General features: G+C 50.7%; 1 protein-coding gene across 2 annotated transcripts; it reads right to left on the reverse strand.

Moving 5' to 3' along the window:
- Positions 1 to 260: 260 nt before the first annotated feature.
- Positions 261 to 32,097, reverse strand: CCN4 (cellular communication network factor 4). 2 transcript variants are annotated; one of them, XM_061438542.1, is made up of 5 exons: positions 31,791 to 32,097; positions 12,614 to 12,893; positions 5,236 to 5,496; positions 3,607 to 3,800; positions 261 to 2,559 (listed from the first exon to the last, which is right to left on the reverse strand). In XM_061438542.1, the coding sequence occupies exons 1-5, from the start codon at positions 31,866 to 31,868 to the stop codon at positions 2,260 to 2,262; spliced, it is 1,113 nt and encodes a 370-aa protein (XP_061294526.1). In that variant the 5' UTR covers positions 31,869 to 32,097; the 3' UTR covers positions 261 to 2,259. The 2 variants fall into 2 exon arrangements, with proteins under 2 accessions (XP_061294526.1, XP_061294527.1); XM_061438543.1 differs by lacking the exon at positions 5,236 to 5,496 and having other exon boundaries at positions 31,791 to 32,095.
- Between the last annotated feature and the right edge of the window lie 38,965 nt (positions 32,098 to 71,062).

The raw sequence follows: 71,062 nt of genomic DNA on the forward strand, positions 1-71,062 counted from the left end.
GTATTCTTGCATGGAAAATCCCATGGACAGAGGAGCCTGGTGGGCTACAGTCCATGGGGGCTGAAAAAGAGTCAGACACGAATGAACACCCGAACAACAAAATTCTCTTCACAAAAGAACTCTCGGGCTTTTTTTTCTTTCAATGAACACGTGCCTTTCTTTTGATATTAAATGTCTCTTTTTCTATGGCATTTCAGATTTGGCTGATAAAAATTAGATTGTCATGTACCTTTGGAAGAAAGAGATCTTCTGAACACATGTAGGGACACATACACAATTTCTTTTATTCATCAAATACACATTGAGCACCACTGAATGCCTTGCACCAGGCATTCAGGAGGTCACAGTAAAGAGGACACATTTTCAATCCCTTTCCCCTGTCTAGGAATCCCTCTGCTCACTATTCAGAATTCCCTCATGAAAAAGGCACCGTCCTTCAGTCTGCAGCATCAGGTAACGAAATCATCTTCAAATACACAGTGAGAGTTGGTTCTGATTTGAAGGAGGGAATGATCTAGAGGGGAGTCGTGGATTTCGGTTTATCCTAGATTTTGTCTGATGCTCAGACATCTAAATAATCTGAAAGTCGGATACACTCTTCTCTTGGGAAAGAAGCTGGAGAGACAGTAATAAGAACCAAAAATGACAGGGAGAAGTCGCTTATCCTGACATGTTTTCCTGCTCCGATGCCCTTGGAAGCTCTAAAAGTTGAGGGAAAATACGGGTTACAGAGTCAATCCAGCTTGGATTTGCATCCTGACTACCCCACTGACCCGCTGGGTGACTTCGGTCAAGCTCCCTTACCTCACTGAGCTTCCATTTCACATTTGTAAGAACAGAAATAATCATGGGCCCTTCTCAACACGACTTCCCAGTTTCCATGAGCTAGTGTAATGGTGCACATAAAGTGCTGAGAACAATGTCTGACATGTAGAAGGTACTAAATAAAAGAAATGTAGCAGTAAATATTTATACTTTACTAATAAAATAAATAATAGCCTCATTTCCATTAATAACAACTTTCTCTTCCTTTTAGCATCAAACCCTTTTGGCTTTTCATCCCTGTTAAATATACTTCTGTTTTGAAACAACTGGTAAACTTCTGTCTTTGTACCAGAACTGAGCTTTATGGATCAGTAGACCCACAGTCTGCAAAATGGGTCCCTGAGGCAGAAAGACACATGCCCTGGGCCCAGGGACTCTTGCCACCCCAGGGTGACACAGACTGGACCCACTTCTTGGTTTGTGAACCCACTTCTTGTTTTGACTCACACTCAACCTGGACCCAAGGTTCCCTCAGAGCAGAAGGCTATCACAGGACACCACTCTGAGGGGTCAGAGATGTCGTCCGAGGGGACCCACCAAGTCCTACAACGCCCCAGCATGCAGATGGTCAGGTGTGAGGAGGAGGCTGGCTGAGTGCCCAGTGCTCTGCCCTGTCCGGGAGCAGCAGATTCAGTGCAGGGCTCAGTCGCTCCTTTTGAAAATAGACTGACCATGCTCTGACCCTGGTGACCAGGGACTTCTCCCAGGAACAAGAGGAAGTTTATCAGCTTGCATTTCTCACTGGGATGAGCCCAATGTACACCCTTCAAAGTGCAGGGGTGAAGAGAAACTTAACTGAAATGGGTGAACAGAAACTTAACTGCAACAATGCCTGGATTCATGGACACAACTGTCCATCCAAAAACCGAAACCAAACAACCATTCACCTCATTTAGCAAATATTCGGTGACCATGGTAGGCACAGGTCTTTAGAATGAGAGAGAGCTTTGGTATGCAGTGGTCAAAACTGCTAATTAGGGTCCTTCTTGGCAGGGCCCGAAGAATGGACCAGTCCACTGTCCTAAATCCCCTCTATCCTTCTGAATGGGCCCAGAGAGTCTGGTGGTTTGGTATCTAAAGAAGGAATTAGTGATACCGAAGATCTAGCTGATTCTGTTCCTTGGGACTTGGATCCAGCAGGACTTCCAGTGACTCAGACAGGCCGGATCGGGCTCAGGTATTGTCCAGAGCCGGGCACTTTCTTTGGAGTGTATGTGGGCCACTGCCAAGGAGAAGACCCACTGTCTGGGCCTGAGTGTGCCTCGATGGGTGCTTTGGATGGGTGGAGACAGGACAAGGGGTCATGGGCCTGGGCCTGGATCTGGGTCATTGGAAACGAGTGGGAAGTGGACAAAAGAAGGCTCAGTTGGGGCCTCAGAAGGCTGGCTGCTTTACAAGCACTGGGTCAGCCTCGAGCCCAGGTTCTGTGGCTGCTTAATTGGCAATCTCTGAGAAGTCAGGGTAGGAGTCCAAGTCGGCAAAAATATCGTTGGGATTTCGACAGCTCAGATTGCAGAAGCAAGCGTTAATCCACAGGGCCTGGCGGGAGAAGCCGGGCCCATCGGGACACTGGAAGGAGATGCTGATGGTCTTGGACTTGTAGGGGATACAGCACCGGCTGTCGGTGCACACCCCGCAGTACTTGGGCCGGTAGGTGCGTGTGCTGGTGCAGCCGGCCAGCGTGAAGTTCACGGGCGCTTCTGGCTGGTACACGGCCAGACACTTCTTCCCTTCCTGTGGGAAAGGAGGTTTCAGTTGAGATGCTCAGAGGATCAACAGTTTCAGCTCCAAGCCCTCAATTCTTCCCTTTTCACTCGCCATGCACCCCATCTTACTTTCGGATCTGCAGCATCTTCAAACTAGGAAGGATCACCCCAAAGACAAACAGACCCAGCTGTATTATGCAAGAGGAAACCGAGGGCACAAAGGGACTGCCTTGCCACGGGGCAGCTCTCTCAACCTGCAATTTCCCTTCTTTCCTGCCTCTGCCTTGCCAATGCCCAGGTCAGTTTCTCCAACACAGGATGACTTTGTGGGCTCCTTCAGCCTGCCAAGCGCCCCCTGCTGGTTAGGGGTAGAGCCATCATGGCCTCCAAGACTGGACTCATTTAACCCTAAACTCCTCCTCCTCTGCCTCCCATAGACTCTCACACATACTTTTCATGCAACTTATTCAATTGGACTGGCATTATTTAAAGGGAGCTCTGTGGGGATATGGGCCACTCAAGGGCGAGGCTCTTTCTGCATCCCTACAGTCTAGTTTTCTGCCTGGTACATGGCTCTTGTTTAGTTGCTAAGTTGATTCTGATTCTTTTGAGACCCCCATGGACTGTAGCCCGCTGGGCTCCTCTGTCCATGCAATTTCTCAAGCAAGAATACTGCAGTGGGTCTCCATTTCCTTCTCCAGATCTTTCCGACCAAGGGATCGAACCCATGTCTCCTGCATTGGCGGGTGGGTTCTTTACCACTGAGCCACCAGGGAAGCCCCCGTAGGCATGTACTAAACTCGTTGAATGAATGGCTGTTCTGGTCAACTATGTACCAGCACCCTGCCTGAAATGAGGGTAGAACAGATCCAGGCAATGTGTGGGCCTGAAGCTTATACAGTCTGATAGTTGTCTGCAGTGAAAGTCACTCAGTCATGTCCAGCTCTTTTCGACCCCATGGACTATACAGTCCATGGGATTCTCCAGGCCTGAATACTGGAGTGGGTAACCTATCCCTTCTCCAGGAGATCTTCCTGACCCTAGACGCCTGCCCCTCCCTGGGAGGTGGACCCACCTTGATGTGTGGCCGGAGGTCCACGTCGCACGGCCGCAGGTTGCAGAGGCGGCTCTCCTGCTCAGGCCAGCACCGGGCGTTGACATTGGAGATGCGGGTGGAGACCCCCAGGCCGCAGCTGGTGGAACAGGGGCTCCAGGGGCTGGTGTACGCAATGCAGTTCTTGTGCCACGGCTCTATCTCATCCGTGTTCCCTGTGGGTGGGGACCAGGTGCCTGGTGATTTCCCAGTCTCCATCAGCCCCCCAATCCCTGCCGTCACAACCCTAAGGGCTGGGGTCCCTGAACCTCAGCGAGTGGGCAGTCCCTCTGCTTGGAGGTCAAGTTGGCTTCTAACTAGCACGGGTCCCCAGCGAGAAGAGAACTTGTCATGAGTTCCTCATACTTCTCCAGAGGGAGGACCATCTTTAGAGAGAGGTGACCTGAGTCCAATCCCTGCTCGACCACCTACAGGCTGTGTGATTCTAGACAACTTACTCTGGGCCTCAGGCTCTTCTCTGGAACAATAACATCTGCCCTGCGGGGCTGGTATGGCAATAAAAGGGTCCAGATATTGACCAAGTACACATCAGGCATCTGCAAGGTGCTGGGAATAAAAGGGTAAAAGACACCGGTCCTGCCCCTGCAGAGATGACATTATCTGGGGAAGGTCAAGGGAAGTGCCTGCCCCAGTACTAGAACTTCATCTGAGTGATGTTCAGGGCATCGTGGCTAAGGGGACACGCAGGCTTCAGGGGCAAATTGTCTGAGTTCGGCTCTTAGCGCCGCCCCTTAGCATCTGGATAGCTTCCAATAAACTGGCTCCCACCTCCAAGCCCCAGGCTCCCCACCTGTAAGTGGGGTTGACAACAGCACCTCCCTGCCTCCTGTCCCTGGTTATGGATAGAAAATACAGGTTCAGGCACGTGACAGGGCTCAAAAGCTGTCCCCGTCCTTAGTAAGCCCTCGGGAAGTGGGAACTGAACCCCAACCCTTGGCTGGTTCTTTCAATGGATGTATCCTGGCAAGCAGAACACGGGGAGTGCTCATAAGTGTCTAAGAAATGGAGTGAGCTGAGAAAGGGAGTGAGCTGAGAGGTGGAGACAGGTGAAGAGCCAGGGAGACCAAGGAGCCATCTCACAGAGGGATGGAGCAAGATACACAAGAAAAGGACTTGTGTATTTTTATCAGGAAGCCGGTCCTTCCTGATAACACACAAGCCCAGAAGCCAGAGAGGGGAGCCTGCACGGAGAGACAGCAGGTGCGCCGGGGAGATGGATCTACGAATGCAGAGATGAATGAGTGAGAGAAGAGGATGCTGGGAGACAGGAGACAGCAGAGGCCTTTGAGGACTGACGGACTGAAGAGAGGAGGCGGGATGGGAGGGAGGCGGCGGTGGGGAAGGATTTGCCGAGGAGGATAAAAGGCTTTGGTTTCTAGGTCACCCACTCGGCAGGCGCTCTGCTTGTGCTCGGTCAGGCGGCGGTCACTGGGCCACACACACTGACGCGGTGGGCAGGCCGCCGCCGCCCCCGGCCCGACCCGGTGGCTCTGTTCTAGGAGGCCCGCTGGGGACCGACTGAGCTGGCCATCCCCTCCTCCGCGGGCTGGAGCGGCCCTCCCCGCGCCCCGCGCCCGTGCCCGCACCCACCGGAGGTGCCCGTGTGGCGCGGCGCCGTCTTGCGGGGCCTCCTGGCGTCGTCTTCGCACACCCACTGCTCGCAGCAGCGCCCGGGCAAGCTCACCCGCTGGGGCCGGCGGCACCAGAGGCGCGGGGGCCGCGCGCGCAGGCACAGCGGCGTGCAGCCCACCGCGCCGCCCACGCACGTGCAGCGGTACTTGCAGCTGGGCTGGAAGGACTGGCCGTTGTTGTAGCGCACGCCGTCCAGCACGCAGCCCACGCCAACCACCTCTGCGGACACAGGCGCAGAGGGTCAGGCCGGCCGAGGGGCTGGGCGGACCCGCAGGGCAGCCCCCTGCCGCTGCATCACGCGCCCCCGCACCCCACCCCGCACCCCACTCCCCGGGGTCCCCATCGTGGAGGAGGGCCTGGCCCGCTGCTCTGGCCAGTTTGGTGGGACCTGAGCGGAGGGTGTGGCAGCCCATTTAACCTGCGCAGAAACACCCGGTGCTGTCTGGAGGGCTGGACGGAGGGGTGGGAGGCTACAGCCTGGCCAGGACTGGGACCCCAGGCAGCTAGCCCGGTGTCCTGTCCCAGCAAGTGGCACAAAGCCTGGTCCTGACAGTTATCCACCTCGAGGGTCACAGTTTGTGAGAGGAGGCCGAGGCGATGGGAAACCCGTCACAACACTTTGGAAGAGACTGGGTTCATTCAATGCCTGTTTGTGGAGTGTGGTAGGTGGTGGGGATTTAGTAGTGAAGGAAGGAGACAAAAGCCTCGCCCTCAATGAACTTGTGCTTGTGTGCTTAGTCACTCAGTCGGATCCGACTCTTTGGGACCTTATAGACTGCAGCCCGCCAGGCTCCTCTGTCCATGGGGATTCTCCAGGCAAGAATACTGGAGTGGATTGCCATGCCCTCTTCCAGGGAATCATCCCAATCCAGGAACTGAACCCAGGTCTCCCACATTAATGGCAACCCACTCCAGTATTCCTGCCTGGAAAATCCCATGGACAAAGGAGCCTGGTCGGCTACAGTCCATGGGGTCGCAAAGAGTCCACACTGAGCGACTTCACTTTCACTTTTCACTTTCATGCATTAGAGAAGGAAATGGCAACCCACTCCAGTGTTCTTGCCTGGAGAATCACAGGGACGGGGAGCCTGGTGGGCTGCCGTCTATGGGGTCGCACAGAGTTGGACACAACTGAAGCGACTTAGCAGCAGCAGCAGCAGCAGAGCGTTGATGGGGACATGAAAGCAGGGAGTTGGGAGAGGGAGGGGCAAGGTTGCAGATTTAAACAAGGTGGGTAGCCAGGGCCTCAGAGAGGTGATGATGTTTCAGCAAAGATAGAAAGGAGGCAGGGAGCTGAGCTGCCCAGGTGTTGGGAGAGAAGCCTTCTAGGCAGGGAAGGGACGTAGGCAGCTGGGAAGGCCTGGGGTGGGAAAGGGTAGGGGAGGGAGGGACAAGGGCTGGAGGCAGGAGAGAGAGGGCTTCCCCGGAGGCTCAGAGGAAAACGCAAAGCTCTTAGAGCCTGGAACTCCGGTTGATACACAGTATGTGCTCAGTGAGTAATGATGAATCAGTGATATGAATTATGCTTCACAAAAACCTTGATGGTGCTGAGTTGAGGACAGACCGACGGGGTTTGGAAAGAGTCAGAAGGTCATGCTGGGGAGTCCAGATAGGAGGCGGTGGTGCTTGGACCATAGATGGGCAGCCAGGAGGAGAAGGGCCCGCTTCTGGGTCTATTTGGAGGGACTCGCTGACAGGTGGGATGTGAGGATGAGAGGAGAATCAGGAAGGACTCCTAGTTCTATGTCCCAAGCCCTGGAAGGAGGGGGATGCTCTGTCCTCAGAAGAGCAAGGTTGGGGTGGGTGGCCTCAAGCTCTTCCCTAGACTCGAGATGCCTGGTTGACTTCAGAGTGGAGCCAGTTCTGCAAGCTTGGAGCTCCAAGAAAGATGTGGGGATACTGGGCTCTGACCAGCATCCCAGCCTTCCATGTCAGTCCCATTCTGAGGACGGTGTCTAGAAGTGCAGACAGAGATGCCAGGGCAGCCAGGGTGCTCACCCCAGGAGGGCTGGTCTGCCAGTAGTTCCAGTGTATCTCCTGGATTCACCTGAAGCTGAACCGTCACCACCATCATCATCCCTGTATCTCACAGGAGGGAAGGTTCTTGGTCACCCAACCCGCTTTGTGTTAGGCTTCCTTGCATTGCTGACTTCATCTCAGAAGGAAAAGGGACCATGTCATCACCTGCATTTTCACCTGCTGCACACCTGCGTCTCAGTGAGGTTGAGTCACACACCTGAAGAGACAGCGCTCGGCTCAGCGGAGCGGAGGGGACAGGATCACAGCCTGTGGGGATGCTGGGGTGACTGCTGGCTTTCCTGGGAGGTGATTGATCTGGGGGAGGAGGGACGGGCAGGAAGGGCGCTAACACTGCCCGTCCCATCTGGAGCCAGGCACCATCTGATAAGTAATCTCACGCAGTCTCACGGTGACTGTCCTAGAAGAGCTTTGTTTTCTTTCTTTGGCAGAGGGGGAGCTGGGTGGGTGAGGGGAACAGTGATTCATCTGCTCAAGGCCCCCCAGATGGTGTCTGATGAGGCTGCACCCCCCCAAGCTCTGACTCCACTGTCCATTTCCTTCCATCGGATACCAGTAAAGGAGGGGAAATAGGAAAGCAAAACAGTGAGTGAATCACCTAGTGAATCACTCGTCTTTTGTTCTGAGTCAGCCTGGCCTCGCCCTCTCACTCCAGGGACAGAGTGCGCTCGTGTGTGTTGGTGGATGGGAGATGGAGTGCTGAAGGCAGTCTCTGCCCCTGGGTGTGGGAACTTTGGGTGGCAAGGGCACTGCTGGGTGCTGGGAGCCTTAGCACAGTGGTTCTCATCGCCAGCAGCACAATGGCACTACCCAGGGGGGCTCTTTAAAATCATGATGCCCACACCACACCCCAGTACCTGGGGGTGGACCTGGGCTTTGGTATTTTTACTTTTTTATTTTTTGGCCTTGGTAGCTCCGCAGGTGAATCCAGTTTGCAGCCAAGATTGGGACCATTTGCCTCCGGAAGTTGTTCACAGTCTCCTGGGAGGTTTGGGAGGTGGGGGCAAAGATGGATGGTGGGTGGCAGCGATGGCCCTACCAGCGGACTCTGGCACCCCTTCCTTATTCGGTTTCTTTACAGCTGATTGAAGGACCAGCTTCTGATCAGGTGGGGAAGCTGGCTGAGCCTCCTTCACCATTCAGACTTTCGGGTCCATTCAGGCATGACCTGGTGGGCTTTCCTCTTATTGAGGGACTTCTGGGAATTCAAGTCACCTTGCTGTGCCATCCAGACCTTTACTCTTCTCGCTCCACCCCTGGTCAGCTTCCTGGGAGCAAGGACAGTGGGCCATGCCTTGTTGTAACCCCACTGATGTACCGTCACTAACCTGTGTTCATTATGGGTGAATGAATCAGTGGGTAGAGGGATGGAAATCAGGTGGGGTTAGCCCTACTCTGTATTGGGCTTCTCCCATGTATCAAGTACTTGACATCCAAACCACCCAAAAAGACAGGCATTATTCATTGCATTTTCCTTGATGAGGAAACTGACATTTAAAAAGGTTAAGCAGTTTCCCTAAACCCATTGTGTTGGTTGATGATGTTGCTGAGGTTTGAACTTAGGTTGTTTAGCTTCAAACACCATGTGTGGATTTTCTGTTCCTTTACTCATCAGAGGAGGGAGTCAGAGCTTGAAACTAGCCCTGCCCCCCCAAACTCTGAGGATAACCCTAGACAAAGCTAAGGGGACGTTTACAAAGGAAATTTGAAGCAATATTCAAGAGCAACTGATCACATTTTAGGCTCCTGTGAAATTCTTTGTTTAGCCTCAGCCATCATACAGAGTTGGTTCGATCAAGCTCCTTAAGTGACGTGCCCATGATCACGTAGCCAGCAAGTGGCAGAGCCAGGATTCAAAACCCCAAGCCTGTCTGCCTGTACATGTCATGATCCTTCCAGCAAACCACACTGCCCTCAATCCTGACCCAGTTGCACTGAATGCAGACTCATATTTGCACAACCAAAATAGCCAAACAGTTTAATTCGGAGGTCACTCTCTGCCCACAGATGTATTTAGCTTGGCTCACGGAGTGTGTTTTAAAAAATGTTTTGAATGCGTTGCCAGAATTACAAATCATACATGAACCTGGATTTTGTTTTCTGGATTCTCTTGAAAGGTGAGTAGGCTAGACCAGATCAGGCTCCCTTTTCTGCCGGACCTCAGTGGCTAAAGGTTACGTGCATTAGTCTGCCGTAGTCCCCACCATCCCCTCTTTGAGTCGTTTAAGGCACTCTTGCAATTTGGTTTTTACTGCCTTGTCCTGGCCTAATTACAAACACATCGCTAAGGACAGATTTAGCCTGTCCTGGGGAATGTCCATTGGTTGTTGGCCATCTGCTAACAGATTTTTCTATGTAAATAACCTCTTCTTTCTTTTTCCCCTCTGGCCCCCAAATATCTCCTTCTCTATAGCTCTCAGACCCTGGACTATTTTCTTTACTGCATTAGGGTTCCATGAATTTAGACACTATGGCAGTATTTCTGAGAAGATGTTCCATAGAACATGGGGGAATCGTATGTGTGTGTGTCTGTGTGTATATGGTGTGCAGGTGGGTGATTGGGTAAAAATCTGCCTGGAAAAAAGTATTCACTGTGCAAACAAGTTTAAAAAGTCTTCCTATGATAGCTCTGTTTTTGGAATTTCACAATGGATGTGGACATTTGACACCTCTGAAAAAGTCTGTCCCCTTGTTGAACCTTATTTATTCCAATGTCTGTAGACCTCTGTGACTGGAGAACCCTTGGCCCGTGCCATATTTATTACAGTATCCTGAAATCCACCGTCTGCTTTCCAAATGCAAGGAAAGAAGCTACACGGAGACTCATGATGAGGGGGAACCGAGAGGCTATGTTGAGTGAAGAGGTGACATATAAGGAGGTAGGGGAGTGGAGTAGAGCGAGGTGATTTTCCAGGTCCTGGGTGGTAGAGACAGGCAGGAGAGGCACTTGTGGGTCTGCAGAGTCTATGGGTCCATGAGAGAATGTCTATAAAATTGTGGTGCCTGGCATGTGGTGAGGTGTCAGTGCAACTTTAGAGACTCATATAGTCACAATGAGTTGCCTTGAAGGACAGCTGTAAAGAGGGAAAGAAAGGAAACAGTCCCGTAGAAGTGGAGGGGACTCTGGTGCAAGAGGGCTCAGCCTGGTCTCCTCACCTGGGTACAGGGAGAGAGTATGTGAGCGACTGTACACTGTGGCCGTCAGTCTCAGAGCCGAGTATGAGCGTCACCCAGGGAGCTTGTTGAAGGTTGTCGATTCCCACCCCCACTGCCAAAGAACTGGAGTGAGTGGGGTGGGGCTCAGAAAAACATTTTTAACCAACATGTCAGATGATTCTATGCAGATGGAATCTGCAAGCTCTCTTTGAACACGCTAGTTTGTGGGGCTAATAAGTCTCTGTAAAAGGGGGCAACATGGAAAGATGGGAGAATCAGTGATGGTTACTTGGAACGAAAGATGACTTGATATGAAGGTTGAAGCAGGAATTAATGTCAAAAGAGCAGAAGGAGCTCATAGATTAACCATAAATCCCTAAGTATCTTGACTTGAAATTATATGTATAATCCTCATCAATGACACTTCAGGAAATATAATGAGTTAGCTGAAGATACGGAGAAGGCAATGGCACCCCACTCCAGTACTCTTGTCTGGAAAATCCCATGGATGGAGGAGCCTGGTAGGCTTCAGTCCACGGGATCGCTAAAAGTCGGACACCACTGAGCGGCTTCACTTTCACTTTTCACTTTCATCCATTGGAGAAGGAAATGGCAACCCACTCCAGTGTTCTTGCCTGGAGAATCCCATGGACAGAGAAGCCTAGTGGGCTGCAGTCCATGGGGTCGCACAGAGTCCGACACAACTGAAGCAACTTAGCAGCAGCAGCAGCAGCAGTAGCTGAAGATGACAGTCTGCTGTGTGTGAACATGCAGAGTCATGGGCATGAGGAAAGCTTGATTCAGCCTTAAGGGAAGGAGTTCTTGAGTTTATGAGGCTTTGTGTAAATTTTCAGAAGTTAAGCTGCTGCCATGATGCCTATTTGGGCTTCCCTGGGGGCTCAGACAGTAAAGAATCTGCCTGAATGCAGGAGACCGGGTCCAATCCCTGGGTTGGGAAGATCCCTTGGAGAAGGGAATGGCTACCCACTCCAGTATTCTGGCCTGGAAAATTCCGTGGACTGTATAGTCCATGGAGTCTCAAAGAGCTGGACATGATTGAGCAACATTCACATCACTTCCTGATGCCAGTTTACCTCTTTTCATCATACTGATCATGTATATTGAATAAACGCTCATATGTTCAAGATCATATGACTCAAGGCCAGTCCAGATAGAAGCAGGAGACCAGAAAGCCTCAGAAAGGGGGTCTCTGGGAACAACAAAGGAAATGATATTACCCTTTGAAGAGCAAACAAATAACAAAAAGCAATAGCCTCTCCCCCAGCATGGGGCTATTATAAAGACCAAGAGCAAGTAGAAACTCCAGGAAAAACAAAAAAACTTCATAATAAAGGAAATTCAATCAAGTTTACTACCTCATGCTTCAGCAAAAACCATTTACATCGTCCTAATATTGTACATAGTGGTCAAATAGTGGTTTATAATAAAAAATGTGACAATGATATTGGAAGCTGCGGGGGGCAGTGTCAGGCAGTATTAAGGAGCTAAGTCATCAGCTATCATATAGGATCATGCACAGTTACAGATTGTGCACAGTTGGTATTTTAAGCTGATCAAGATATAACAGAAGAGATGCATTGAATAGTTGCAATTACCAGAAGAAAGGGCCGAAAAGTTAAAAGTGACTGTAGTGAACTAAAGGAAGGTGGGTGGGTGGTAGGAAGAGATGGTTTCAGGCTGCTGCTTTTTGTTCTTTCAAGGTTACTGAATGTTTTAATACCAGATTATGTTCATTGACAATGTTACTAAAATATCTGGAACCCCGCAGGGTCCTGGTGCCTCTGGGAGGTCACGGGCGGCCTGCAAAGAGTTCTACCTCGAGGAGAACAGAACCAGGCTTAGGTCTCTCCTGGTGGATCCTTCTTCCCTGGACTCATCCATGGATGGAGGCCAGAGAAGACAAGGTCCAGATGCAAGAGGAATGCTGCGTCCCTCCCTGCTCAGCCTCTGGCCCGTCATCATGGACTGGGGTCGGGGGGAGTGGGTTTGGGTACCTCCTGCAGAACCAAGCCTGGCCAGAGGAAGGGCTATGGATGGCGGGGGGTGCTGCGGGCCAGAGCTGGGGGCTGGGGCTGGCCGATGGTGGGCGGGGCTGGCCGGTGGTGGGCGGGGTCTCACTTACGTGCACACACGCCTACTGCGTACCTCGGGTGGTCCCCGCTGTAGTCGCAGTAGAGGCCGCGGTGGGGGTCGCAGACCGCAGCCTCTGTGCAGTTGTCCCCCAGCTGCTGGGCACACATCTTGCAGCACTCGCAGCCATCCGTGATGAGGCTGACGCCCAGCGGGCAGCGTGGCGGGGCCGCTGGGCACTCGCACGGCCACTTGCAGAACTGGGGGCGTGAGGAGGTGTCCTCCAGCGGGGCCGGGGTGGGGCCCATGGCTGTGGGAGCTGGAGGGAGGGCCTGCGGGGGAGAGAAGATGTAAAGGAGGCTGCCCGGAAGAGGGGTCCCAGGCCAAAGGCTGGCGGTCGCCTCCCCATCTTCACGGGGTTCCAAAGGTTTACGTCACATTCCATTTCTCTGCCGTGCTTTGGGTGGCCAGACACCTCCTGTCTCCTCACTAGCATGGAGGAGCTGGCATTAGCACACGTGAAGCCAGCTGCCCGAATTCCCCTGCTTGGGCGTGCTGGGTCAGGCTCCGTGTCAGCTCTCTGAGCCCATGGGTGTCTCCTTCCCCTCTGATCATCCCGCTACCTGGGAGGTCAGTGAGTCGGCCTCCTTTGCAGATGAGAGAGCTGCGGCTTTGAGAAAATGCCTTCTGATGAGTCACGCTGTGGGTGCAGCCCCAAAACCCGACTCTCTCTCCACCCCATTGCCCTTTTCTTTATGTCCTAAGGATCCACCCTCTCTGTGCTAAGGGTCCTTAAGAGCTGACTCATATATTTTTTTTAAATTGAAGTATAGTTGATTTACACTGTTGGATTAGTTTCACGTATATTCAGTTACATATATTAACTGTATTCATTATACAAATGTGTGTACTGTGTACACAGTTACACACAGTGATTCATGTTAGGAGGTTGGTTGGTTGGTTGGTTGATCAGAGGCTAAGTCATGTCTGACTCTGCCACCACTTGGACTGTAGCCCGCCAGGCTCCTCTGTCCACAGGATTTCCCAGGCAAGAATACTGGAGTGGGTTGTCTTTTTCCTTCTCCAGGGGATCTTCCTGACCCAAGATCGAACCTTTGTCTTCTCCATTGGCAGGCAGAGTCTTCACTACTGAACCTGCAGGAAAGCCCTTTATACATAGTCTGTATGTGTTAATCCCAAACTCCTAATTTATCCCTCCCTCTTTCCCTTTGGTAACAGTGAATTTGTTTTCTATGCCTGTGGGTCTATTTGTTTTGTTAATAAGTTCATTTGTATCTTATTTACAGCTTCCACATACAGACGACATGCATATGTACAGCCAGGATTCGGCCAGCCGACCTGTCATCCTATTATTATCATTATTAATTCCTTTCCCCTCTCAGCACCGGGAAGGGGCTGCAGGGGGCGGCGGTGGCAGCGGGTGTCCAGCCTCGTGGTTCCTGCTGCTGGCCCGCTGTGCCCCCGTGGGGAGAGGACTGATCCTGTGTCCAGTGCCAGCCCTGTAGAGAGGGGTCTGATTTTGTGCTCAGTGTGGTGGACACCCACTCCACTTCTCTCCACCCATGCTCCTTCCCAGAGCCCCATTCCCATCCACAGGCAATATATTCATCTATATCCTGGCAGATATGATGGACAAGACAACAAGCGCATGGGGAATGGGAGATAAGCCCCAAAGAGCATTTCTGTGCTGCAGATGAGGCTGATGGAAAGGGAAGCGGCTCTGGGGCCATTATTACCAGCTTCAAACTGCCTGTATCTCAGAGATCCAGTCACCTGCCCAGCCCCTCCATCCTGGCCCCTCACTCTTTACCCTGGAGGAAACCTTGGCCCAGAGAGGAGGAGAATTGCCTGAGGATGGAGAGTGAGGACTGTAGGCACCTCCCAGCCATTTCCCCACCCCCAGGCTGGTGGTCCCTGCTGGAGAGGCTCCTGTCTGGGGCTTCTCAGCAGTGACTCCTGAATTCTGAGGTTAGCAGAGGTGGGGGGCCCCACAGACCGTCCCCGCCATCCTGAACCAGAGGAACCCTGCTCTGTGGGTTTAAAGATCTGCATTTTCCTTCTTTGAACAAAACAGATGCTGAGCTATTTAGACAGATTCTTTTCTCTCTTCCTGGAGAGGAAAAGAAAGAAAAAGAAAGTGAAGTCGCTCAGTCGTGTCTGACTCTTTGCGACCCCATGGATTGTAGCCTGCCAGGATTCTCCATCCTTGGGATTTTTCAGGCAAGAGCACTGGAGTGGGTTGCCATTTCCTTCTCCTGGAGAGGAAACCGAGACCCAAAGAGGCAGAGGGTGTCCAAGATGACATGGCCACGTCATGGCTTAGATACCAGTGACTCTCCCAGCTCTCATCTCTGCACCCTTGACCTCTGCCCACTCTTTCAGTCACTCAGTGAACATTTGCTGAGCTAGTTCACCGTCTTGCTTCTGTTTTAAGCATTTGAAGATGAACTTAAGCATCTCCTGTGGTACGGGACCATGGCTTATGGGAGAGATAGACGATAGAGGTGATTTATTACAACATGAGGCTGCATGGAGAGTGGGGGCACCAGGGCAGCCCCAGGAGCCCTCCAACCACCAGCGCAGGAAGCTCTCTGCTGAGGTGAGTGGTCCACATCCCTGCGCCCTTGGCTGTAAGAACCAGAGGCCAGAAGAGGTGGTGCAGATTGAAGGGCTGGATTAGTTGGGCTCTGGGTTCTAAGTTTGGCACCAGACAAGTGCGGTAAATGTCGATTTGAAAAAGGGCCTTTGAAAGTCAAAAACGCAAACCTTGATTTGAGGTTTTGGTCACCTCTGTGCTTGGATTCAAGTGCTGGCAGGGGACAGATTGCTCTGGGGTTGGCAGTGTGGTCTGTTTTCATCTGGAAGTCATTTGGTTTGCTTACACTTGTTTGCTTTTCTTCAAAAAACACATGGCAGAGCAAAACATCACACCCGTAAATCAATGAACCCACACACACAGGCACGCACTGACACCCTCCTCTTTCTGGCTCCATGGAGAGAGACTTGTCCTAGTCAGATTGTGACACCGGAGGCCCGGAGATTTATGAGAACCGCCCCCCGCCCATCCCCCGCCTCCGGGCCATCTCTGACAGCTCCTAGACCCTAGAGACCTATTCTTGGCACAGCAAACAAAAAAAAGCCCTCTCCTCCAGAAGGCTTGCGTGCCTTTTCCAGGTTGCTTTAGAAGTAGTGCTTCCTTCACCGGAATGTAAGCTTGTAAAGGGCAGTATCTGCGCCTTACTTCTATCTGTGGGCCTGAAACATGGTGCATGACCCATAGCAGGGCGGTGGAAGTGTCACCTGGTGGGATGGGGGATTGTTGACTCCAAAGGACTTTGGTACCAGTTCCTTGACTTTTCAGGACCTACCATCTTGGAGCCTTTTCTTTTCCAAGTTCGAGTGTCAAGAAGACAGCATGGGATCCAAAACAGTCAGAAGAGGGTTCCCTCTATGTAGTTTTGACCTTCCTATAGTTCCTGACCTTCCTGAGCCTTGACATCCTTGTCTGTGAAATGGCCACAATAATGCCCACTTGGGGGAATTGTCGGGAGGGTGGGGGCATTGTGTACACAGAAGCACTGTGTATGCAGATACTCAAAAGCAAGACTTTTGCACTTGCACTGCCATGCTTGTGCACACCTCCCTCACCCACAAGGCCCATCGCAGGGCCTGGGGGTCTGCACCCTTTGAGCTGAACTGGGATGGGTCCACAGGGTCACCACCCATCCTGCTGTTTCCATACCAAGTTACAGCTCCCCAGAAGGAAGCCTGCTTTTCAGTTGTGGCCGGGAGCCCCAAGGCCCAGAGCTTCTCAAGGGAAGCCCCAGTGGAAACCCCTCTTTGGAGGAGTGAAGCAGGTGAGGGCGGCCTTGGGACGCTGGAGGGAAAGGGGCGGGATCCTCTGAGCCAAGCCCTTGCAGTTGGCGCCATCTAGTGGTAGGAGAGCTCCCAGCCCTAGGAGGTCCTTGATGAGAGCTGTGGGTGGGAGGGCTTTTAAAGGCAAGGCCTGAGGTCTCCTGGGATAGGTGCATGACCCTCTGAATCCCGACCGCCTTGTCTAGCACCCACATCCCAGGGAAGGTGAGTGCGCGCACACACACACACACACACACACACGCACACACATCAGCCATCTTGAGTGCCCAAGAGGTAATTGCACGTCCGCCTGCCCTTGGCCTCGGCACAGGGACCGTTGTAAGCTCACTGCTGTGTGCGGCCTACGTCATTTTTTTCTAACAGCAGAAGCTAAGGGTGAAAAAAGGGAAGGATAACAACCAGACAGCGAGGAGAGTATCTATCGTCCGGGGAGGCCGGAGAGAGTCAAGAACAGCCTTGGCTACTTCCAAACCCCAGCTGTTCACATGCAAGTCTCTTTTACGATGTGCTTCTGGAGGCAGACTCCCTGAGGACGCCACTGTGTTTATGGGGAAGACGGGGTGGGGCTGTGCCCTGATGCTGCCCAGGCCAGGCACCCAGGGCTCAGGCCCCTGCCTGGTTCTGTCCGCTCAGCCGCCGCCTCCATCAGCAGTGACCTCAGGGCAGCGCCTCTAACAGTCACTTCCTGGGGTGGCTCCCAAGCATTGCCACCTGTCAGAACCATCCAGGAGCTTTAATAAACACTGGTGCCTGGCCACCGTCCCCAGGCAGCCAGACTGGGGCAGGATCCCGGGCAGGATCCTGGACCTTGAATGTGGCCGAGGGTGAGAACCGCTGACCTCAGGACCTTGTAAGATACAGGTGCCTGGAGTCCACTTGGAATCCTCAGCTTCAACTCTTCTCTGCTGGGCCCGGAATCCGTAATTCATCCTGCGTCCCTGGTGATTCTTGTGGGAATGGGAACCGTGTCTTAGAGAACTGGGCCAGGGGAGTGTAAGGCGGGGGGAGGTTCTAGGCCATTTTCCTTTCCTAATGCGTGGCTTTTCTAGAATTGCACTTACATGCCTACCCTGCTGGCTGCTTGATCAGCCTGGACACAAAACAGCCCAGGCCGGCCCGCAGAACACACGCTGTTCTGTGGTTTCATGGGGTGGCACCGGGCTCCGTGAGTGGGCCTCGTGTAGTTAACTGAGAATGGTTTACTTTGCTTCTCATGCTTTGTGAGAAGGACTGAAAAGCAACAACAACAAAAATAAAATTTAAAAAATGACTAGCTCCCCATGGTAAGCTAAATATCTGCTGGGGACTGAATATTATGTTGCCCACAGATCCGTATGTTGGCATTCTAACCGCTCTAAAGGTGGTCTTAGTGTGTGTATGCGTGCGCTCAGTCATGTCCAGCTCTTTGCAACCCTATGGACTGTAGGCAACCAGGTTCTTCAGTCCATGGGTTTCTCCAGGCAAGAATACTGGAGTGGGTTGCCGTTTCCTCCTCCAGAGGATCTTCCTGACCCAGGGGCTGAACCTGCATCTTCTGCATTGGCAGCTGGGTTCTTTACCATTTGAGCCACAAGGTGGAGCCTCTGGGGGTGATTGGATCATGTGGGTGGACCCCCTCATGGATTAGTGCCCTTTTGAAAGGGACCCCAGAGAGCTCCCTCATCCCTTCCACCACGTGAGGACACAGCAAAAAGATGCCGACTATGAAAAGGGGCCTCATTAGAATGTGACCATGCCGGCCTTGACCGTGGATTTCGAGCCTCCAGAGCTGTGGGCAGCAAGACTGGAAGCCGCCCAGCGCGTGTGGTGTTTTCCTCCAGCAGCCCAGGTGGACCGAGACCGTGCCCGATACTGCACCCTCTGGACAAGGAGGGCACTCAGTGGGCAGGTTCAAAGCAATCCATTCAATCATAGTTACTGGACAAACTTAAGCAGATTAAATTTAAGAAGGGAAAAACTAGAAGAATATTCAATCGAAGACCCCATAGGAAACCCTGTGTGTATAATTTGGGGGTGATGTTTAGAAGTGGGCAGTGACTGAATTTTCTGATGTTCTCCAACTCCCTAAAAATAGATTCAGGAACATGTAAATCTATCCTTTGACTTTTACCAACAGTTTCACTTCATTTTTACAAAAGTGGGTGGTGATAGGAATGGTAGCAGCGACTAGGAGGCTGGTGGTGGTGGGGTGCCGCCCAGGAGACCTTAATCATCCCGATAGATGAGGGAGCTGAACCCCACCGTCCTTGGAAGGTGTGTGCAGTTCATCGATGAGTGGGGCCCTGGGACCGGGAGGTAAGGGCAGGGCGTCTGCAGTGAGCGAACCCATTTCCCGAGGCTGTGTGATCTGGGTCCGGGCTCGCCCTCTCTGAGCGTCTGTGTACACGTGTGTAAAGCAGTGATGATAACAACATCCTCCAGCGGCCCTAACGAGCAGTTATAGCCTTTCCCCTATTTCACAGAGGAGGAAACTGAGGCCCAGGGTGTTGAAGTAACTTGCTCAGGGTTTTGAAGCTGGGTAAGTGTCCCCAGAATATCCCTCCAGGGGACTTGTCACCAGGCTGCCCTACTCCCTCATTCATTCACATTTGTATTCAGTCATTCATTCCTCCATCCTCCCATCACACGCTATGCACTAAGCACCTCCTGCATGGCTGGGCTGGTATCAGATGGACGCATGGTGGTCCTTACCCCACGGCAATCACAGACACATTTATAAGATTGCAACATAGGGTGGTGAGAGCTGCAATGCACTTGAGCCCAGGTTGCCAGGGATCCCCTAAAAAGTATATGGGAGACTCTTGTGGAGTTTTCAGGGACAGGATGCCGTTTCTTAACGCCTGAGTGCCCAGCACTGCTCCTGGCACACCCCGGGCAAGCACTCCATGAACAGAATAGTCCAGAGCTTAGCTTGCCCACTTGTGGGCAGCCACACCCAGATACTCCACCAGGGGGCAGGGTTGAGACAGGAATGGCCTGAGCCAGCCCCAGCTGGGCCCTGGGGGCTTTAAGGAAAGGGTTCCCTATTTGGAAGCAGTTTCTGCTCATTCCTTCACTGATAAGAGAGGTCTGGGGGCAGTGGGAGGACGTGGACACAGGCCTGGGCCCAGAGCTGGGGGCACGCTGTGGTCTGCCCTTCCTGACGCTCTTATATCTTTGATGTAAGTAACAGGCAGCTACCACATGGGTTGGTGGACACATTTTCTGAGCTCCTCCTCCTCTGAGTGTACCCCTCGGCATCTGTACCCGGGGCCTGGGTGGGGATGCTCTGTAGTGGAGCCTCTGTCTTGAGCAGCTCTTAGCTCAGCCCCTGCAGGACACCTGGCCTGAATGTTCAGAGGACCCAGCCCTGCTGAGTCTTCCATGCTCACGCCCACACCGTCGGCAGGATCTCCAGGGACCTGGAGACCCAGGCACTGACTCAGCGCTGGCCAGGCTGCCCGTCGTGGCTGATGGAAGGTTTGTTGAGATTTTCTGCTAATTGGTTTTATCAACATGCAGTCTTGTGAGCTTCTGGTTGGGAAAGTAGCCTTTATATGGAGAAGATAGAAGTGGCAAGAAGCCAGAGTTCTTTCCAAACGATAAACCCTCAGGCATTCTTTCATTTATCAAATATATGTAAAGCATCTCCGGAGTTCTCAGTACAAAGCCTAAGGGAGCGGCCAGCCTCCCGAGGAGCCAGGAGCGTGAACAAGGCAACTGCCTTACAAAGCAAAGGACCAGACACCAGCCCCCTGGGACAGCCCCCCCACAGCATTTTTGCAACTGAGTAGAATGGATTCTACACTTTTAAAAAGTTGTAAAAAACAAAAAAGAATATTCCACGGACAGCCTATAGTCCACAAAGCTTAGAATTTTTACTATCTGTTCTTTTTAAGGAATGATCACTTCCCTGGTGGTGGGAGAATCTGCTTGCCAATACACGGGACACTGGTTCAATTCCTGGTCCGGGAAGATCCCACATGCTGTAGAGCAACTAAACCCGTGCGTTACAACTACTGAAGCCCACGTGACCTGGGGCCTGTGCTCTGCAACGAGAGAAGCCAACACAGTGAGGAGCCCACGTACGGCCGCAGAGAGTAGCCCCTGCTCACCCCAACTAGAGAAAGCCAGCACGCAGCAACAAAGACCCCGCGCAACCGATAAACTGATAAATAAAAAAGGAAACGGTCACTAACTTCTGCTATGTAGTGACAGAGCTATAAGTAAGCTAAAACCCTGACAGAGTGCATAGCAAGTGACGGGCATCTCTATCAGGGTTGCATATAATCAAAGTGTTCATTCTGTCAGAGGTGTGTTCAAACATTTACACATTTGGGAGAATAATAGAATGAATCTCACATACCTACCTCTGCTTCAATAATTATCAACCCTCCGTAATCTTGTTTCCTGTTACTCCTACCTACACACATACTTTCTCATTCTTGAGGATTTCAAGGCAAGTCTCAGACCTCATGATTTTACCCGAAATTCCTCAGAGAGTGTCTCTAAAATACGGAGAGTTTTAAAAAAATACCAGTTTTCATACCAATACAGTTGGTCACAATTTCATAATTTTCTCTGTAGTGAATACTTAGTCCACAATCAAACTTCACTATCTCAAAGCTTCAAAAAACAATCAGATGGTTTCTTTGAATCAAGAGCAAAATGGTCTACACGGTCTGCATTTTGCCTTTTGTGCCTCTTCTAATGAGTTTCTGCTCTAAGTCATCTAATCCTCGTGCCAGCCCTGAGTCATCTCCCCCAGTTTACAGATGAGAAAACTGAGCCACAGAAAGGTCAGATCATTTGCCCAAGGCCACACGCACACGGCAGAGTTGGGATTTGAGCCCAGTATCAGTCTCTTAAGGCATCACACTCAGGAGCCCCACTGTGGGTTTTCTCAGCAGAGTCTAGGAGGGGCTGCAAGAGCTGGATGAGGAGGGAAGGGGTGGGGCTGTGGAAGCAGGGAGGACTTCCTGGAGGAGGAACCATTTGCTCTGCATCTTTAAAGGATGAGTGAGAATAGACCAGAAAGGCAGAGAGAGGGTCCAAGCGGAGGAATGGCAAGAGCAGGGAGCGAGCAGGAGCTGCAGCATGGCATGGTGCAGGAGTGACCAGAGGTCACCGTTGCCAGGGCTTAGGGTCCAAGGACACAGAGAAGGCAGACAAGGGCCACAGCAAGATGACCTGAGGGCCATGCTGGGGTGTGTGAACCTGCTGGGGGAAGATGGGGACTTTTCCTGAGTCAGTCAATCCATCCCCAATGCCAGGCGATGACCAGAACAACCGTGCGAGGGCTGCTGGTGGTCCCTGTTTGAGAGATGGGGAAACTGATGTCCACCAAGCTTAGAGACACAGCCAGAAAATAACACACTTAGCTCTGACTGTGGGCCTCGTCCTCCTCCTATGAACTCCAAGGGACCCTTTCTAGCCCAATTTCCAGTTCATTCGATTCACTGGGAGGACCGGAGAGCGGTCATCCCAGGCTTGGCTGTGATGGTAGCCATGGGCCGGCCAGGGAAGGGACCAGCCCTGGAGCAACAGCCAGGACAGACACGGGCGGGAGAAGTTGCCTGCATTGAATTCAGGCCTGTTCCGCTTAATATAAGGGAGGAGGCACCAGTTGTCCGGTAGAACAGAGGTGACCATCTTCAGCTCCTGCGGCCAGACCTGCAGTGGGGGTTCCTGGGTTCCAGTCCCCACATCTGCAGTGGGGGTCCCTGGGTTCCAGCCCCCAGATCTGCAGTGGGGGTCCCTGGGTTCCAGTCCCCAGATCTGGAGTGGGGGTCTCTGGGTTCCAGCCCCCATGCTTAGACTGGCTCCAGGTGAGCCGCTTGCTCCCCGACAAGGCAGGCTGGGGTGAGGCAACCTCTCTGGCGCCATCCAGCTCTGATGTTGCCGGCTCGCTAATCTGGCCTCAGATAAGGTCTCCCCTCCCTCCACAGCTGGAGCCCAAGCCCTCCCTCTTCCTCCTCCTGGATGGGGCCCTGACTCAGGCAGGGAGCACAGGACATGGGCAAGGGGCTGGCCCACAGGACCCCCTGGGGAGGGGTGACACCCTCCCCCCACACACCCGGCCCTGCGTGGGGAGCTCAGGTGTGTTCTTGAAGCCTGGATTGCAGGGAGGTAATTAAACTGTGCCTCAGTTTCCAGCTCAGTAAAGTGGGGATGATACAGGATCCTGCCAGTGACTCCGATGCCTGTGGTCCTCAGCGCACCATGAGGGCCCCACGAGGGCTGGCGCTTTGATCCTTTCAGAGCTGAAGTTCGCATGTGTCAGGACACGGCTACTTGGAGTATGGGGCCAGAAACAGGTGGTGCGTGCATGTGTGTGTGTGCGTGTGTGTGTATGTGTCTGTGTTGGGGGAGGCAGATTTGAACACCAAAGGCAGCAGTAGGAAGGACACATAGACAGATAGACAGCTGCCCCCCAACCCCCCACCATCCACGCAGCACCCACCCACCAGCTTCTGCGGTCCAGGAGCTCAGAAAAGCTGAGAAGGCCACATTTGCAACCCCTAAGTACCCCCATAGTCACTCTCTCATTGCGACCCCCAAGCTCCTTTCCGACGCACGCTCAGCACCCGGCCTGTGGTCTACATCTGTCACTAGGGCTCCGCAAGTGGGACTCTCAGGTCCCTTGAGTGGATGAGAAGCTGAGGCCTGGCAGGGAGCGGGGAGCTGGCCTTTAGCCCCCCTGGCTGTGTGCTGCCACCGTCCCTGGGCCCCCACTGCATCCTGCTGAGGGCGCGGGCAGAGCGGCTTTCTTGACTCCACTTTCAGAGAAAGAGATCGAGGCTCAGAGACCAAACCCCGAGCCTGGACTAGAGCGGAGTCTTCTGACTCCTCGTTCTGGGCTCAGGTAGCAAGCCTGTGGTTGCAGCTCACTCGGTCAGTCCTCTCAGCAACAAGCTCCAGGCTTCTTTGTCAGAGTCCCTCCTTGCCCCTCCTAAGCCTCCACTTAGAAAGGCTGGTGCGGCTCCGCTCTCCCCTCCACCCTACCCAGCCACCCAGGTTGGCTTCTGGTTCTGTTTATTAATTCATCCATGCATTGGGCACCTATACCGAGTGTTACAGTGACAGCAAGCTGGGTAGAGACAGTGCCAGGTCCCCAAGTGCCAGCACAGCTGGGGGCAGGCACAGCATGTGCCAAGGCCCTGGGGTTTGTCTTGCAGGAGGACAGGGTGTCAGGAAGGCAGCTCACAGGAGAGGCAGGGCCAGCTGAGAGTGCCAGCTGAGTGGTGTGTTTCTTCCCCCCTGAGTGAGAACAAGGACTGTGAGGGCCCACGGTGGGATGCCAGCTGCTCTAGCTGGCAGGGGAGGCCGAAGGAAGCTTCTCAGAGGGGTACCAGTTACAAAGACATTGTTCCACGAATCGAGAAGGTGGGGAAGGCATTTCAGGCAGAAGGGACAGCAAGGGCAAGTACACAGAGGTGGAACACTCGAGTGTTTGGGAGGATGGCCCTCGAAGTTGGAAAGAAGGTGAAGGAGGGCGGTCCCAGAGGGTGAGGCTGGAAACCACAGTTAGGCTCGTCTCAGAGGAGGCAGTACAGCGACGTTCATGGAGCGCCGTCTGCTCCAGGCTCTGTACTCAGCATGACCCATTAAGAGGTGGATGTCCTGGGGTCATGGATGAGGAAACTGAGGCTCAGAAAGCTCGAGGTGATCTGTCTGAATTCAAACTCTGTGGTTGACTCCACCTCATTCCAAGAGCAAAATCCATTCTCTTACCGCCAAGCTTCGTGTGTGGACTTACTTGTGGTCCAGTGGGAATCCTGTGAGGTGTTGGGACAGAGGGCTCAGCCAAACCAGGGTCCAGCTCCTCCTGGCAGCAGGGAGGAGTGGGGAGCTGGAGGCACTGGGTGGGGAGGTTAGGGTGGAAAACGGCCCCAGGTTTCTGACGGTAGGGGTGCAGATGGAGGCATTACTCATGGAGATGGGGATGCAGGTGGGACCAGGCTCTTCAATGGTATTTACAAGGATGCTTCTCAAGCTTGCAAGACCTCAAGGATCGAGTGTGGTGAAAAATGTTAAGACTCCGGAGTCCTGGGCACCTGCACAGCCCGCTTGGCAGTGCCGGGGGAGCTGGCATTGGTCTTTGCTGTAGCATCTGGGGATCCTAAGGACCAGGCCTGACCAGGTACCACTGAGATGGTGGGACCCTGGGAGATTCAGCTGGTGGTACGTTTTCCAGTTTTATGAAACCAGGGGGTACACTCTGAGGGTCGAAAGAGGAGACGCGGGCCAAAGGGAGAATATCTGGGGACACCTTGAAGGGAGGACACACATGTAGAGGGACATCCCGGAACCTCGACTTTTGGGGTGCCAGGCCAGCAATGCTCCTAATGGAGGGGCAGTGGCAGGAGTCCCCCCTAAGAATCACAGCAATGAGCCCCGCTTCTGGCCCCCCGTGAATGAGTGTGGCCCTAGGACGGGGTCGTGGCTCCAGCTGGAAGCAAGTTTGGGGTCAAGTCCAACCTCCTCATTTTCAGTATTAGCAAATGAGCACCACGAGGGCGAGTGGCTTGTCTAAAGTGACAGAGATGACTAGATGACCGAGTCCCTGGACAAGTCCATCCTTCTCCAAGAGCAGGATCCAAATTCCAGTGCTCTCAGGATGCTCCCTTCCCCCTCAGACCAGCTCCTCCCTTCTCCCACCCAGCTCTGGGCAAGATCAGGGCACATGGCCTTTCTCTGCACCCTGAGACTCAACACAGGTTCTGGGATGGGGAGAGGGAGGGAGGGCCCCTCCCTTCCTGTCCTTTGGGCCCGGAATCTCTTTCCTTCTCTCCCACTCTCATCCCCACCAAGGCTGAGCAGAGTCATGGTCCGTGCCCCAAGCCTGGACTTGCCTCCTGATTAGGGGGACAGGGTGAGCAGATTTTATCACCTCCCCTGGAATGCCCATCACTCACATCTGAGAGGCCCTGTTCCTTCTCTGCTTCTGTCTCTCTTCCCCCACCCTTGCCCCCCAGGTTGGAAGAAGGAGGAGGAGAGCTGGCAGATTATCAGGAAGTCAAGGCTGGAGGAGAGACCAGAGTCTCTCAATTCAATGGTTTTAGAAACGATGTGTGCATAAGAATTATCAAGGTGTCAATTCATGTACGCTGGTGAGGGTGGGGAGGTCTCTTCAGGGATTCAGGCTCTGGGGCCCCAGAACTGATTTTTTCTCTCTCTCTTTCTCTCACAGTCCTCTAAGCTTCCCTATTAGATTTTCAACACACTACTCTGAGCTAAAAGTCTGTCTCCAACACATGAGCCATCCTTGATGGTGGGGACTGAGCTGACAGAGTCTGATCACTTCTCTAGACACAGGATGGGGCTGGGCACGGAGCAGGCCTGTTAGCATCCATGGAACAAGTGAATGGACGAGCTAAGGAAATCTCAGTCATTGTCAACCTGACTCAGGGTTGGAAGACGCAAATCTCAAAGCATCATCATCCTAATAACTGCCATTGTGTTACCATCGCCATCAGCAGCAGCACCATCAGCATCACCATCATCATTATCACCATCAGCAACACCATCAGCACCATCAGCATCATCATTACTGCCACCAGCAGCAGCACCATCACTGTCATCATTACTACCACCAGGAGCACCAGCAGCACCATCAGCATCATCATTACCACCACCATCAGCACCATCGGCATCACCATCATCATTACCACCACCAGCAGCACCATCAGGACCATCAGCATCATCACCGTCATTATTACCACCATCACCATCAGCATCACTGTCATCATTACCACCACCATCAGCACCATCAGCAGCATCACCATTATCATTACTGCCACCAGCAGCACCAGCAGCACCAGCAGCACCATCGGCACCATCACCATCATCATTACCGCCATCAGCAGCACCATCAGCACCATCAGCATCATCATTACCACCACCAGCAGCAGCACCATCACCGTCATCATTACCGCCACCAGCAGCACCATCGGCATCACCATCATCATTACCACCACCATCAGCACCATCGGCATCATCACCATCATCATTACCACCACCAGCAGCACCATCGGCATCATCACCATCATCATTACCACCACCAGCAGCACCATCAGGACCATCAGCATCATCACTGTCATTATTACCACCATCACCAGCAGCATCACCATCATCATTACCACCACCATCAGCACCATCAGCAGCATCACCATTATCATTACCGCCACCAGCAGCACCAGCAGCACCATCGGCATCATCACCATCGTCATCATATTTTCTTCTCCTATCTGATAACCCAGAAGTCTTCCTTGACTCCCTATACATGTACTGAGAAGCTGGCCAGGACTTGGAACCCTCGCGATCTTCCGAAGATCAGCTCAGCAGTGAACCCAGCACTGTCCACCAATTGCTCTGCCCCTCTTCTTGCCCACCTGGTACTGAGCCTGGGGTCTTGATAAACCTCTGATCACTCGTTCGGATTGGCGCGTTTGTCTGCAGCCAGTGCTTCCACTCAAGACGGGATGCCCCTCCCCTGCTGTTTGGAAGGAGGGTCACTTCCTACTCCCCCGTGGCTGTGGTGGGTCTTCGTGTGCTTTACCTCTCTTTCAGTCTTTAATCATGCCAAGAGGGTTAGTACCCAAGAAGCAAGTACTAATGTTATGCCTTTTTTATAGATGAGGAACTAGCTCAGAGAGGCTAGGTTACTCATCTGAGGATGCACAGCTTGGAAGGAGGGGAGCTCAGTATTTCCCCCTCCCCACTATAACCTTTCTATGTACTCTTGTGCCTTTTCAGGCCAACTCAGTCTAGTCAAACATAATGTGAGTTCCAGATGGAACTGTATATTTTCCAGCAGTCATACCAAAAAGCAAAGGTGAAATTTATTTTAATAATATACTTCATTTGGCCCAATATATTAACAGTATTATCATTATTATCAACATTATTATCAGTATTATCAACATGGTATCAATAGAAAAAATCATCACGAGAATTTTGCAGTCTTATATTCACACTGTGGATTTTACTCTTACAGCTCAGTTGGGGCCAGCCACATTTCAGGGGCTCAAGGACCTCATGTGGAAGTGGCTACTGGCTGGACGATGTAATGAGCCTGATCTAGACTGTCATGAGCCCGCCTTGTAGCTGTGTGGTTTTCAAGTGAGTTGATGTATGTAGATGCTTGGGATTGGGTGCCTAGAACACAGTGAGTGCTGGGTCAGTGTAAGCTCTCGTCATCATTCATGTTTCTGAGACATGGGAGGTGTTGAATGACTGACCGAAGCACTGAAGCCCTGCCCCAAACATCCGCAGTTGCAGGGTTCTCTTGAGAGCATTCTTAGCCTGCTTTACTTCCCGGGTTGCGGTTGGCATCCTTCCCATCTCCTCCCCGGATCTCACCCTGGGCCATGGCTGGCTCACCTCCCCGCCCCCACATGTAACCTATGGGGTGTGTAGCAGCCCCTCCCCACGTTCAGAGAGATGGCAAAGGTTCCTGAGAGGAATTCCAGGGTTTCTGTTTGTACAGACAGCCTCCTGGCGTTTGGCTGCTTTGCTGGCATGGGGCAGGGGCCTTTCCTGAAACCTGGGGAGGGGAGGGGAGGGGAGTCCGCAGATGGCCTGGGGGTGCTGCTCAGCCTGAGGTCAGGATCTGGTCTCCCACGGAGCCCTGTTCTCATGCCCAGTCCAGAGAGCGAGCCCTGGCCAAGGGCCGTGCCCAGGTGGAAAGTGTCTGTCCCAGCCATGCTCTTGCCAGCATCCTGGGCCAGCGTCCAGCAGGAGGGGCTCAGAGCCGGGAGCAGAGCGTCCAAATCACCGGAAGGGGCTCTGGGCAGGGAGCTGGTGGGTGTGGGGCCTGGGGTGGGGTTTGAAATGCTAGCTCAGGTCCCTGCTATAGACAGGGGATATAAAGAAGGCATCTCGCTGATGCTCCTGTAATCTTTTAGAAGGGAATGTGCCACTTATCTGGAGCCACATTATCCTGTAGTCGATTCCAGAGGCTGAGAGTGGGTTTGTGTTTCACACCCAGCTCAAGCATCCTCACGCCATGGGGATCTATACCTTCAGACAAGCCACAGTCACTTACACACATGCACACACACACGCACACACACACACATGCACTTGTACCCCTGTGCACACCCACACACATTTCTATGGGAGAAGAGACATGAGTCTCAGCCTTACACAGACTATCAGAGACCTCACATGTGCCCCAGAATTTATTAGCACAGCATTTGTGTTCAATCCCTGGGTCGGGAAGATCTCCTGGAGAAGGAAATGGCAACCCACTCCAGTCTTCTTGCCTGGAAAATCCCATGGATGGAGGAACCTGGTAGGCTACAGGTTCCATGGGGTCGCAGAGTCAGACATGACTGAGCAACTTCACTTTCTTTGTGTACTGGTCATGTGCCACTGATACACTTTCCTCGATCAGCTCTGTGTTCACTCCTCGGCCCCAGGGAGCTTGTGAGGGGCTCGGGTTGTCAGCCCCGATTAACAAGAGAAGACGCGGAGGTCCAAGTGGTTAAGAGACCAGCCAGTGGAGGACCTGTACCCAGCCTCGCTCTCCTGGACGGCATCACCGCTGTTGCCTCTCGTTCCCATGGAGAGGCTGTTCCTTGCCTCTCCAGCCTAATAGGCTCGGTAGGGGTGGGGACCCTGTGCTTCTCACGTCTGCACAAGGACACGGGCCAGGGAGGCAGGAGGCTGCCCTGCTGAGAGCTGACCTAGGTTCAAATGTCAGTCCCACTGATTGCTAGCTGTGTGACCTTGGGCAAGTTACTGAACCTCTCTGAGCTTGAGTTTTTAATCTACAAAGAAGGATGATTATATCTGCTTAACAGTGTTGCTATGAGAATTTAGGAGATGCTTAATAAAGACTCATAAGAGAGTAGACTGGAAACATATAACTACCATACAAAACAGATAGCCAGTGGGGATTTGCTGTATGACTCAGGGAACTCAAAGTGGGGCTCTATGACAACCTAGAGGGGTGGGATGGGGTGGGAGGTGGGAGGGAGGTTCAAGAGGGAGGGGAGATGTGTATACCAATGGCTGATTCATGTTGATGTACAGCAGAAACCAACACAATATTGTAAAGCAATTATCCTCAAATTAAAGATAATTAAATTTTTAAAAATATCATTTGGATGAACTGAGGAAGGTCTTATGTATATAAATAGATAGCATTTGATGCAGCAACGCCCCCCACCCCCAACAATGTAGGCCGTTTCTCTTAGCACATGGGAAGTCCTCGATACATGTAGAAGGGGGAATAAAAAAAGCAAAGAGATGGAGAAACAAGGCCTGCCTGTGGATCACCTTTATCATATGTTACATTCCCGAACATACTTGGCTGTGTTTCTGAGCTCTCCGCCCTGTCCAGCTCCTGGATTTATCTCTTCCTGTGCTGGCTTCTTCCTCCTTCAATTACAGAACTTTGATAATGTTTTACTCTCTGATGCGAAGCTTCCTTGGCAGTTCTCACTGACTTTTTTCTTCCATATAAACATTTATCATCATTTTTTTTTTCCTTTAAACACCCCCAGGACCCTGAGTGGACTCACAGTGCCCTTATATGTGAGCTTGGGGAAGATGAGCATGGCTGGAACCTGGCTCTAAAGCAAAGTGCAGGTTGACAGTATGCATCTCCCAGCCCTCGCTGGGGGCATTAAGGCTCTGTCTGGGGAGCTCCTGAATCACACAGCAGTGTTAGGGGATTACCGTGGGTCCCCAGAGAAGGTCCCGGTCAGGAGGAGAGGAGAGGTACCCCGTCTCCTCTCGGAAGCCTTCCCTCAATCCTGCTGTTGGATTCCCAGCTCCTGTGCTGCACGTCCCCTCAGCTGAGCCTGTGGACCTGTAGCCCCTCTTTCCCAGGGGAGAAAGTACCTCCCTTCTGAGGAGGTGCTCGGTGTTCCCATGTACTTGGACACCCCTCCCCACAACATCTCTCTCTCCTCCTCCTCACTCAGACCTCGCTACCATACCCCTCTCACCTCTTCTCCATCCACCCCCTGTCCTCCCAGACACAGCAGCTCTGAAATAAAGGCTGCTCACCTCCTGGTTGCTCGGGTCTGCAGGAAAGAGTGGCATTTGGCAAAAAAAATCTAAGTTTGAATGCTTCCACTTACTGATGGTAAGACCCTGGGCAAGTCCCCGGCTTGCACTTGTCTCTATTTCTTTCATTCATAAAATGGGATTAATATCCTTTTTATTTGGTTCAGCACCAATTAGTAGGCGAGAGCCACACAAGGCAGGGAGGATTCAACAGCGAGTCACCAGCTCTACCTGCCCACATCATGCACTCTACCGTGCTTGGAGGAACACCCATCTCCCAGCACCTATGAGCAACTGGTCCATGGTCAGCTCTGAGCCTCAGATCTGGTTGAATCAGAACCTGTGTCTTTGAGCCCACGGGCAAGTAGCTTACCCCCTCCAGCCTCAGTTTCCTCATCTGGAAATGGGGCACATCAAATCCCAAGAAAGCTGTCTGTGGGAGTGGGTAATGAACTCCATCCCGCCGTCCTCCACCAGCCTCTTGGCCTCACTCCTGGCAGCAGGCCCTGGCCCGGGCCGTGGGCTCTTGGATTCAGAAGCTCTTTGCAGCTGCCCACCTCCTGCCCGCCCTGTGCCTGCTCCCCGCCCCGAGCCCGCTGCCTGGCTCCGTGCTGCCACGTGTCTCGCTCCCTGGCTTCTCGGAGGTGCAGACCATCCTCCCTTCCCCTCGGTGTGCCCCAGGATGGAGGTGGGAGACACAGAACGCTCCAGGTCCCCCTTAACCAGCGGGTATCTTCTATAGGACCCAAACATGCATGCTTCATAAACTGTAGAGAGCTGTGCAAGCCCAAGGCGGTTGTGGTTGGAGAATCCTCACGAGTCCTGTGGCACAAGTGAGCGCTTTTGTTGAAAGCTGGCCTTTTCCTTCCAACTTTCCTTGGTCTTTTCCACCCCCTCTTGTAGTATCTCCAACACTTGGAGACTCATTTTCCAAACCCAAAGGCTAGAAGTCTAACAACAATCTTCCTCACTTTACGCTGCTCAGAGAGAGTGAGTGACTAGCCCGAGGTCACACGGTGAGTCTGGGCAGACCTCTGCTTGAAGTCCAGGCCCCCTGACTACCATTTCCTCCGAGTACCCCCTTTCTACTGCATTTCAGGTGGGAAATAAAGGGCATAGAAGTCCTGTTTGGTTTGATTCCCGAGGTACTGGCCGTGATCCCCGTCCTGCCAGGACCAGCTGTCCCCAGCAGCCCGACTCCTCACCCTGGGGCTCACCCTGGCTCCTCAGCGGACACTTCCCTGCCCGCCCCCCAACATTGCAGCCCTTCTCATCCCGCCCACCCGCACAGCAGGGCCGGTGGGGACAGTGCCCCTCGGGGCAGGACTCACCGTGGCCAAGGTGCTGCCCGCTGCTGCTGCTGCTGCTGCTGCCACTGCCACCAGCGTCCAGGGCAGTAACCACCTCATGCCTGGAGGTCGGTGGCCAAGGCATCTACGGAGTAGCCCAGAGGATCCCGCCACTTCTCGGGGGAGTTGGACCGAGACTGACCTGGCCCATCAGAAGTGCCAGATACGCCTCTTCCCGCAGCCCTCGGGGGGTTTTATTAAAGCAAGATCTGACGTCAGGGTTAAGGACAAACCCTGCATTTTCCTCTGAAAAACTTTTCCTGTCTCTTTCTTTTTTTTTTCTTTCTTCCCTCTGTCCCCACCTCCAACCCAAGCTTGGCCAGCCTCCCCGGCTCTGACAGCTCTTAAAGGGAAAGTTACAGGGCTGTGATTTCACACCGGGGGTGGTAAAACCTCACAGAAGGAACCGGGGTCATCCTCCCTGGGCATTTCTCAAAGGTGGGGAGGGGGAGCCAGTGGAGGGTACCAGGTGGAGGCGGAGATCCAGTTTCAGGGCCTGGCTCTGGCAGGGGCTTTGAAAGCACTCCCAGTGGAGAAAATCAACTCCCTCCCATTCCCTCCGGCTGCTCCTACTTCTGGTTTGCATTTGTCATCTTTCACTCCTCTCTCTCTCTGGCTGCAAGAAAAGAGGATGGCTTTAGTCCACTGATCTAGAAATGGTAGGAATTCACAAATGAGCTCAGAACTGGAGCCCATGATACCATCATTACCCCCTCTACAAATTAAAGCCCTGGTTTCAATTTGTGGGCATTCCCTCCCCTGCTCTTAGCCTGAAGTCTTGGGTACTGGCGGGCTACAGTTCATGGGGTCGCAAAGGGTCAGACATGACTGAGCGACTAACACACACACACCCTTGGGTACTGGGGCTGTGTCCTGCATCTGGGTGCTTGTTGTCCCTGGTGGGTTCGGGGTGCCTGGCCTTTATGCTCTGTAGCACACTTGCCACACCGGTAAGGGGGTCTCCTTTGGAGCCTGGTCTGCCCTCGTCCAGCCCCCTCACCCACACAGGGACCTTAGCCACAGATTCCTGTTGGTTGGTTACTGACCACCCTTCTCAGAGCCACCAGAGTGAACCTTGGCGAATAGAACTAAGGTGATGGCATTCTCCCGGTCCCAGCCTCCCTAAGCCTGCCCATTGACTTAGCATGGAATTCCCAGTCCTGGCATGGCCTCTGGGCCAGCTGCCTCCCTGATCTCTTTTTTTCTCTTGCCTCTCCCACCTCTGCACTGCACTCAGCCTCGGTGGACCCCGTGCTGCTCGTCTCATTCCCCAGCAAACTCCCATCCCTGCACCTCAGTGGAAGCCCTCTCCCCTGCGGTTTTCATAACACTCACGCCATGTCTTCCCTTTCCCTGTAACTTAAATAAGGGGATGCTGAACCACGTGTGGCTGCTTGGAAGCGGTAGCAGGTTTGTGTCTGTGGAGGGAGTTTATGACCATGTCTATGGTCATAAGGTAAGAGGTGGCTCTGATGATTTCTCCATTCACTGACCTAAGGGTGGGCCTCTTTATCTGATTCTGGCCAATGAAACAGAAAGAGAAATTTGTGGGGTACTCCTAGAAAGGATTTAATTTCTCAGGAGGTGGAACAAACTTCTCTACCCATTGTTTTTTCCCAAGTTCAAAGGTGATGGCTGGAGTTGCAGCAACCATTTTGTGCATACAAGGCACAAGCTGGAGGATGAAAAGATAACGTGCTGAGGACAGTAGGAGAGAAAGAGGGAGAGAGCCTGGGTCCTTGGAACCAAAGCTGGACCTTCAGACTTCCCATGTATGGATTAGAGATTAAGAGTAATTTGTTCCTTGAGCCAGATGCATCCTAACTAACATATGGGATTCATAGAAATCATGTATATAACGTGGCAGTGAAGATATCTGTCACATAGAAACTATCCAATAAGTGTCAGTTCTCATTTTGTTCTCATGAACATACCTGATGCTCTTAGAAATGAATTCTCTGAGGCAAGCACTGCACAAAAGTGTGATTAAAGGAGTCACCACAAGGTGGATGGTATTACCGTTCTGTGCTATGAGGAAGGGGAAATGGGAACTCAGAGACGCCAGGCCCTAAATTAGTGGCAGGCGGGAGGTTGGAGCCAAAGTCTTTGAACCCTGACAACCGAACACTTCCAAGCGGGCTTGACCTGCCAAAATCCCTCAGTGTTCTGTACTAAGATGAAGCTGAACCCAGAGAATGCCAGAGTGGCCTTCAGGAAATCCGATTGCAACAAGCATTTGTAAAAGATAGACCGACTCATAAGGCTTCCCTGGCTGCTCAGATGGTAAAGTGTCTACCTGCAATGCAGGAGACTTGGGTTCGATCCCTGGGTTGGGAACATCCCCTGGAGAAGGAAATGACAACCCACTCCAGTATTCTTGCCTGGAGAATCCCACAGACAGTCCATGGGGTTTCAAAAAGTCGAACACAACTGAGCGACTAATACTTTCACCCCAAATCGTGATCGAAATGCTGGCCCCTTGTGCCTGCTGGTGAAGCCAGGACAGTTCAGCTGGCCCCACTGGCGGCTGCCATTCTTCAATGCCAAGGAAACCTGGAGTGAGGTGACATGGTGTCCCGGGCAGGGCAGCAGGTTAGGAGGAGAAACACCTGGGGCACCACCACAGCTCTGCGGCTCGCTGGTGAGCCTTGGACAGCCAGCATCTCTCTGTGCTTCAGTTTGCCTGCTTGAAGGAATAGGATCATATTAGTGCCTACCCAAGTGATCACTAGGAGGTCAGAAGCAGACAACTCAGTGCATCCCAGCATTTGTGGATGGAGGAGCCGGGATGGGCCACAGCCCAGGCTGGTCTGATTGAGCGGTGGCCTTATGTCCATTCTGTGTCAGGGGTTAGGCGTCTTGGCAGACCTCATGATGCAGCCCAGGGTCAGGGTGTGTGGGGTCGGTCAGCCTTGGTGAGTGGGGGTCCAGGGTCAGGCATTTCCTGCTTGTGAGTTTGGAAATCTCTAAGTGACTAGCCGGTGGTGCCAGAAATAGTAGCTGCATTTATGGAGCATCTATCGTGTTCCTGCAGACCTTTGCCATCTCATCGAATCCTTGTCTCAGGATTCTTATGCCCATATTACAGATGAGAAAATGGAGGCATAGAAAGACAAGATTACTTCCTCCGGTCATCAGGCTTCTGCATGGCAAAATTGTCATCAGAACTTAGACCTCTGTGCTGTGCTTAGTTGCTCAGCCGTGTCTGACTCTTTGTGACCCCATGGGCTGTCTGCCAGGCTCCTCTGTCCATGGGGATTCTCCAGGCAAGAATACTGGAGTGGGTTGCCATGCCCTCCTTCAGGGGATCTTCCCAACCCAGGGATTGAACCTAGGTCTCCCACATTACAGGCAGATTCTTTACTGTCTGAGCTACCAAGGAAGCCCAGACCTGTGTGGCCCCAAACAATTTTACTTTCAGTAGACCAAGTTGCTTCATGGAGGGAACAAATAAGTGAATAAATGCAGGAAGCATGCAGTAGATGGATAGATGAATGGGCAGGTGGGTGAATGACTGAATGTGTGGAAAGATGATTCTACTATTTGGAATAGTGTATTTACCAGGTCTCCCCAGAATGGGCTCCACATCTGTAGTCTTCCACAGCTCCCTTCTCTGCCCACTCCACCTGACTCCAGCTTCATCCCCCACCGGCTTCCTCCACTGCCCTGGCCCAGGCTTGTTTGTTTAGCTACTGACTGTCTCCCTCCTGGACAGTGAGGTCCACAGGTGAGGCCAGGTCCTTGTCTGTATGCTTCTCTGGGCTGCGGCCCGGCAACCCACAGAACTCAGCCCGTGTTAGAGGCAGACTTCAAGTGAAGGGTCCGAGCAGTGAAGGACACAGATGGATGAAGTGGTGACAGGATGGCTAGATTGAGGAAAGAAGGGAGGAAGGAAGGAAGGAAGACAAGCCTGGAGGGAAAGACCAATATATTCACTTGACTTTTGGTCACCTGATGCGAAGAAGTGACTCATTTGAAAAGACCCTGATGCTGGGCAAGATTGAAGGGGGAGGAGAAGGGGATGACAGAGGATCAGATGGTTGGATGGCATCACTAACTCGATGGACATGGGTTTGAGCAAGCTCCAGGAGTTGGTGTTGGACAAGGAAGCCTGGCTTGCTGCAGTCCATGGGGTTGCAAAGAGTCAGACACAACTGAGCAACTGAACTGACTGGTTGGCTGACTGACTGACTCAGGCTAAACTCTGTTCCTTAAGTCCCTGGAGGAAAGTGTAGCCCATGGTAGGTCTTCAGAATCCATTTGTGGAAAGAGGAAGCTCAGGAGTGAAGGGGAGACAGGGCTGAGCTGTGTCTGGCGGGTCCTAGTTGACAGCAGGAATGTGTTGGTGGGGCTGGATGAGGAACTGCACCTCCCAGGCGGAGGGCCCAGGGCCACCACACGGGGTTATTTACCTCCACTGTCTGTAATTCATTTCCTCCTGCATGGCACAGGGTTCATGGCCCACTGCCAAGGCCGCACAGGGCCCCTCTGAACCAGCATTTCCCTGCTCGCTCCCCTCATCCCTACATCTCACCCCTCTCCCCACCTCCTAACAGCAGGATCCCTGAGCAACGTGTATGTGCTGTGCTTAGTCCCTCAGTCGTGTCCAACTCTTGCAACCCCATAGACTGTAGCCTGCCAGGTTCCTCTGTCCATGGGATTCTCCAGGCAAGAAAACTGGAGTAGGCTGCCACTACCTTCTCCGGGGGATCTTTCCCTACCTAGGAATCAAACCCGGGTCTCCTGCATTGCAGGCAGACTCTACCTACTGAGCTACGAGGGAGGCCCCAGTGTTTATGTAAGGATCCCTATAAAGTGTGGAGTGGCGGTCAACTTAATTATCGCATGTTGAGCACTAAGGATGGGCTAAGCTCTTTTCTGAGAACCTCACAGGTCTGTGCTCATCTCTTTCCCTCTACATGGAGGAAATCAAAGAGCTACAGGGCCAGCCGGAGATGACCCAGCCGGTAAGCAGCAGAGAGCAGATTCACGGCGGACAGTGGACCCGGGTGAGTTTGCCCCACAGGTAAAGGGCAGGATGCCCCAGACCCATCCTCTCTCCATTCCCCGGGTCCGTTCCAGTTCTCCAACCTCTCCAGCTCCCTTTCCAGAGTGTGCTTTCCACCTGCTGCCCTGGTTTCCCCAGCACTCAGCCTTCGGGTCCTGCCTCATCCCACCCTCCCAGCGAGGGGCCGTCTTGAGACCCTGACTCTCCACCTTCCAGGCCTGGTGGGGCCTTCTCCAGGACTCAGGCCTCACACAAGCTGGTACCATCACCGTGTGGTTCAGTACCACCGGCACAGGCCTGGGTTGGTCTCCTGTCCCTGTCACACATCTGTTGTGCGACCTTGGAGAAGCCCCTTCACCTTTCTGTGTGCTGACTTCCTCCTCCCTAAAACAGGGATGAAGGAAGTACTGATCCCTGTGAATTGCTCCCGGCACAAAGTGTTGTGGAAGGATGTATTAGACACGCTTAGCGCACAGTAGATGCTCAGTAAAACCCCTCGTCCATGATGACAAGGAGTAAATTCTTCCTTGGTCTTTGTACTGGGAGTGCTCGGGGCAGGGTCTGGACAGGGGCATTTCTGGGCCCTTATCCTGACCCGATACATGGCAGGCACTCAGGCCATGTGCGGAGGAGGACGGACTTCAGGAGGGGAGGACGGGGGACCACAGAGGGGGAGAGGGGGAGACTCCATCCCTGAAGAGGCCCGGCCTCCACGCCCGCCCCTCCTGGCCCAAGGTCCCTGCACCCAGCTGTATGTGAGTTCTCCTTCAGTCTGAGCGCAGCTTCTCAGTGGTTCCTCCAACAGACCTCCCAGAGCCGCTGTAAATAAATTCCAAAGACGGGCTGGTGGAGGGGGCTTAAAAACAGAGGCCTGCTGAGAGCATTCTGACGCCAGACAGTAAGGCCTCCTTGACCAGAGCCAGATGCCCAGAGCATTCCAGCGACTCCCGGGGCCAGGCACCCAGAGGCCCTGGACCTGCTCACAGCTTATTTGTCTGTCATTTGTTTGTCCCTCGAATGTGCACGGCGCCCACCCAGAACGGGGGCACCGTGCCAGTTCCCGGGGCTATTCAGACGCACACCACACCTCCCACTCCCCGGCGGGGTGGCAGAGGTCTTGTGCTGAACCAAACCAGCTGCTTCAGAAAGCAAAGGCGGGGAGGGTGGCTGGTCAGCTCTGCCCCCTGGTCCCTGTGATGCTGGCTGGCTGGCGCATGTGGGGTTCTGCCTTTCTCCTGGGGTCCCGATGAAGGGTGACCCTGGGCTCCAGGTCTGCTTAGAGGCCAACACAGCAAGGTAACTGTCCCTCCTGCCCCAGCCTAAATAGCTAGGTTGGCTCTGGGCAGTCCCCAGCCAGCTCCCCTGAGTTTTCTCATTTCTGGAACCGTGGCTGACTTGGGCAGAAACTCACCTCTAGTGCCAGCCGTGGTTGCAGGTGGGGGCCCCTTGGGAAGGTGGACAAGGGCTTTGGGATCAGGCAGGCCCATGTCAAACACTCACTCTGTTACACATCAGTTGGGAGATCTTGGGGAAGCCACTTCACCTCTACAAGCCTCAGTTTTCCTATCTGGAAAATGGGGTGATGATAATAGCTATCCCCTACGGCTTTGATAGAGATGAAATTGGCTCTCAGAGTGTGGTAGATGAGGAATAAATTCTTAATATTCATCACAGACGCTCTTCCCACGTCCCCTGCCTGGGTCACCTGGGTCCCTCCCCTCCAGCTGTGAGTCTCCTGTACCGAGGAGGTCTGAGGCTGAGACACAGCATCCTCTCTTCTTCTCTGTCCTGCCTCCTCCAGTAAACTCTCCCAGTCGTCCCAGTTTTTAGGGTGAGTGTTTCTGCTGGTCTCTTTTATGAAACTGATTGGGGGTGTGTGCAGAGGAGGAAAGAGAAATAAAACCAGCACCGCCTTGGCCTCCCTGGCTCCCTCCCTCCCTGGCCTGAAGCCCCTGAAGCACCCCGGGGCTTCTTCCCTAAAGGGGAGGCAAGGTTAGGCCCTGGAGACCCCTTCGGACTAGATGCAAACGTGTCCTGAACTCTTCCTCCTGGAGACCCCCTCCAGCCCCAGTCCTGCAAAACCTCTGGACGTCTCCAGGCTTCCAGCCTGCCCCACGGCTGTGCCTCAGATAGACAGGTGGTTATGCCCAGTTTTCCTTGAAAGCAACTTATTAAAGTATAACATATAGGAAACCCCACAAGTCTTTTTAAACATTTTTTTAAATTTATTCACTTATTTTTGGCTGTGCTGGGCCTTTGTTGCAGTGAGGGCTTTTTCCTCTAGTTGCGGCAAGCAGGGACTACTCTTCAGTACAAGGCAAGGGTCTTCACTGCAGTGTTTTCTCTGGCTGCAGAACACAGGCTCTAGGCCGCATGGACTGGGCGGTTGCAGCTCCCAGCCTCTAAAGCACAGGCTCGGTAGTTGTGGCACATGGGCCTAGTTGCTCCCTGGCACGTGGGATCTTCTCAGGCCAGGGGTCGAACCTGTGTCTCCTGCACTGACAGGCATATTCTTACCCTCTGAGCCAGCAGGGGCATCATTATCACCCAGAGCCCGTAGTTAGGGTCACTCTTGGAGTGGTGCTCTCAATGGTTTTGAATAAACATATAATGGTATGCACTGACCATCACAGTGTCGTGCAGAGTAGTTTTACTTCCCCCAAATCCTCTGAGCTCTGTTATTCACCCCCCCATCCTCCCTAGCCTCTGGAAACCCCTGACCTTTTTACTGTCTTCATAGTTTTTTTCTCTGAGAGTGCAACGTCATACAGTTACACTCTTACAGCGTATAGACTTTTCAGATTGACTTTTTTCACTTAGCCATATACACTTAAGTGTCTTCCTTGCTTTTAATGTCTTTTTATTAAAGTCCTTTCTTTTTTAGTGCTGAATAGTATTCCATTGGGAGGTTCATTTCCTTTTAGTGCTGAGTAACATTCCATAGGCTGGCTTCCCAGCTGGCACAGTGGTAAAGAATCTGCCTGCCAGTGCAGGAGATGCAAGAGACACAGGTTCAATCCCTGGATCGGGAAGATCCCCTGGAGTAAGAAATGGCAACCAACTCTAGTATTCTTGCCTGGGAAATTCCATGAACACAGGAGTCTTCCGGGCTACGGTCCATGGGACTGCAAATGGTCTGACCCGACTGAGCGACTGAGCACACAGCATTCCACTGTCTGGATGCACCAGCTTATTTATCCACTCACCTACCAAAGGGCATCGTGGTTGCTTCCAAGTGTAGACAATTATGAATAAAGCTGCAATACACATCCAACTCAATGGACATGAGTTTGAGCAAACTCCAGGAGAAGATAGTAGAGGACAGGGAAGCCTGGAGTGCTGCAGTCCGTGGGGTCACGAAGCGTCAGACACGACTGAGCGACTGAACAACAACACATCTGTGGGCAGATTTCTGGGTGGCTATAAATTTGGGTGAATACCAAGCAGCACAATTGCTGGTTGCACATAAGACCATGTGCAGTGTTGTGAGAAACTGCCAAACCGTCTTCTGAAGTGTCCGCACCATTTGCATCCTTACCGGCAGCGCCTGGGAGTTCTGTTGCTCCACACTCTCATCAGCATTTAGTGCTGCCAGTGTCCTGGACTGGGGCAGTTTCAGGAGGTGTGGACTAGCATCTCGTTGTTTTGATTCATCACTCAGAACCACTGGACAGGCAGGCGCTAACATCCTTCCCATTTGACTGAGGCAGAAACCTGTGTTCACAGAAGTAATGACCCAAAGACACATGGGCTTCCCTGGTGGCTCAGACGGTAAAGAATCTGCCTGCAATGCAGGAGACTTGGGTTCAATCCCTGGGTCCAGAATATCGCCTGGAGGTGGGCATGGCAACCCCCTCCAGTATTCTCTCCTGGAGAATCCCAATGAACAGAGGAGCCTAGTGGGCTACAGTCCATGAGGTCACAAGGAGTCAGACACTGAGCGACTAAGCACGAGCACAAGCATACGGGGTGGAGCCGTGGCTTGGACCCTGGGATGTCAGAGCCCCTGTCCAGGTTTATGACTCTCTGAGCGGGGAGGGGCTCTCAGGGCTCTTGAGCGCTTAGAGGAGGAAGAGCGTGGCCTGGAGGCCTGGGTGGGTTTGCTGGAAAAGCTGTGTTCCACTGGGTTGTGGAGGCTGCCCTGAGTTTGTGTTGGCAGCGGGTGGGAAGGAAGCCGGATTCCAGGCTGGGAAGCAGCGAGTGGCTTTGCTGTGGAAAGGAGCGTCATGTTACACTTGTCCTTGGCTCTGAGGCTTTCCAGAGCACTCGTGGAAAGAACGTTGGAGAAGCAGGTTTCAAGCCAGCCTGTGCCAGGAGACACCCCAGCCTCTGGGCCACGCTGGGGGAGCCGGTATGTCTTCATTCTTGAGGTCCTGGGGGTCTGACAAGCCTCAGATGCAGTCTAGTGTTGACCAGGAATTCTCAAAAGTAATTGTGCATGGGATTCACCTGGAAGTGTTTAAAATGTACAGATTCCCAAGACTGCAACCCAGAGGCTGTGAGTCAGTGTGTCTGAGAAGGGCTGCAAATTTGCTTTTAAACAAACACTTCCTGGAGAGTCTGAAGGAGGGCTTCCTTGGAGCCTGATTTGAAAAACAGAGCAAAGTAAATAAGCCTGAACTATGATGCAAGCTGGTCTGGACCTGATCCAAGCTCCTGCCCCACCAGAGGCTCTCAAGGATGCTAAAGTTCCCTCATCGATTCATGTCCCAAAGGCCTGGAGAAGGAGTAGCCTCTGGCCCCTCCCAAGGAAAATAACTCAAGATGAGCAAACTATTAAAAAAAAGAAAACAACCATTCCAGCAACCCAACATTCTTAAATCCATCATGGAAGACTAAGGAAATTCTGGCATTTCAACTGGCATGACCACCTTTAGGCCCAATCTCAGGGAATTGGCCAAATAAACTGTTAGAACTACACACAGCTGCTTAAACTGGCATGTTGAACCCATAATCTCTAGCTAGTTAGATCATATCAACAAATAAAATCTAATTTAATACCATGTTCCTTTCACCTTGATCCAACATTCTATGAGTCACTCCTACACGTATGACCCAAGTGTCTGTTGATATAAAGTAGCAAAATTTTACAGATGCTAGAGTGTATCCCCTAGTGATGTGTCTGGGTGTAAATCTAGGAGCAATGTGAGCCGGGGGAGGTAGACCTGGGGGACAAGAGACACCCCCACATGCAGACCCCTTGAGACATTGCTTCATAGCTTCTACAGACAAGGGAAGAGTATCCTCCCAGATGGGGAAGAAGGGTTGTTTCTACTTGAACAGGAGGCTTATAGAATCAGGGCATCTATAATCCCCCCTAATCCTGGGATTCACTGGGATCTTCCCCTATGTCCTTATTCTGATACTGACGGCGCCATTCACCCAATTCCCCATGCCTTGCAGGGCTGTGAATTCCATTTATTATAATTCAGCAGCCTTAGGATTTGGCTTTCAGAAATTTCAACTTTCTTTCTACAGAAGACAAGGATTTCTTTGAAGACCACAGTAGAAACGTGCACACACACACATCCCTCCAGCTAGGTCACATCCTTGTTCTGGGAGGAGAACCATTCTAGACCCCTGACATGCAACTCTTTTCTCTGGTTGGGGAATTAGGGGTCTGCCATAAAGGGTCCTGTCTGTCACTGTTGGAAGCTTGGGACCAAGGTCTGGAGCCACTGTCTCCTTAAAGCCACATCTGCCCCCTCCCCCTGCTCCCTGGAGATGATCCGCTGAAGATGAAGCTTGCATGATCAAGCTCCCCTCCCTGTGTGGGCTGGGGCAGCCACGCTAGACAGCAATCTGGCACTGCTTAATAAGATCAGTAAAATAAAACAGGCATGTGTCCTACAGCCTGGCAGCCCCACTCCTGTGTATGTGCCCCAGAGACTTTTTCCAAAGACTATAAAGGAATACCTGGGAAGATGCTAATCTGGGTTTTGCTTGTAGTGGTGAGAATCTGGAGGGAGCCTGGCGTCATCTGGGGAACATGAGGAGGTAAACTGTTAGTGATGCAAATCATGGAGAAACAACCTCACAGGTGCCCAGAGCAAAGGAGAGAACTTCCAACCCAGAGATGAAGGGAAGACTTAAACAGGAAGGAGGCCTCCAGCCCGTACTGCTGTTGTGAGTTGAAGTCAGATGCAAACAGTTGCAAGTTTTTACAAATAATTGTACATATTCAAGGGCACACCTAGAAATGCCTCCTGTGGCTGTGGAAGAGAGGAGAACAGAGTGGAACCAGGAGGAAGAGGGACCAAAGGAACTTAGAGGAGTTCTGAAAACATTGATGGAAGGAGCCAAAGGCCGGAAAATATGGTTAACCTCACCTATCTGCACCCCAGTGCCACATGGCAGAGAGACTGAAAAAAAATAAGGAGGAAGGGAAAGAGAAGAGGAAAAGGATGACAAGAACAAAGGAAGGAGGAGGCAGAATGAGAAAAAAAGAGAGGAGAGAGCAGGAAGGAAAACGTATGTTTGCACAAAAAGCTGTGCGGGACAGCTCCCAGCTGCTGTATCTGTGAAGAGCCCCAAACTGGAAACAACCAAAATGCCTTTCAAAAGGTTATTTAAACCAACTGTGCTCAACCACATTGTGGAATTCTATTCAACAATAAAAAGAACACACTAGAAGCTGGTCACAGAGAGGAAACAAATTGGGGGGCGCATGTTCCATGTTCCAGATACTTTTAAGTTCACAACTCTCTTTCTTTTTCACCCAAACCTAGGACAGCAGGTATAGTGGGGCCCACCTCACAGCCAGGGAAACTGAGGCTCCTAGAGATCACACAGTGTGTGGTCTGCCGAGGGCTGCCGAAAATTGGACCACAGGCTGCGTGGCTTAAATAACAGAAAACAGGTTTATTTCCTCCCATTTCTAAAGGCTGAAAGCCCAATACCAGGATGCCAGCAGGCTTGGTGTCTTTGAGACCTCTGTCCTTGGACATAGATGGCTGTCTTCTCCCTGCATCTTTGCATGGTTTTCCCTCTGTGGGTGTCTCTGTGGTAATCTCCTTTTAGAATGACACCATCACACTGGATTAGAGCCACCCTAATCTCATTTTAGTTATCTCATTTTAACTTAATCACACCTTTGAAGACTATCTCCAATACAATCACACTCTGAGGTCTGGGGGTTAGAATTTCACCATATCAATTTTCAGTCAGTTCAGTCACTCAGTTGTGTCCGACTCTTTGCGACCCCATGAATTGCAGCACGCCAGGCCTCCCTGTCCATCACCAACTCCCAGAGTTCACTCAGACTCACGTCCATTGAGTTGGTGATGCCATCCAGCCATCTCATCCTCTGTCGTCCCCTTCTCCTCCTGCCCCTAATCCCTCCCAGCATCAGAGTCTTTTCCAATGAGTCAACTCTTCGCATGAGGTGGCCAAAGTACTGGAGTTTCAGCCTTAGCATCATTCCTTCCAAAGAAATCCCAGGGCTGATCTCCTTCAGAATGGACTGGTTGGATCTCCTTGCAGTCCAAGGGACTCTCAAGAGTCTTCTCCAACACCACAGTTCAAAAGCATCAATTCTTCGGCTTCAGCCTTCTTCACAGTCCAACTCTCACATCCATACATGACCACTGGAAAAACCATAGCCTTGACTAGATGGACCTTAGTTGGCAAAGTAATGTCTCTGTTTTTCAATATGCTATCTAGGTTGGTCATAACTTTTCTTCCAAGGAGTAAGCATCTTTTAATTTCATGGCTGCACTCACCATCGGCAGTGATAGGGAGGTGTAGAACTCAGCCCATAACTGATGGTGAAGCTCCAATACTTTGGCCACCTGATGCGAAGAGCCGACATATTAGAAAAGACCCTGATGCTGGGAAATATTGAGGGCAGGAGAAGGGGGTGACAGATGATATGGTTGGATGGCATCACTGACTCAACGGACCTGAGTTTGAGCAAACTCCAAGAGACAGTGAAGGACAGGGAACCCTGGAGTGCCACAGTCCATGGGGTCACAAAGAATCAGACACGACTTAGTGACTGAACGATATAACAAATGGTGGGTAACTGACAGAGGTGCACTTGAACCCGGACCTGGGGGGTGGTTCGGTCTTTGGCCCACCCACAGATGACCCAGGTCCGATGCACACACAGCCTGGTGTTCTGCTCGCCTTTATGTCCTCATGAGCCTGGTTGTTTTGACCCTGTCTGAGCGACTGGCTGGGCCCCAGCTCTCTGCACGAGCCCTTGCCAAATTCCCTTGAATCAGTCATCAGAGCAAATTCTCCGGGGACAGGCACGTGGACGTGGTGAGTGGCGCAGCCTAGCAGAGTGTGGGCTGGGGTTTTTGGAAGCCAGGCGGCTACTGGGTTTGTGCTGTCTCTGCAGAGCTGCTGAGCTTGTTCTGGGTGGGGAAGGGCAGTCTGCAGCAGGGCTGGAAGGATCTCTCTCCCCTGGGCTCAGCATTCAATTTGCTTCAACACAGAGGCCAGTCTGCTGGAGTCTCACAGGATTCCCTGGAGCTCTGAATGCGTGGGAGGTCCCAGGAGTCAGACAGCCTCCCTGGTTTGGCGTCTTTTCTGGGACTTTTGTAGACAGCTGTGATTTTTTTTCCCGGTGCTTCTGGGCAGTGATGCTGTTTCTCTGGGCATCACTGTTCTTGAGTGCCAGGTGTCTCATGCCCACCCCCAGTTCTGCATCCAGCATCCATGACACAGATGGAGACAGAGATGTCAGTGGGGTCCAACTGAGAGGTCCTACCTCTTGAATCTCTCACAAGAGTCTGGGTAGAGTGGGTTAGTTTAACTCAACAGTGTCTGCAGACTCAACTGTGAGCCAAGCTGCCCTTACAAATGTAACCCCCAAGGTGATCAAGGGGACAAGCCAAGGTCCTGCAGGCCTGGGAGACCACGGCAGGTCCACATGCAGCTTCCCCACACTGCAGATGGGGGTCATCCGTGCCATGGATCAAGGAGAGCAAACCTGGGAAGGCCGTGGGCAGGACATAAAAGGCATGGAAGGATGAATAAGAGTTCGGTCGCCAGATAGGGTATGGAGACGGAGTCCGAGTCCAGGTGAAGGAAAGACTGTGCAGATTCGCCATGCAGTCCTGTGTTTGCTGAGCTCCTTATTGGTACCAGGTGCCTTTTAAGGTACTTAGCATATATTCATTCAATAATCTTCACCTCCAAACAAAACAAAACACAGCCATCCTTTGATTTCCATTTTATATTTGCAGATAAATTAAACTACATACCTCAAATTTTGTGGTAGAGATGGGATTAGAACCCAGAGAGCATAGCCCCAGGTCTTATCTCCGTAACACGATCCCAGTCTAGTTCTCTACAGGCCTGATGAGAGCAGTGTTCTCTGAGCACCTGCTGTTTGCCAGACGCTGGAAGGAGCTGGGGTTAGGGTGGCCATTTACAGTCTGACCCCAAAGACACTGCTAGAGAAGGAAATTTTGTTTAGTCACTAGGTTGAGTCCGACTTTTTTGTGACCTCATGGACTGTACCCACCAGGTTCCTCTGTCCGTGAGATTTTTCCAGGCAAGAATACTCGAGTGGGTTGCCATTTCCTCCTCCAAGGGCATCTTTCCAACCCAGGGATCGAACTTGAGTCTCCTACATTGGCAGGCACAGTCTTTACTACTGAACCACCTGGGAAGCCCATATAAGGAAGTAGTCAAGTCCAAAACTATGCAGCAAATTTGCAATTGAGGCAAACTCAGGGAGTTATGGGGATACACTCAGCCTGGGGGTGTTGTGTGATGTGGGACCAGAGGCGGATGAGATTCTGCAGGTAGAGGAAGTAGAGACACAGAAGGCAGCACTCAGGAAGGTAGAGCTAGGGAACACGGTTTCCAGGCAGAAGGAAGATCAGGGGCCCAGGGGCACAGAGGGGAAAGCTCTGCAGATCCCTGGGCCGGGAAGAGTCTAGCCTGGCAGTGGAGGGTACTCTGAGAGGCGAGTGCTTGGGAAAGCTGCAAAGGATCTGAATCTTGAAAACCCCTGTGGTTCTGCTAAGGAGTGTGGGGTCACTCTGGGGGTTATGGGAGCTGCAGAAAAGGTGTCGACAGAGCAGTGCTGTGGTCAGATCTTCTAGAATGTTCCTTGTGGCTGCCATCAGGAATAGGTATGGTGGGGAGTGTTGGAGGTGGGGGCTTCAGTTGGAAGCCAGTTAGGGAACAGTGGCGGGAGTGGCTGGGCTCAGGGGACATGAGAGATGTAGTAGAAGCAGAGGCTCGATGGGGAAAGGAGAGTGTGTCAGGAGAGAAGTGACTTCAGCCTGCACGTGATGGCAGCTCCTGGGGCTTCTGAGCAGGAAGTGACATGATGAGAGATGGATGGATGGATGGATGGATGGATGGGTGGATGGGTGGGTGGATGCATAGACATATGAATGAGTAGATGGTGACTAAATGGGTGAGCAAATGAATTAAGAAACAGGAATGTGGGAGAACTGAAGATCAATTTTAGAGTTCTTGCAAACCATTGGGATGGCAGGGCGAGCCCCACAGTCTATAGTCTGGTGGTCTCAGAGAATGACAGGGTCACTTATCCGGCTGTTGGACGACTTGAGCCTAAAGACCTGGCTCCTGGCTCTGAATTCACAGTTGTTTGTATTCATCAATCTGTGTGTATAAAGACAGTAGGGAGGACTTCAGTGATCCCTCCTTAGATGGACTTGAAGTAAGTTGTTTAATCCCTCAGATTTCAGTCTCCCTTCCTGTTAAATGGGCTTCCCTTGCAGCTCAGCTGGTAAAGAATCTGCCTGCGATGCGGGAGACCTGGGTTCGATCCCTGGGTTGGGAAGATTCCTCTAGAGAAGGGAAAGGCTACCCACTCCAGTATTCTGGCCTGGAGAATTCCAAGGACTGTATAGTCAACGGGGTCGCAAAGAGTTGAATACCATAGAGTGACTTTCACTTTCCGGTCAAATGGGAATACAGTGCTTATCACACGGATGTGTGGCTTCCAGGCAGCAATGAACTTGTGTGCTTTGCCCACAGCTGTTCTCCTTTGAGTCTGGAGCATGGGGCGTTAGCTTCTGCAGTGCACTCGGGCACCATGGCACTGTGAGTCCGTGGGCTGCTCCTTCCCCTCTCTGTGCCTCAGTTTCCTGTTCTGTAAGGTGAAGGGTTGGGCTGATCATCTGAACTTCCCCTTGGACTCTCCCTGACTTGCCTGATGAACCTCAGCTCTTTCCTTGGGTGTGGAGGGAATCAGGACAGCCCCTTGCCTGGCCGGCCAGCACCCCAGCTGGGATGGGATCTGATCTGTTTGCCTTGTGGACTCCAGGGCAAATTTGGCTCTGCGTGGGAGCCCTGTCCCCACTGTCCCCGGTCTGCACGCCTTGCCTGGACACAATGCTGCCTGTCTTTTTCTCTCTTCCAGATCTGGGTTAATTTGTATACTTCCTGCCCCCCTCAGCCCCCAAACCACCCCCCACCCCCAGGTTCTATGAGATTCAGCAAATTCTGCCCTGGAGAAAGCTGCCCGGTCAGTGGGAACCTAGCATTTGTCAACAAACTGCACTCAGTGTCATCCTCTGTGGCAAACAGCCCAGACTGGTTTCCAAAACAACTCACCCCAGTGTCTGCCCTCGGGAGATGCAGCAGATCCCTGGGTGGGGCAGGGGGACCCTGGGAGGGTGCTGAGGCTCACGGCTGGGCACTCCAGGCCCAGAGGGAGAGGCCACAGGTGTGAAATATCATTTCTTGTCACTTACTGAGTATCTTTAACAATTTATCCATCTGTAAATGAGAATTACTAATTTGACCCCATGGACTATACAGTTTATGGAATTCCCCAGGCCAGAATACTGGAGTGGGTAGCCTTTCCCTTCTCCAGGGGATCTTTCCAACCCAGGGATCAAACCCAGGTCTCCTGCATTGTCGGCGGATTCTTTACCAGATGAGCCACAGGGGAAGCCAATAATTGACCAGAAAGGGCTTTTGTGAGAATTAAAATAGAACATTTATAAAGAGTCTGGCCAAATATCTGATACATGGAGAAATGCTGGCTATTTTTAATACTAATCATTCATATAATTTATATTTTTGAAAATAATATTTGCTTATCAAATTTCTTTTTGAAGATGAAAATCTAAAGATACTCAAAGATGCACTTCCAGAGATAAGCAGTGTTCCCATTTTGAGTGACATTCAGTCATTTTTCTCTGTGTGTATATTACATGTTTACTTAGAAACTGAAGTCTTGCTACTTTTATTTATTTACTCTTTACTTGATATTTTAAGTTAAACATTCTGTGCCTTCAATTTCCCAGGAGAGCCTATAGTGAATTAGCTATAGGTGGCTCTCTGGTAAAGACTCTGCCTGCCAAGCAGGGGATTCAGGTTCAATCCCTAGGTCAGGAATATCCCTTGGAGAAGGAAATGGCAACCCACTCCAGTATTCTTGTCTGGGAAATCTCACGGACAGAGAAGCCTGGTGGGGCTACAGTCTACGGAGTCACACAAGAGTCAGTCACAACTTAGCACCTACACAACAAACCCCATGTATGGACCCACTGTGGCTTAGGGGAACAATCCCCTGTCGGTGGACATTCAGCTTGGTTCCAGCTTCCTATCACCATAGCAGCGCAGTCAGGATGTGAGCCCAGGTCTGTCTGGGACCAGCGCCCTGGGCAATGACATTACCCACAAGACCCTCCTATAGGGCTGAGGCTTCAGTATTTGCCAGCCTCTCTGAGCTCCTCGAACTCCATCTCTGCCTGACTTGTATTCCCCACTGCTCCTCCCTGAGCCTCTCTGTCTAGGACCCCAGGAGCCTGGCCGCCACCCACGTCTCACTAAGGAGCTACAGATGCCCCCTCCTTAGAACCTGCCCCACCACCAACATGGCCTGCCCGGGGGGGAAGGGTAGAAGATTAAGGGAGAAGTGGAGCGAGGGGAGATGCCCTCATATAAACATGGTTAACAAGCGTGGTATTTGCTGACAATCTTTTTTCCCCCCTATCCTTCAGGGCTTGGCCCAGAGCTTTGAAGCACAAGTTCAGAAGTTTTGGTTTTTGGTTGTTTTTGTTTTCCTAAGTGTGAGAAGCTCAGGACATGTGTTTCTGGTTCTGTTTACTTTACATGAAAGAAAACCTTGCTTAGGGGGTGGGAAGGATGCAAGGGGCTAGCTAGTGGCGGGCACTGCCTAGATGGAGATGAAGCCCCCGCTTCCTGCGTCACATGGACGTCTTCCTACAGCGAATCTCGGGGCATCCCAGCTGTCGCTTCGCAGCAAGCTCTTCTCTGGTCTCTCTGCCGCCCTCCTCTCCTGGCTGCTGCAGCGACTGGCCTACAAGAGAAACCTGGCCGTTACAGTCCCTTTCTTAAAATCTACAGAAGTTTCCTTTTGCTCTCAGGGTGAGATCAGCTCCTAAAGCCTGGGACCTCTCTGGGGTGCAGCCTCTCTAGACCCCCAGCATCTTTCAGATTCTTCATTTCTCTTCTTCTGCGCCCCACACATTTGTTGTCTTGGCCAGGAAAACGCATCCCTGACCTTACCTTTTTCAGAAACCCCTTCACCCAGCCACCTCCTAAGACTGTGGCTAAACAAGGTGAGTGCTGGGTCAGGCAGCCATAAAAAAGAATGAAAATTTGTCATTTGCAGGAACATGGATGGACTTGGAGGGTATTAGGCTGAGTGAAATAAGTCAGACAGAGAAAGACAAGTACTGTATGATATTACTTATATGTGGAATCTAAAAAATAGAAAAATCTGGTGAGTAAAACAAACAAAAAGAAGAAGCAGACTCACAGATAGAGTAAACTAGTAGTTACCAGTTGCAGGATGGAAGTGGGGAGGGACAATAGGGATCGTTGGGGGTAAAGGGTTGTTATGGGATTATATGAAATCACGCATGTGAAATGAAAATTTGTAAAGCATTACAGAATGTAAAGGATTAATTCAATAAAAAGTTAAGTTAAATTAAAAAAGAAAAGAAATCAGAGTCGTTGTTATTGTTTCAAAGCTCAGTCAGACTCTTTGTGACCCCGTGGACTGTAGCCCGCCAGTCTCCTCTGCCCATGGGATTCTCCAGGCAAGAATACTGGAGTGGGTTGCCATTTCTTTCTCCAGGGGATCTTCCTAACCCAGGGATCGAACCAGTGTCTCCTGCATTTGAAGCCAGTTTCTTTACTACTGAGCCACCCTGGAAGCCCCAGGTGTCCACAGACTGTGTTCAGAATGAGCCAGATCTGGTGTGGGTAAGACCCCACCCCTGCCTAATTCCCTCCCCACTACTGCTCCATCCCATGATAAGATCCCCTTTTCTCCTTCTCTCCTGCTTTCTTCCTTGTTCTCGGCCTGACCATGGCCAGAGTTGAGGTTTGGCTGATAAAACTTCAGAGCTAACTTTTTCCAGGCATTTACAAACCCCTGGTCTCAGGCCATTCCACAGATCTGGAAGGGGGTTGTCTCATGGCAGGACTGTGTGCTGGGCCAATCCGAGCTGACACTGTGGTCCCCACACTGCTCGCCCACCATGAGCTCACTCAAAAGCCATGCAAGTGGCCATGAGTGTTGGGCAAGATATGCCTTTCATGGGCTTGGGGCAGATCTGTGCTTCACCAGAGGTGCCCAAAGCCAGCATTTAACCTCAGACTTAAATCCCCTGAACCTCACAGACATGAGCTGTGGGTTTTGTCTGCCTGCCGCACATGGCTCTGGAAGAACAACTAGACACTCCAGGAATGGAGTGAGAACCGGCCTCCCGCCCAGCCGTGGGCCGCAGCGGGAGCTGAGAGGCAGGGGAATGTCTAGACCGTTGGCTTGTTTCACGGACAGGAAGATGGAGACCGAGAGAAGCTGACAGCGAACTGAGGACAGCTGGCCTGAATGCTCACAGGCCAAAGGTAAACTCAGGGGACGGGAAGGGGCCTGAGCACTGCCGGCCGTGTGGATGGTGTGGTTCCGGCTCCACAAGAACCTATTGCCGTGTGACTTCCGGCCACTCTGTGAGCTGCTCTGAGTATCAGTCTTCTCATCTGTAAAGTGGAAAAGAAGCACTCACTCCAGAGTAGCCACTGGAAAAACTAAATGAGAGAACAGGCAATGGTCAAAAAACAGGTGAGCTTTTCAGCTCCAGTGACCTTTGCATCCTCACTTCCTTGAAGGAAGGGCTTTTTTTAAAAACAAACAAACAAACATTTATTATCTCCTGGCTTATTCAGGGAGGTTAAGCTATCCTAGAATGTGAAGTCAAGTGGGCCTTAGAAAGCATCAACTACGAACAAAGCTAGTGGAGGTGATGGAATTCCAGTTGAACTATTTCAAATCCTGAAAGATGATGCTGTGAAAGTGCTGTACTCAAAATGCCAGCTAATTTGGAAAACTCAGCAGTGGCCACAGGACTAGAAAAGGTCAGTTTTCATTCCAATCCCAAAGAAAGGCAATGCCAAAGAATGCTCAAACTACCGCACAATTGCACTCATCTCACACACTAGTAAAGTAATGCTCAAAATTCTCCAAGCCAGGCTTCAGCAATACATGAACTGTGAACTTCCAGATGTTCAAGCTTGTTTTAGAAAAGGCAGAGGACCCAGAGATCTAATTGCCAACATCATGGAAAAAGCAAGAGAGTTCCAGAAAAACATCTATTTCTGCTTTATTGACTATACCAAAGCCTTTGACTGTGTGGATCGCAATAAACTGTGGAAAATTCTGAAACAGATGGGAATACCAGACCACCTGACCTGCCTCTTGAGAAACCTATATGCAGGTCAGGAAGCAACAGTTAGAACTGGACATGGAACAACAGACTGGTTCCAAATAGGAAAAGGAGTCCGTCAAGGCTGTATATTGTCACCCTGCTTATTTAACTTACATGCAGAGTACATCATGAGAAATGCTGGGCTGGAGGAAGCACAAGCTGGAATCAAGATTGCTGGGAGAAATATCAATAACCTCAGATATGCAGATGACACCACCCTTATGGCAGAAAGTGAAGAGGAACTAAAAAGCCTCTTGATGAAAGTGAAAGAGAAGAGTGAAAAAGTTGGCTGAAAGATCAACATTCAGAAAACGAAGATCGTGGCATCTGGTCCCATCACTTCATGGGAAATAGATGGGGAAACAGTGGAAACAGTGTCAGACTTTATTTTTGGGGGCTCCAAAATCACTGCAGATGGTGATTGCAGCCGTGAAATTAAAAGACACTAAAGAAATGATGCTTTTGAACTGTGGTGTTGGAGAAGACTCTTGAGAGTCCCTTGGACTGCAAGGAGATCCAACCAGTCCATTCTAAAGGAGATCAGCCCTGGGTGTTCATTGGAAGGACTGATGCTAAAGCTGAAACTCCAGTACTTTGGCCACCTCATGCGAAGAGTTGACTCATTGGAAAAGACTCTGATGCTGGGAGGGATAGGGGGCAGGAGGAGAAGGGGATGACAGAGGATGAGATGGCTGGATGGCATTACCCACTCTATGGACGTGGGTTTGGGTGAACTCCGGGAGTTGGTGATGGACAGGGAAGCCTGTCATGCTATGATTCATGGGGTCACAAAGAGTCAGACATGACTGAATGACTGAACTGAACTGAAGTAGGCTAGGCTTCCTTGGTGGATCAGATGGTAAGGAATCTGCCTGCAGGGCAAGAGATCTGAGTTTGATCCCTGGGTCAGGAAGATGTCCTGGAAAAGGGAATGGCAACACACTCGAGTATTCTTGCCTGGAAAATTCTATGGACAGAGGACCCTGGCAGGCTACAATCCATGGAGTGGCAGAGTCAGACACAACTGAGTGACAAACACTTTTATACTTTCTAACCCTTTAAAGAGGCTGGACAAACTGCAGAGCTCATTGAACTAAAATCTGAAATTTATTCATGGAATAACATACTATCCTTCCTAGAACAAGGAGAGTGGTTATTACATATTAGCTCTCATCTTACTATTACTGACCGATCAACAGAGACTTTGAAGCTTCCCTGGTGTCTCAAACAGTAAATAATCTTCCTGCAATGCAGGAGACCTGGGTTTAATCCCTGGATTGGGAGGATCCCCTGGAAAAGGAAATGGCAACCCACTCCAGTATTCTTGCCTGGGGAATTCCACATTCAGAGGAGTCTGATGGGCTATAGCCCATGGGATCACAAAGAGTTGGACATGACTGAGCAGCTAACGCAACACTGCTACTGCTGCTAAGTCGCTTCAGTCGTGTCCGACTCTGTGCGACCCCATAGATGGAAGCCCACCAGGCTCCCCCTTCCCTGGGATTCTCCAGGCAAGAAGTGGGTTGCCATTTCCTTCTCCAATGCATGAAAAGTGAAAGTGAAGTCGCTCAGTCATGTCCAACTCTTAGTGACCCCATGGACTGCAGCCTGCCAGGCTCCTCCATCCATGGGATTTTCCAGGCAAGAGTACTGGAGTGGGGTGCCATTGCCTTCTCCGAACACAACACTAATGGAGACTTATTAAGCACCAAATGTGTGCCAGACACTCCTCCTTGCTCGGAGGATACAGAAGTGTCAAAGACAGGGTCCCTAGCTTCTGAGAAGACAGTCAGATAATAAATATCTACCTAAATAAACAAGAGAATGTCAGGTACCAGTAAGTGCTGTGATGGAGAAAAGAAAATAAGAAACTGTGGTAGAGAGTGACCCAGAGGCAGCAAATTCTTTTGCAAGTTCACAGCACGTGACACTTGAGTTGTGACCTGAATGATTAGAAAGAGGCAGAAATGGGATGATCTGAGGGTCGGGTGGTCCAGGCAGAGGGAATAGAGAATGCCAAGCCCAGAAGCAAGATGAGGGTAAGATGGTTGAGGACAAAAGAGAGGTGGTCATGGAGAAGCACAGTTAAAGGAAGAAGCATGGAAGGAGATGAGAGCTGAGAATTAGGCAGGAGCTGAACCACAGTGCTGGCCAGAGAGTTCGGGTTCAGTTCTAGGCACAATAAAGGCCCCCTGCATGGGGATGGCATGGTCATCTTACTCCTTAGCCAGAAGATTAGCTGTTGTGTGGAGGATGGACTGTGCAAAGAGGTGCTAAGTCGCTTCAGTCATGTCTGACTCTGTGACCCATGGACTGTAGCCCACCAGGCTCCTCTGTCCATGGGATTTCCCAGGCAAGAATACTGGAGTGGTTGCCGTGACTTCCTCCAGGGGATCTTCCCAGACCCAGGGATCGAACCTGCATCTCTTATGTCTCCTGCACTGGCAGGAGAGTTCTTTACCACTAGGGCCACCTGGGAAGCCCCTGTGCAAGGAGAAGGACAGTGAAAGCCCCAGCCATGCTCTACCTGAGAAAGATGCTCATACCCCTTGTTCCATCTGCGGTGACCTCTACCTGCCCGACACCAGAGCCGCACTTATTCTGTGTCTACCCTTCCTGATCTCCTCTAGCACCTGTTCATCCTGGAACTGAGGCTTCTTCAAAACCAAATCCCACAGACCTGGCCTCTCTTCCTTTATAGAGATTTGTGACTAATACTAACTAAAGTCGTAGTATATGAAAAAGAAGGCAAAATCTTTCAAGTCCCTAGAACCCTTCCAGAACTCTAAGGCCAAAGTCTCATTGTCTCTCAGGGCAGAGGTGGGGTGGAAGGAAGGAGGGGGAGCAGGAGGATGTGGGGCAGGGAAACATGGTCTCCAAGCCGGCTTTGCACCGGGTGGACCAGCCAAGGACCAGGGCAGAACATCAGTCTGGCAGCCAAAGACAATTAACGGGACCAAGCTCCTCGGAGAAAATCCTTCCAAATCCTTTATTTCAAAGATACTCAAGAAGCTGGGTATTTTCTTTGGAAAGAGCTGAGTTGGTTTTGGGACTCTTTAAGGGTCTCTTCTCTGCTTCACCTGTGACCTCGCACATTTCAGTGCTTTGAAATACCAGCTGTGTGCCAGCAGCTCTCGGATGGATGATTCCAGACAAGTCTTCTCCTGGGAACCTGAGATCGTATGTCCACTGGATCTGTCATAGACATTCCAAGGACAACATGTTCAAAACTGAGCTCTTGGCAGAACTTCCAAACTGGCCCTCCCACAGTCTCGCCATGTTAATAAAGCCACAGCCATCCGCTCACTTGTTAATGCCAGGAAAATGGGGATGTTTATTCATTTCCTTATCTAACATCTTAACAAATCCTCTTGACTTTACCTCTTAAACGGGGCTTGAACCTGGTGATTTCTTCCCTTCTTCTTATCATTCTGATCTCGGTTTCCTCCCTGGATGGAAGCAGCAGCCTGATAATTGATCCGTCAGAGAGAGGGAATGGCATCAGATGGATACTGGAGAATCTGCTAAAATAAGGGATAAGGGATATAAATCTTTTTTGAAGTTTCTTCTGACTTGGGATATGCTTGCACAGATGGGATTTCTACATTCTTTGATTCCAAAATAGTCTGTGAATATAGATAGCTTGAATGATGAACTTTGCAGTTTCAGAATATTTGGGAAATAGAATATTCTAGTCGTCTGAAGATGCGGGTTAATTAAGAGGTATGACATGTATCACCTCTTAGAAGATTTCTCTCACTCATCATTTTTATTACTTCTGATTCATCAAATCTGCACAAGGCCAATTCATTTTCTAGGAGGGCTTCCCTAGTGGCTCAGATGGTAAAGAATCTACCTGCAATGCAGGAGACCTGGGTTCAACCCCTAGGTCAGGGAGATTCCCTGGAGAAGGGAATGGCAACCCACTCCAGTATTCTTGCTTGGAGAAACCCATGGACAGAGGAGCCTTGCAGGCTACAGTCCAGGGGTCGAAAAGAGTCAGGCACTATTGAGAGACTAACACTGTCACTGTCATTGTTGAGGATGAGGAGATCAGGGCCCTTAAACCCCCTTCATACTCCTCACTCTTCCTGCCTATCTTTCCTCCATCTTCTCGAAACTTCTATAGGCCTCTTCATCGCCAACAGCAGGAGGAAAACTTCCGGGATCGTAATCACACTCCCGCCTTCACGTCTCCAGCATCCATCCTCCCAGCACTCTGGGATGCGTCTTTCCAGGCCAGGAGCACACCGCACACCTTCCAGATCTGGATCTTTGCATCCGCTCTGCCCTTTGCCAGGACCACCCTTTCCCTGCGTCACTGAAAGTTCAAGTCCCACTCATTAGTCTTTTCACTATAGTTATTACTTTCATTTCACTCAGCAACACGCAGTGTCCTTCCATTAAGTCCGTAGGTTGTTCACCTAATGGAATCTTGTATTTGTCCTGAACTTTAATGCATGTAGGCACACACCCATAAGCTGTACATGTTTTTGGTCTCGTGATCTGTGTTTTCCTTCTTTTCCCTTTTTGCTTCTTTCGCTCCCTTCCCTTTGCAGGGTGAGCCCTCCCCACTCCCAACACTGCCCTGAGCAATCAGTGTCACCAACTTGATGTGCGCACGCCCTGTCCACTCTGCTCACAGAGGCGTCCGTGTGTGTGTGCAGGGTTTTCTCATCACTGTTCGCTTTATCAGAACGGCATGATGTAATACAAAGATGTCTCTTTGCATCTCACTTTTGTCAGTTAGCCTATTCCTATTAATCAAACTGATATCATTTAAATATGGTTTTTAAATGATCTCATAATGTTCCCTGATCCAATGTAACTTTACAGTTGACCCTTGAACAATGCAGGAGTTGGGGCATGGCATCCCCGCAGAGTCAAAAATCCATGAATAACTTTTTGCTCCCTCCAAGTTTAACTACTCATAGCCTGTTGTTTCACCGGAAGTCTCTCTAATAGCATAAATGATCATAAAACACATATTTGGTATGCTCTATGTATTATATACTACATTTTTATAATAAAGCAAGCTAAAGAAATGAAAATGTTGATAAAATCATAAGGAAGAGAAAATACATTTACAGGACTGCATTATGTTTATCAATACTGGATGCTGTCTGTTGAGCAAGATGAACTTTCTATCAGTATCTACATCAATATTTTCTTATATAACGTAAAACACTGTAGGTATTTACTAACAATAGACCTCAAAAGTAGAAAGATAATCTGAAAAAAAATTCATATTTATGCATTCATATTTAAGGATTCACATGTTGATAACAAAGAACAGTGATGTGATCTTTGGTAGGAGAGGGTAGGTGACCTGATTGCTTCATGGTAGCCTGGCCTGTACACTATTGAATGCATTGTCATCAAGTTTTTATGCCATGCCCTATTGCAGTCATATTCATAATACAGTATTGGAATCATTATTACTTTATAAAGAAAACACTCGATCATAGGCTAATAGGCAGTTTTTCCAATTATCAGAAAGGCAGACTGTACAGTAATGATATTCTTTAAAAATAAAGTTATAAAACAGTAAGAAAATGAACATATTATTAATGTTATATTAAAACTTCAATTCACTTTCTGCCTATTATGTAGTACCTACATATATTTTAGGCATTCATGACATTTCTAATTTTTTCTTAATTTTTAGATATTTTTAGGCTGCATGTATATTTTGTATTTTTTTCAAATTATATCAAATCTCCAAAACAATCTCCAATATCTTTATTGAAAAAAAATCTGTGTGTAAATGGATCTATGCCATCCAAACCCATGTTGTTCAAGGTTCAACTGTATTTATTTAAACATTCACCTAAAAGTATGTTCACACATGTGAAAACAGAGTCAGAGAGATTGATTTACTCCCCAAGGTCACAGGAAGGGCAGAAATTTGAACCTGTCTGGTTCTAAAACCTGGTTTTTCCAATGTTCTCCACTGGCTCCTACGCACATCTGAGACTCACAGCCACCCTGAAGATTGGGAGGCAGGCTCCATCATTCCCTTTCCTGGACTCAGAAGGGTTGAATGATTTAACTTTGTCACAAGTGGAAGTGAACTGCAAATCTCTGCTTTTACCGTCAAATCTAGAAGTGTTTCAACTCTGGTACCTGCCTCTCCTTTTCTCTGGAGCTGGGATAACAGGGTGGAATGGCTGGGGGCAGCTGCTGGGTGAGCCTGTGTCTCTCTGTGGGTTGTCTGCTATCCAGATGAGCAGAGGCATCCCCTGCTTTGCCAAGATTACAGGAACCTCCACTCTTCAGTAGATCTTTCCTTTGGGGGCTCAAGTGGGTGGGAGAGAAGGGGGAGACATGCATTGAGTGAGAGACCCTGAATTCCCCAGGACCAAAATAACCTCATTTTCCCCCACCTCCACTCCCACCCTCCATCCAAGGGAAAGAGAGCAGCAAAGTTTCAGAAACTGAAATGACTAGAAACAAAAGATAATTATTCAGTTGCCCAATATTTACATAAGAAGCTGCTTACATTTTCCTTTCCTATTTTTAGCTTATGAGTTTGCCCAGAGTCATGGACACCCACCCACGTGTACACAAGGATGTGTGTCCTGATTCACGTGTCTCACACACAGGCTCCATGTGCGTAGGGACCCCACTCCAACCCCCTGACTACAGACATAGTAGGGCCTCTGAGATGATCTGTGTTCCTCCCCAAGCTGTGAGTCTTTGTTCATCATGCTGTTGACTGAATAAAAATGCACAGCCTAGAAGTTGAAAATTAATATTTTACTTGGCAGACTTACTGAGCACTGTAGCCCAGGATACAGCCTGTTAGAGGGGCTGCTCTGAAGAGGTAAGGGAGAAGCCAGGATATATAGGAGTTTCTTCCAAAAGAGAAAAAAAAAAAAAACACAGGTGGTCAAACTTCAAAGATAGTAATCTAATTAAAAAACAGGCATCTTGAGTTAATGAACTGACGCTCTTCTATGTATGAGAAGATGCAAGAGTCTGGACGAATGAAATGATTCTTTTAACATGTACCTTGACTGTCCGGCTCCAGCATCCTGGTTTTCTCCACCCTGAATCCCCTCAGGGTACACCCCTGAAGGATGGGGTGGGGTGGCTGCAGTGGCTGATGACCTTATGGCTTCAACATTCTTTGTTGACTGAAAGGACAGGTTACTTTCTTTGTCCACAATACGAACGGGTCTACATTTGAGTTTCTTCAGAAGAAGCTCCTGAGATGAGAATTCAAGGGCAAGCGAAGTATTGGGAGGTGATTTGGGGAATCCCACTAAGAGAATGATCAAGCGACGCTGCAGGGACCATAAGAAACATCATCAACCCACAGCGGTGACCAGGTAACAGGGTCCCAGCCCCACTGGGGAGCTCTGGGAGGCGGTGCGGAATCTGGCTCAGAACTATCTCATCCTCGGAGGGAGGAGGCTGGAACGTCTATTGGTCAAGTCTCTTTCTGTCACGGTTGAGGGCTGGGGTAGAAAGAGAGGTCAGAGGCAGTCTGATGCCCAGGTGCAGGACACAGCCGGCCCAAGAGGGCTGCCCACCGCATCCCCCAGAAAAAGGCTTCAATCCAAGCTCCTTTCCATCCTCATCTGATACCCGGGATCATTCTTTTCTTCTGTCTGAGCTTCCACTTCCCACAGATGTAAACTGGGGAGAAGATGAGGGGTGAGGCTGTGATAAACTAATGCACATCGGGCGTCGGCAATTTGCATGACTCAGTTTTCTTGAGAGTCAAGTCAGACTCTTCAAGAGACTTGTTCCCATCTCACCACCACAGCTTTCTTAGCTCCTTTTCAACTTCTTGTTAATGGCCCTAGGCTCAGTTCTCTGGAGTCTTTCTTCTCTATGACACACCTCCCAAGTGATCTCATGTAACCTGAAAGCTTTGAACATCCTCTGGACTAACTCCCAGGCATCCGCTCTTCTGTGCTCTCTGCCTCCTCCAAAGTGGATCTGGACTCCGACCGCTCTCACCTTGCCTTCTATCACCTAGGTCTACACCCCTCCAATGGATCATGGCAATAGCTTCTTAATGCTTAAAAAAAATTGTTTATAACTGGAATATAGTTGATTTACAATATCATGTTAGTTTCAGGTATACAGCATAATGATTCACTTATACATAACTGCATATATATATATATATGTATATTTCTTTTTCAGATTCTTTTCCCTTATAATGTATGTGTTAGTTACTCAGTGTGTCCAACTCTTTGTGTCCAATTCCCTCTGCATCTCTCTTTCTACCTCATGGACAGTAACCCACAGGTCTGTCCGTGGGATTCTCCAGGCAAGAATACTGGAGTGGTTAGCCATTCCCTTCTCCAGGTATCTTCCTGACCCAGAGATCGAACCCACGTCTCCCGCATTGCAGGCAGATTCTTCACTGCCTGAGCCACATAAGCCCACTTTTTCTTTTGCAGATTCTTTTCCCTTACAGTTTATTGCAAAATGTTGAGTATAGTTTTAACTCTTCTCTTTTTAATTCCTGTCCCCTTGTCAGTCTTTTCTCCACACAAAAGCCAAAGGAATTCTTTTATAATACAAGCTGGATCGTGTCCCTCTATTCAGAGACTTCTCATGCCTTCCCATCTCTTCTAAAGGAAAAGCCAGCATCTTAACACTGGTTAAGAGCGATTTGACCCCTGACTCAAATCTCAAGTCTTATCTCCTCCCACGCTCACTCCTGCTGCCCATTCAAGTACCTTTGGCCTCGGGCACTTTGCATGTGCTTCTCTCTCTGGGGGACATTCTTCCCCAGATGTCCTCCTTCACCTCCTTCAAGACTTTGCTCAAATACACTGTCTCGGTGAGGTCTGCCCGAAGCGCCGTTTCAGGCGGTGATGTTCTTCCTCCTCACCTCCTCTTCCTTCCCTGTTATTCTTCACAGCACTCATAACCATTTATTTTACTGTATGATGTTTGTATTTCTTTAACTCATCATCTGTTTTTAACCCACTGACTTCCAATAGAAAGTAACCCGAAGAGGGCATTTCTTTTCACCTGTTCTGATCATTGAGGTATTCTAGAGCAATGCCTGGCAAAAGAAGTACTCATCATTTGTAGACTGAATGAATGAATGGTGTGGTGTGGGATCATAGACATCAATTCAGTCTTATGTTCACAACTTACAATCTATTACCTTGTACACATTACTCACCTGTCTAAATCTTAGTTTCCTGATCTGTAAAATAGGACAAAAATTAGTGCCTCCCATCTATGGCTGCTGTGAAGAGAGATAATATAAGATATATCAAACACAGCACCAAGACATAATATGCTAAAAAGATTTTTTTTTAAATTTAAGTTTTTTTTCATTTTGTTCTTTGATGTCTTCACAGATATCTTAGTGGGAAATTCAAAGCATTCATGGTATAACAGTAGATATAAGAAAACAAAGAAACAGAAAGCAAAAAGGGATGCAAAGTGTATGCAAAAAGCTAGCATAATTATGTAAATCTACACATACCCACACACAGAGACAAAAGGTCTGAAGAAAATATGTCAAAATATTTACCATGATTGTTTCTGGCATTTCTGAGGGGATTGTGGGTGACTTTAAAGTTTCTATTCACATAATTTTTACATTTGTAAAACTTCCCATGGCAAATTTGTGTGACTTTTACAATTTAAAAAACCAATGACCATCTTAAAAGAAAAAACAAAATAGAGACTTTCTACGAAATGTGTCTCTCTTTCCTTAGGAAGAATTTTTTATTCATCAAAACATTAGAAATTCTGTGAATGTCCAACATAGAATATGACATAGAACTAGAAATAGAATCTTAAGATAGACTATTACACGACCCTGAAAATGAAATTGTACAGCATTCGTATGTAAGTATATCCTAAATGCAACTGTACTGAAATTGACTTTTTAACGCCAAGTTGCCATACCAGTCAAGAGTGAGTTCAGGTCACATTTGAATTCTTATGCGTCACTCATTCACGTTTTGATTTACAAATCCACGTCTGTCTTCTCCAAAGCCCGTATTTCTACTACATATCAAGTAGTAGCTTCTATATACTGAGGCCAGATAGTCTCAAATGTAGAATAACTAAAAAACAAATATGCAACTTCTAATCGATTGATTGATTGCATGTTTCATTTCTTGTAACAAGAACGGCAGGTGGGGGCCAGAGGGCTGAGTTGCCCAGATTTGCCTCTCTCACCTGGAGCGAAGACTGCCCCACCTCTGCTTTCCTGAGATTTGGGCTCCCAAAGACCAAACTCTGGAAGAGAACCTTTACACCCTGTGGGCATTATTAGGTGCTTCCCAGGTGGCTGAGTGGTAAAGAATCTGCTGGCCAATGCAGGAGATGGAGGTTCAATCCCTGGGAAGACCCTCTGGAGGAGGAAATGGCAACCCACTCCAGGATTCTTGCCTGAAAAATCCCATGGACAGAGGAGCCTGGTGGGCTTCAGTCCAAGGGTCGTAAAGAGTCAGATACAACTTAGTGACTGAGCATGCACACACAGGCATCATTAGGGGACAGCTGAGGACATGGACCAGACATCCAGTCCCCATCAATGTCCAGAGAGCCAGGATTCAGGCAGCACCTGGTGGGAGAGGAGGCTGGGGAATGTCTGGTCCTGCCTGTTCACCCCAAAGAGCCGCCACAGGTAGTGGCAGGGATTCAATTTGTCAAGAAATGACTGCATTGTGTCATTTTCTGTTATCTGACAAAAAATGGGGCTTCAAAATAAGCTTTAAATTGAACTTTTTGATGTCTTTTGGAGAGAGTAAAATTCAAGACCCACTGTCATGATAATCAGAACGTTCCTCAGGCAGTAACAAGGTTCCTGTCTGAGGGTTTTTCAAGCAATGATAATACAGCCTGTAAGCAGAGCAATTATGCTCCCAGGGTCCAGCTTTGTGTCCCTGAGGCAGCGTCCTCCTGAGCTGTGTGGAGGCCCATGCTGGTTTGCCTGGTCATTTCAGAGAGCATCCGGAAATCCGGAGCAGCAGCTGAGGCTTTCTGTAGAAATCAGGAACAGACACGGGAGGGAGGGATTAAATTGTGGAGAAACAGGGGAGCTAGGAGAGGATTTGGGAAGACAAGGCTGTGTGACATTTCCATTTGGCTCTGTTCACCGTCTATTAATACCAGGAAGAAAGAGGGGACTAGAGGCAGAAGTAGACGCCGTAGTTCAGTCAGAGGAAACTGCTAGCCTGGGAGGGTTTTGGGGTGTCTTAATGACCGCCAGGCTCCAAATGCATGAGCAATCGTAGGGAGTGGTGGACAGGTGGTGGGGAGAAGGGACTCCCCACCTCGCCCCGCCACTTCCCCGAGGGAAAATATTCAATGACGGCAGGGCCAGTGAATCAGCCATTCGGCATGCTAGATCACCAGCATGGTGGTTCTGACCCACTCCAGCCAAATATCAGAACAGGTTCTCCCCGGAGCAGCAGAAGCTACACCTGTGAAATTACAGGGTGGTCTCTGCTCAGGACGACACCCTGCATTGGGGTGCAGCTCCCAGCTCACAGGGTGGCCCCACCCTGGGGCCCTTTGATGTGGCCACTGGGAGCTGCCTTTCGCTGCATCAGGATGTCCGGGTCTGACTGGCCGCCTGCTCTGCTGTGCTCTCAAACATCCCCCAGCCTCGCCCCAGGTCCCCAGCCACCGGGGACTCTCACCGCAGGGTGGGGGCAAGGATCAGGAGCAGGGGAGGGGTCTTGGATAGGGTGATGGTCTGGTATGAAAATGTGGGTGTTTCTGTGGTTTCTCTGCTGGACACAGTCTCAGCGCCCCGTCTCAGCAGAGGTGATGCTGTGCCCTGCCGACGTGGCCACCAGGACCTTTGGGGCTTCGGTGACACTCCAGGCCCTCCTGGGAAGGCTCTGGTTGGGGCATTTTGAACACAGAAGGCAGAGGTGGCAGAGGGAGCTGTGTTCTGGGGAAGGGAGCTGGGCCGAGGGAGGGAGTCTGGTGATGGAGGTAGTAAAGGGTTTTCACGGCCCTCCGAACCTTGGGGAGGGAACCTGGGTCCTCAGGGGCACCACCTGGAGGCAGGGGTGAGCTGGCCGGAGGGCAGGGCTCCCAGCCGCCAGCGGCGGGCCTGCGGGCTTTCAGAATGAGTCAGGGCCTGGCCGCTGACACTGGTATTTTCCATTTCAGGCCATATGGGCTGATTCTGAGTTTCAGAGGAAACCACTTGGCAAGAGGCAGCCTGGGAAATCTCAAATCATATACAAATGTCTCCCGGCCCGCCCCCTGACCTCCATCTCAGGCGAACGTGAGCACACACGCACCACCTCCAGCCCAGAACACAGACGGTCATGTGAGCACACACTCACCACTTCCAGGACTAGCACGAGGGAGCACGTGCATGCACACAGCCTCCAGCCCTATCACACGTGCCCACACGTGCACCCCCACCACACACACAACACGCACTCACATGACTTCCACCCCACCCTATGTATCCACTCTCCCCACTAAACACATAAAGAAACAGCATTTGCTCACTCATCCCCACTGTGCCAGTGTGAAAGGAAAAAGCTTGCAGAACCCATGACCAATATTCACCTCCACTGGACCCAGGGCCCTGCCTGAGCGGCTGGGGGCAGGTGGCCGGGAAGGGGCAGGGTAGCAACCCCTCGAAGGGGGTGCCGAGGGACTCCTGCAAAGCCTCTGAACTGTTCTGATGAACAAGTGCTACAGGTGGAAAAGATGGAAGGGGGACTTCCCTGGCAGTCCAGTGGTTAAGACTCTGCGCTTCCACTGCAGGAGGTGCAGGTTCCATCCCTGGTTGGGGAACTAAGATCCTGTATACTGTGGTATAGCCAAATGAAAGAAAAAAGGAAGAAAAGACAGAAGGGATGATGTAGCTGACGATGCTGGGTGACACTTTGGTTTAGAAAAAAGGCCATCGAGGGCCTTTTGGATCAGGACAAGCACAGACCTCTCCCCACCCCACCCCCTGCCCCAGGACGTGGATGCAGAGTGGATATAGATGAGTCACCTGATACCGTAACAGGAATTCCAGATCTTTTCTGATGGGCAGGGAGAGAGAGGCCAGAGTCAGGAAAGAGGAGAAGGGGAAGATATCGCAAGAGTTCCACGGGTGAGCAAGTGGGCGGTAAGCCTGGGGAGAGGCTAGGAAAAGAGGGCCCAGCGTGTGATGGCTGAGAAGCCCAAAGGTCTAGGGTTCTGTATCCAGTTGTTCCTGATCTGTGTGGGTGGTGTTCGTGACCCCAACCTTTAGTACGAGTCTGTCATGCAAGCAGGTGGGGTTCTCACATGAACAGGGTGGGGAGATGCCAAGGAGAGGAGGGCATTATGGGAAGGAGGTGCAGAAAAGCAGGCTGAGAGAGGGGCAGGGGGTTCAGAGGACCACACTTGGGAGGGAGAGCGAGCGTGAGCATGTGTGTGTACATGTGCGTGCCCATATGTGTATGCATATGAGTGTTTCTGTTGCAGCAGGGGGAGCCTCCAGGCTCTACATGTTGGGCCACTGTTAGGGAATCATTGGAGTTGGGGATGAAGGCCGCAAGGTCATGGACATGGGATTGGTTTTCTTGCCACAGAGAAACCTCTGAGTCTGGGTTGGCAAGAGGAGAAGCCACAGGAGCCCAAGCCTCCTATCACCCCACAGAGACCAGGGCCAAGGCGGCAGGGTGGCTCTGGATCCCAAGGAGGTGGCCGTGTCTCTTGGTGAGACACCCTTGTCGGAGGGGGATTGCACAGTTTATAGGTGTGAACAGTTTACAGCTGTTGTCTAGGCAACCAGCTGCCCAGGGTTTGGAGAGTTCGAGGACCATGGGAATCTGGTTGCCCAGACAATAGCTGCTGTGACCAGAAGACCAAGTCTAGAATGTAACCCAGCTTGGGTGTGGTCCCTCCGACTAGGAGGATGAGGACCCCAGGTCTAGGTGGCTCATTGTCCAGATAATTGGGAGTGAGTCCCTAGGCCACTTTCAGACACGTTGTTCGTGGGAGGGCAGTAGGCTTCCTGAAATCTGAGGGTTGGAAGCTTGAGCCATTGATTCCCATTAAAGAAAAAACACACAAAAAATGGGAACTTTGAGGACATGAGGTCACTGACAAAGGCTTTCAAGCTACAGAAATCATTAAGACACATTTCCAGCCTTTGAGCCGCTCACCACCTAGAGATGAAGGCAGGCAAGTTACTGACTGCAAGTCAGCATTTTCCGTGCTGACGGGACAGTGAGTAAAATTCGGTGGAAGGTAAAGGAGAGAGTTCCTGAGGGCCCAGAGGGGCTGAGGCTGGCTTCGCAGGAAAGGAGACAGGAAGGAGGGAGAAGAGCTCCCCAGGAAGAAGAGCAGAGAGCATTCTGGAAAGGGCAAGGGTGGAGGTGACACCGCCTGACCCGGGGGCTTGGGCTGACCACAGGAGGGAGTGGTTCTGCAGCTCTGTTCTTTCTCGACTTTCCCCGAGCTCATTGCCTGCAACAGAAAAGACTGACATCTCAGGCAGAAAGTTCTAGCTTTGGATGTTCAGCAACCTGATGGACCCACCATTTTCTCCCGTTTTCCCAGCAGGATCGAGGAGGGGGTGGCCTGGCTAGAAGAAATTCTGCATCTTTAAAAAGCTTGAACAACAAACTGGGGAGAAGATGACTCTTAACAAGTACGTGTCCAGCCAGGGCAATAGAGATCTGTAGTCATCAGCAGAGAACTCGGTTGAGCGATGCAAACAAGCCTTTGTATCTGGCGAGGGGAGTCTCATTCTGCACAGCAGCATCGGCTTAGCCCCCACCAGGCAGAGAGCAGTGGCTGAAATCCATCTCTTGTCTGTCACCAGGCTGTGAACCGACAGGGGCCTCCCCCGAGTGGAGCACCTTGTGCTAAGTAACATAAGTGCTCTATATGGACGAGTTGGACGAGTTGGCACCCAGAACATGGCCCTGGAACTAGGAGCCCTGTGTTCTAATCCCACTGTGGGACCCAGAAGGTACTGCCCTAACTACTTCCAGAGAAGTGGCTCTACTTCCCCATCATCTTATGAAACACAGCATGACCCAGTGGGTGAGAGGAAGTGTGCCAAAATGCCCTGGAGTTGGTATCAGACGAGTCCTAAGGAAACCCCAGGGACCAGCTCTGTGATGGTGGACAAGTCACCCAACCCTTCCGAGCCCGAGTGCCCTAGCTGTAAAAGGCAGATGAGCACTGCTCTCCATACCTGCCTGAGCTGCTGTGGCGATCAGACAAGTTAATCGATACCCATAGCCTGTGGACACTCCCAAGACAGTCATGTTTATATAAAAGAATCCAGGAGTGGGAGTCTGGTGACCCCACCCATCCACTCAAGGACCATGCGAGAAGCTACTGCTGAGGCCAGGTGACATCTTCTCCGATGTTCCCCCCATCTTCACTTGAGGACCCTGAGAGCATGTGGCCCAGCCGCTGCTGACCTGCTGGGGGGCCCCTTCCTCTCCCCCAGCTTCAGTTCCAACTAGAAAATGGCAGAGGGGGATGAGATGATTCCGGATGCCCCATCAAGCGCTGACCTTCTGTGCAGCTACGGTGCTGTACATCACGATCTCTGTGGTGCGACTGTTCCAACACTCAGATCTCCTTGGTAAAAGAGGAGGTAAAACGAGGTTGCTCAGTCACTCAGTCATGTCTGACTCTTTGCGACCTCATGAACTGTAGCCTGCCAGTCTCCACTGTCCATGGGATACCCCAGGCAAGGAGACTGAGTGGGTTGCCATTTCCTACTTCAAACTGAGGCTGAGGAAGTTCCAAAATGGTGAAACTGCATCATGTTTGCATTTAACTTGCGGGTAGTCAGCTCTATGTACTAAGTAATTAGTAATAATATTGGTATGATGAAAATAGAGAAATGTTTTGAATCAAATGCCTATAACTACAAGCCATCTATTTCTCTTTCATGTTCAACCATAAAAAAAAAAAAAAAAAAAGAACAGGGATCTGCTCCAACATCAGAGTAAAAGTTTAGCTTTGAAAGGTCATATTCTACACAACTGTGGGCTTCCCTGGTGGCTCAGACGCTAACGAATCTGCCTGCAATGCAGGAAACCCAGGTTCGATCCCTGGGTTGCGAAGATCTGCTGGAAAAGGGAATGGCAACCCACTCCATATTCTTGCCTGGAGAATTCCAGGGATTGAGGACCCCAGAAGGCTACATTCCATGGGTCACAAAGAGTCAGACATGACTGAGCGACTAACACATGTCACACCACACACATTCTATACAACTGTACCAACTGGACACTTACAGATTTTCAAGATCAGTATAGGCTGTATATGATTTTTACTCAAAATATCAGAGCCGAACCTCCCTCCAGTACTGCAAGATTCAGAGTAATAGTAGTACTAGATTCAGTACTGGAGTAATACTAGTACTAGGTTCAGTACTAGAGTAATACACGGATTCTTTACTGGCTGAGCCACCAGGGAAGCCCCGTGATTAAAAATTACTTAGCAGAATAATTAACGATACAGTAAGTGCCCACATCTGATTGAAAAGTTTTGTTTAAAGTAAGCTACAAAATAGTACCTATCGTAAGTGCCATTTTTGTTTTTTAAATGTGTAAATAATTATATGTTGTAGGACTGTGTTTGTAAAAACTCAGAGTAGAAAGGTGGAAACACTCTGAACAATGTGAGTGTCTCTCTCTGTGTACTGAGGTTTGCTGTGATTCCATTTCTCTCCTTTGGCTGGTCTGCTTTTAGTAATAATTCTTATGCCTCTGCAATCCAAGTTGTAAGTCGACGATTCGTCTAAGAAGTTGCTGGGAAGAATCTTCAGAGGGTTCCAGAAGAACAGCAGTGGCTGGCCCTGGAGGCCCCATGACCCCGCTTCCCCTCTCTCAACTGCTAACATATGTTGGAGCTCGCTGGGGCTTGTGATGTCACCCGGCGGGCCAGCCCACCACTGTGGTTATGATGTCATCTGCTGTCTGGCTGTGTGGGTCTGTGGCCATAAAGTGGCTGGAGAGGGGCTGTCCCTGGAGGCGGTCCCTTTGTCTCCTGCACACAAGCTACCCCCACAACTCAGTCTACAGGAATGTGCCACCATAGCCCAAGAAGCTCTGGGGCTGCAAAAGGGAAGATGGCTAAGTCCGGGGGTGTGGGGTTTTTGGCCTTAAGCCTCTACTTGCATGGAGGCTGAAATGCCTGGGCCCTCCCTGGTCATCCCAGCCTGCCTACCTCCTGCTGCTCCATCTCTGAGAGGCCCCATCTCATAACTGTATCTACTGGACTTTGCAGGAGGTTTTCAAGGTCAGCTTTGATGATTCTCTAGCATTCTCAGCATTCCATGCTCACTGTGAACTTTGCCCCATGATAGGCCCTCTGGCCAGCAGCAGCCTCTGGTACCCCAACATGGTTAGTATCAGCCCATCCTTTAAAGAGCCAACTGCAAAGTCCCCTCTCCTCCTGCCACAGGGAGGCTGCCAGGTGCAGACATTCATGGCTTGAGCCCTCGTGCCAGGCTTCTAGGTCCAAGTCCCTCTTACCAAGTATGGACTCGGGCAGGATTTCTCATTCCTCTGGATTTTGGTGAAATGGGTTTTTCACTGCTCAATTTGCATGAGAAGGAAATGAGGAATTTCATGTATGATCCTGGCAGAGCTCGGCCTTGGTCAAGGTTACTGTTTGCTGTGGCACGTGACAAATAATCTTCTTCTATGTCTCACAGCAGCTCCTCCTGGACATTTCTGGAACCTCTGGCACCTTATATAAACCCTGCCAATTTCCTTTCTCATCAGTAAAAGGGGGATGGAAGTAATGATTAAGTCAGGATAAGTATCTAATGTTAGGGGTTTCCTTCATGGCTCAGATGGTAAAGCATATGCTTGCCATTCAGGAGACCCAGATTCGATCCCTGGATGATGAAGATCCTCTGGAGAAGGGAACGGAAACTAACTCCAGCATTCTTGCCTGGAGAATCCCATTGACAGAGGACTAAAGTTCATGGGGTTGCAAAGAGTCAGACATGACTGAGTGACTAACACACACAGACACACACACACACACGTGCACACACGCATGCATGCACACACATGCACACATCTAATGTTGAAACTGGAAACAATCTCAGAGAGGAACAGCTGGTCTACCTTCTCTCCCAGGCACTTGGAGATCTTCATTAATAAAAAGGGAGGTCACTTAAAGACCAGGCAGTGTTTCTGGGTCTTTCTGGTCCAGCTGACTGAGTTTGCCGTGTCTTATTCTAAACCATTAGGCACCCAAATCTTTGAACCAGTTTCAGCCCCTGTGAGCAAGAAAAAGGGTGAGAAGAGAGGAAAATGGTTGGTGACTTTTACCTTAGTGGCGTGAGAGACCACAACTAAAGGATTTTTGCCCCAACGTGTTGGGCATGATCTACTTAAGATATCGAAGTTCAAGATGGAAGTACCGATAAGCTGTCTTCCCAGCAAAGTTTCCTCCACCTGCTCCCTGTCTCTACCCTTCCCACAACTCATTAATCCCCACCTGTCTGCATGACCCATCAAACAGATGCAAAGTGTTACAGAGTTGGAAGGGGTGCCATCAATGAGAAGGATTTCAGGACGTTAGTGCATCATGGGGCTTGTGAAATCTTTAGGGAAAAACGACTTTGTTTGGAACAT

This window comes from Bos javanicus, chromosome 14 (genome assembly GCF_032452875.1).
Source record: "Bos javanicus breed banteng chromosome 14, ARS-OSU_banteng_1.0, whole genome shotgun sequence".
NCBI lineage: Eukaryota > Metazoa > Chordata > Mammalia > Artiodactyla > Bovidae > Bos > Bos javanicus.

Excerpts from the sequence above, each read along its gene's own strand:
- CCN4 (XM_061438542.1), bottom strand. The coding sequence starts at position 31,868 with ATGAGGTGGTTACTGCCCTGGACGCTGGTGGCAGTGGCAGCAGCAGCA. Across the intron at positions 12,894-31,790 it reads CGGGCAGCACCTTGGCCACG|GCCCTCCCTCCAGCTCCCAC; the intron begins GTGAGTCCTGCC and ends TCTCCCCCGCAG. Across the intron at positions 2,560-3,606 it reads ACCTCCGGCCACACATCAAG|GAAGGGAAGAAGTGTCTGGC; the intron begins GTGGGTCCACCT and ends CCTTTCCCACAG.